The sequence below is a fragment of the Myxocyprinus asiaticus genome, chromosome 38 (assembly GCF_019703515.2).
Source record: "Myxocyprinus asiaticus isolate MX2 ecotype Aquarium Trade chromosome 38, UBuf_Myxa_2, whole genome shotgun sequence".
Classification (NCBI taxonomy): Eukaryota; Metazoa; Chordata; class Actinopteri; order Cypriniformes; family Catostomidae; genus Myxocyprinus; species Myxocyprinus asiaticus.
In genome coordinates, this window is record NC_059381.1 from 32,021,260 (window position 1) to 32,093,348 (window position 72,089).

The 72,089-nt window shown below is 38.5% G+C and overlaps 1 protein-coding gene across 1 annotated transcript; it reads right to left on the bottom strand.

Moving 5' to 3' along the window:
- Positions 1 to 44,052: 44,052 nt before the first annotated feature.
- On the bottom strand, positions 44,053 to 46,792 carry LOC127428857 (D(1)-like dopamine receptor). Its single transcript, XM_051677497.1, has 2 exons — positions 46,661 to 46,792; positions 44,053 to 46,526 (listed from the first exon to the last, which is right to left on the bottom strand). The coding sequence occupies exon 2, from the start codon at positions 46,291 to 46,293 to the stop codon at positions 44,956 to 44,958; it is 1,338 nt and encodes a 445-aa protein (XP_051533457.1). The 5' UTR covers positions 46,294 to 46,526; positions 46,661 to 46,792; the 3' UTR covers positions 44,053 to 44,955.
- Positions 46,793 to 72,089: the final 25,297 nt, after the last annotated feature.

Below are 72,089 nucleotides of genomic sequence, written 5' to 3' on the forward strand. Positions count from 1 at the left end.
AAGTCTGCTTTTCACTTTAAAATATATTGTTAATTACCATAGTAACTACAATGATGACTCATCAATAGTGTCCCTTTCCAGGAGCAGTTATGAAAACACAGGTAGAGACTCACACAAACACAAAACACCAGAGTAACATAATACAAGAAACATTAACTAAAAGTATAACACAGAACACCCCAATGTACATAACTGATATTTAAAGTACATTTTTTTTTTACATCTAAACTATATATATATATATACACACACTGTAAATTACATGTATTGTCTTATTGAATATATTATCCTTTTTTTTCTGTAAATGTTAAGGTAACTAACTGTTGTCAGGAGGCACGCGAGGAATGAGGATCTAAATGCAGCTTTTAATGGAAACCAAAGATAAACAAAGTACTCAGAATAAAATGAAACAAAACACAGGAAACCAGGCACAGAATGTGACAACACATGTGAAGACTGACAAAGAAACCAGGGGAAAAGAAGGGCTTAAATACATGTGGGCAAACAAGGGAACACGGAGCACCTGTGGAAACAATCAGGGGAAAACCAATCATAAAATGAAACTACAAAAGGACTACAAACTAACAAGAAACAGGAACTAAACAAGAATTTCAACATAAAAGTCAACACAAAAACAGGGAATATGTGACACCTGTTAACCAATTAACTTTTTTTTACTGTATCAGTTTTTCATTCTTTTACCGTTAGGCATTCCATTTACCATTTTTTACTCTCATTGCTATTGTAAGAACTCATTTAGTTAATTAGCTCCATCTGGCAGCAAATTGTTTTTTAAGTGGCTCAACACTTCAAAATTAGGATCTTTCTTTTTTCCTCTTTTGCTCATAGGCAAAGGACCAAAACAAAGTTTGATAAATAATGTGGAATATAAAAAAGACTACATAGGCTGTGTGTTAACAGTTGAAAACACTGAAGTGAGGCAACACTCACTTAAAGTCCCTATGACTCAAGATGGACGATGACTCAAGATGGCGCTGAGTATGGCTGCTGTGTTGCGAGCTCCGATACAACATTGTAGTTTTTGTTTGTTTTGTTTACAGTTCTTATGTTTTTTGTCTTGGATGTTGTCTGCCTTATTGTCTACAACAGACAAACACTGTTGGACATTGGTAATGCAATTACACACCATAAACCGGACTTCAAATTCCTCAATGCCGACCCGCTGTTTACAAACACGCCAGCGGAGCCCTTTGTCTGGGCAGCCCAGCTGCAGAAACGCAGACAGAAAAGGGGAAACAGAGTCGGCTTTCTCATCAGAGTAAACGTCGTGCAAATCGACCCCCACTACCCAGTGTTCTACTGGCAAATGTTCAGTCTCTGGACAACAAGCTCTGCGAGCTGAGAACACGGATCTCTTTCCAACGAGAGACAAGGGACTACTGCATTTTCTGCCTAACAGAAACTTGGATGTCTGCGGAGATTCCAGTCTCAGCTATCGAACCCGCGGGGTTCTCCGTGCACCGAGCGGACAGAGCGAAAGACCTCTCAGGTAAAAGCAGAGGTGGTGGTGTATGTTTTATGATCAACAAATCCTGTTGTGATTAGAGGAACGTACATTCTATCAAGTCTTTCTGCTCTCCTGATCTTGAATTTCTCATGCTTCTGTGTTGACCATTCTGGCTACCGAGGGAATTCACAGCAGTTATTATCACAGCTGTGTACATCCCGCCACAAGCCGACACAGACAGGGCACTCAAGGAACTGTATGGGATTATAAGCAAGCAGGAAACCGTGCACTCTGAGGCCGTGTTCATTGTGACCGGGGACTTTAACAAAGCCAATCTCAAATCAGTCACACCAAAATACCACCAACACATCAGTTTTAACACACGAGGGGACAGGGTTTTGGACCATTGCTACTCTCCCTTCCGGGATGGCTACAAATCCCTCCCCCGCCCACCATTTGGCAAATCGGACCACTCTTCCATTCTGCTTCTGCCCGCTTACAGGCAGGAACTGAAACAGGAAGCACCCACCCCCAGAATGATCCAGTGCTGGTCGGACCAGTCAGACTCTACGCCACGAGACTGTTTTGATCACACGGACTCTGAGATTGTTCCGGTCCGCCTCAGATGATGACATTGATCTATACACTGATAGTGTCACGTGTTTAATCAGAAAGTGCATAGAGGCTGTTGGTCCATCCAAAACAATATGGATCTACCGGAACTAGAAACCTTGGATTAATAGCGATGTTCACGCGGCACTTAATGCATGGACCTCTGCTTTTAATTCCGGGAATGCGGAGGAGCATAATCAAGCCAGTTATGCCCTCCGAAAAACTATCAGAGCAGTAAAATGCCTCACTCCGGGATGAACTAAATACTTTTTATGCACGTTTAGAGGGAAATAACTCCGCCCTCGCAGAGAGAGCTCTCGCGGCCGAAGCTACAGATGTTAGTTCACTCTCCATCTCTATAGCGGATGTAACCTGGGTCCAGACAGCATTCCAGGCCGCGTTATCAGAGCGTGCGCGAACCAACTGGCTGGTGTTTTTTACTGACATTTTCAACCTTTCCCTTTCTGTACCTTTTGTCTGTAGTCCCCACATGCTTTAAAACATCCACCATTGTGCCTGTACCAAAGCAATCCAAAATCACTTGCTTAAATGATTGGTGTCCTGTTGCTCTGACCCCCATCATCAGCAAATGCTTTGAGAGATTAATCAGAGATTAAATCTGCTCTTTGCTCCCTCCATCACTGGACCCATTGCAGTTTGCTTACCGCAACAACCGTTCCACTGATGATGCCATTGCATCTACAATACACACTGCTCTCTCCCACCTGGAAAAAAGGAACACTTATGTGAGAATGCTGTTTGTAGACTACAGCTCAGCAGTCAACACCATAGTGCCCTCCAAGCTTGATGAGAAACTCCGGGCTTTGGGCTTAAACAGCTCGCTATACAGCTGGATCCTGGAATTCCTGTCAAGCAGACGCCAGGTGGTTAGTAACATCTCCTCATCCCTGACCCTCAACACTGGAGCCCCACAGGGCTGTGTTCTCAGCCCACTCCTGTACTCCCTGTACACACATGACTGTGTGGCAACACACAGCTCCAATGCCATCATCAAGTTTGCTGATGATACGACGGTGGTATGTCTGATCACTGACAATGATGAAACAGCCTACAGAGAGGAGGTACGCAATCTGACATTCTGGTATCAGGAGCACAACCTCTCCCTCAACGTCAGTAAGACAAAGGAGCTTGTGGTGGACTTCAGGAGAAGAGAAAGAGAACACAGCCCCATCACCATCAATGGAGCACCAGTGGAGAGAGTCAGCAGCTTCAAGTTCCTGGGTGTCCACATCACTGAGGAACTCACATGGCCTGTCCACACTGAGGCCGTTGTGAAGAAGGCTCATCAGTGCCTCTTCTTCCTGAGACGGCTGAGGAAGTTTGGAATGAACCGCCACATCCACACACGGTTCTGTACCAGCACTGTAGAGAGCATCCTTACTGACTGCATCTCCGCCTGGTACGGCAATAGCACCGTCCACAACCGCAAAGCCCTGCAAATGGTGGTGCGAACTGCCAGACACATCATTGGAGATGAGCTTCCCTCCCTCGAGGACATATATACCAGGTGGTGTGTGAAAAAAGCTCGGAGGATCATCAGAGACTCCAGCCACCCGAGCCATGGGCTGCTCTTACTGCTACCATCAGGTAGGCGGTATCACAGCATCAGGACCCACACCAGCCGACTTCACGACAGCTTCTTCCCCCAAACAATCAGACTTTTGAACTCTTGATCTCTCACGATCAATATACATCAGCACTGCACTTTATTAATCGTATTATCTCACACTGGACTGTCTTAATTATATCTCTCTTAACAACACACTGGCAGCTGACTATCAACCGACAGCCTGAATGTCAATACAGTACAATACACCCTACTGTACATTTTATATATACTATTTTTTTATTGTATAATGTGTATTCTATATTGTGTGTATTGTATAATGTACATTGTATGTTATTATTTGTATATTGTGTTGTGTGTAATCATGTGTATATTAGATTTTAAATAGTGTAAATCTGAAGTTTATTGTAAATTGGTATATGTCTCATCACTGTCACGACTGCTATGTTGCTCGGAACTGCACCCAAGAATTTCACACACTATTGCACTTGTGTATATGGTTGTGTGACAATAAAAGTGATTTTATTTGATTTGATTTGATTCATGATGACTGCAGCTGGCTGACAGAATGTGAATTAATTAGAGAATGTCTCATAAAGATAGCAGAGAAAACTGAGTCTGTAGTGTGATAACTAACCTCAAAGTCTATGGACAATTAATTGACAATTCTATCTCAACTGGAAAGCAGAAATGTGATGGTCTACAAAGGAATTTGAACTGCACCAGAAAGGCCATTTCAGTCTGTACAGAAAGAATTTCTGTTTTCTCATCAAAATAAAATACAAGGAAGATCAGTGGTCTCTTTCTTGGTCTTCCACAAATGTCATGTTTATTTAACTGCCACAGTCTCTAGAAGGCTGAAATGAATATAAAGCAGATTTCTTGACATTATGGAGACTCTGTCAGTTGCATTAGCAATGAGAAGAGGCTTGGAATGGTCAAAGAGCAAGTGTAAAACAATTATTTCAGAAATTTCGGCATACAGCTCCATCAAGTCCAATTACAATGCATCCTAAGTGCTGTGTTGAGGAAGCTACTTTGAAACTTTAGTTTTCCAAACAACAATTTACTCATAAAATCACAGATACCTTTTCACTGCGAAATTCAGTGGGCAAAATACAGTCATCTCAATGGGAATCCGTTTGATCGTAAATTACGCCAGATGGACTTCTGGTGGTGAAGAATTTCTCACTTTGGTGAACTTTGACAGGCAAATTCACCACGTTGACCAATAGGAAGTTGCTTGGTTTGGCAGTGACAGAGATTATTCTATTTACTGAGATAACAGCCTCTGTGCTTTTACCATAATAGAGAGAATAATGGTCAATTAGCATGTTACAACAGTAAGTCACTGTTTGCAGATACCATACAAAAGAATGGGAAGAGTCATAAACGGACACCTACCTGTCGCGAAATTGTCCGTGTCGTCTCTTATAAAACAGCAATTTTATCGCAGTAAACTCCACGCATTGTTCATTCTAAAAGGATTGTTTAATGTTGTGGTAGTGGGGGCGTGGTCAAGCGCCTGCTTGTGAATGGAGATCGAGTTCGGGAGATGAGAACGGTAAGGATCATCACCTGTCAATAATCGTCTCTAACAGCTGTTTGTCATTGCAGTGAGAGTGGAGAAGGAGTTAAGAGAAAGCCAGACGTCAGTGGAGAGGAGAGAGACCCCCCCCCCCCCACCTTAATGAGTTGAAGATCACCGTTCCCGATTCCTGATTACTGTTTGCTGGCACTGTGGGGAGCCTGGGCATTTCCAGGACCAATGCCCACTGATGGAGGTGGGGACCGTGGTCCGGCTCCCCAACGTGCCACAAGCCGCCCCTGATCGAGCTGGGACGTACCGCATACCTGTGAGTATTAAGGGGGGTACATACCAGGCTTTGGTGGATTCGGGTTGCAGCCAAACCTCCATCCATCGATGCCTGGTTCAAGACGAGGCTTTGGGTGCCAGTCACAAGGTGAAGGTAAGGTGTGTGCATGTGGATATCCACGATTATCCTGTAGTGACTGTGACGATTCAATTCTGGGGACAAAAGCATGGTGTCAAGGCTGTGGTTAGTCCATGCCTCACCCATCCACTAATTTTGGGTACGAATTGGCCAGCGTTTACCACTTTATTAAGGGAACTTTGTGCATGTGGGTCCTGCAACAAAGCATATTGGTGTGGGAATTGTGATGTGCGGGCTGGGGAGGCAGAGCCGGAGCAATTTATGTCAGCTCCGCTTCAAGATGACGTAAGGGAGGGGGACGTCTCGGCTTCCCCAGCCCTTAGAGAAGTCCCAGCCGGTGATTTGCCTCTGGAGCAGATATGAGACGAGACCCTTAGGCACGCCTTTGACCAAGTTAAAGTGATTGATGGTCAACGTCTTCAGCCAGACATCGCACTCTCTTATCCATATTTTTCTATTATAAATGATCGGTTGTATCGAGTGATACAGGATGCTCAGTAAAAGAGTATACAAACCAATTGATGATTCCAAAGAGCCGTCGGGAAATTTTATTCCAGGCACTCATCATAATCTGATGGATGGTCGCTTAGGGCGAGAAAAAACACTAAACCGTCTAATGGCCCATTTTTATTGGCCGGGCATTCACGGGTATGTTCGCAGGTGGTGTGTGGCATGCCATGAATGTCAGCTGGGGAATCCGCTGGCCACCCCAAGACCTTTGCACCCCCTTCCTTTGATCGAGGTCCCCTTTGAAAGAATTGGTATGGACCTCGTTGGGCCATTAGTGCGGACGACACGCATACATTGCTTTGTGTTGGTTCTGGTGGACTATGTAACACGATATCTGGAAGCAGTGCCTCTACACAACATTTCAGCATGTAGTGTTGCGGAGGCACTCTTCAGAATTATCTCCCGAGTGGGGATTCCGAAATAAATCCTCACTGATCAAGGCACTCCTTTAATGTCATGTACACTACGTAGCTGTAAGAATTGTTGTATCGATTCGGACAAGCGTGTACCACCCACAAATGGACAGCTTGGTCGAATGGTTTAATAAAACCCTAAAAAACATGATTCCTAAGTTCGTGTACGAAGATGCTCGGGATTGGGATAAGTGGCTTGAACCCCTGTTATTAGCAGTTCGAGAGCTCCCACAAGCCTCCAGGGGGCTCTCCCCATTTGAATTATTGTATGGGCGTAAGCCTCGCGGTGTCTTAGACATTGTGAGTGAAAATTGGGAGGAGGGAGCTTCAAACAGCAAAAACTAAATTCAATACGTTCTTGAGCTGAGAGCAAAACTCCACAAACTGGGGCAGCTATCACAGGCGAATTTGCAACAGGCTCAAGAATGTCAGTCCTGGCTGTATAACAGGGGAGCTCGGCTATGGGAATTTACACAGGGAGATAAAGTCCTTGTATTATTACCCACATCAATCTCTACATTACTCGCAAAGTGGCAAGGGCCCTTTGTGGACACACGGCGAGTCGGAAAGTCGATTATGAGGTTAAGCAAATGGATAGGGGTGGAGCACAGCAAATTTACCACCTCAACCTCTTAATACCGTGGAGGGAGGTGGTCCCCATGGCTTTGGCGACGGTGTTACTGGAGAGGGAGGAGCTCAGGCCGGAGGTGAACTTAAAAGCCAAACGAGACATCCCGGTCACTTGTGGAGTCCACTTCTCACCGTCGCAAGTCATGGCCGTGGCCCGGTTGCAAAGAGAATTCTCTGACATGTTCTCGCCCCTTCCCGGTCATACGAATCTCATAAAACACTATATCGAAACAACCCCAGGGGTAGTGGTACGCAGTCGTCCCTAGCGACTACCCGAGCACCAAAAAAAAGTGGTTCGGGAAGAATTAAAGGCCATGCTCGATATGGGGGTAATAGAAGAATCCCACAGTGACTGGGCCAGCCCAGTGGTGAGTGATGGTGTGGGCGGTCAATTCATTAAGTGATGAGCTGTTTCCTCACAAAAGCAGTTTATTCAGCACACTGAAGCATCTCCTCCATAGACATCCATTAAAAAAAAAAAAAAAAAAAAATGCCTCTTGTCTCCTCACCACTGTACTGCCCATAGAATGTCTATGGGACTGCTGAGTTATGCTATTTTATGCTAAGCCTGTTGGCTTGAATATGTGAATCATTGTTTTGACTCGATTCATAAACTGTCCAGACAAGCTGATTCACTAGAATTAATCAAATTTTCTAATGCTATATGACAGAAAATAGAGTTTAGGAAAACACGTTTGATTATTGCCTCGGCTCACTTGAATGCAAGGCTGCATACAAATGCAATGTGACACTAAATAGCTACATAGCATTTTACCACAATATACCGCTATTTGTAGGAAAAAGTAGCTGGTAACAGGAAAGCTACACTATTTTGAAAACAGCTAAACTACTACAGAGTGTGCACTCATGGCTGCTACAGCTCCTTCCTGTTCTGTGTGTGTGTGTGTTCAGTATCACACTCTTGATTATGCAGTATGTCTAGGCAGGACTTCCTTATCACACCACAGTTGAGGGTCTCGCTCCAGGGCCTACTCTCTGGGTCACCAAAAGAACTGCAACCTTGATTCACCTCATTATAATTCAACCATGATTGCACCTATGCTATAACATTTTCATTTAGAAAGCCCTGACATTGATCTTAAAGTACAAACACGTTAAAATGCTGTTGACTCACTAAGTTTATTAACACACATTAAGATGTTTTTGACTCACTAAGTGTCTGAGTGTGTTCTTAAGAAGCTACTTAAAGGAATATTCTGGATTCAATACAAGTTAAGCTCAACTGACAGCATAATATTGATTACCACAAAAAAAGCCCTCTCATTTTCATAAAAAAAAAAAAAAAAAAGCAAAAATCTAAGTTACAGTGAGGCACTTACAATGAAAGTGAATGGGACTGATATTTAAACATTAAAATACTTACTATTTCAAAATTATAGCCACAAAACATAAACAGTATTGTTGATAACATGATTTTAGTGTGATAAAATCACTTACTAATCTTTTTTGTGTAAAATTATATCCAATTTTACAACATCATTGTGATGACAATGTAATGTCAACAGACAACTTTACATCTCAAATAATACACGAGTTTTAACAGAAGAATGAATATAAGCATTTTTATAAAATTATAAGCTTCACATTTCTGCCTTAAAGCCCTCCAAAAATGGACCCCATTCACTTCCATTGTAAGTGCCTTGCTGTAACCTCGATTTGTTTTTTTCTTTTTTTTTTTTTTTTTTTAAGAAAATTAGGATGGAGTTGAATTTTTTTTTTTTTTTTTGTGGTAATCAACATTATGCCACAAATGCTGTCAATTAAGCTGAACTTATATTGAACACTATGTATTAAATATTTCTTTAAGAAACAAAATTTTTGGGGGCCCTGGGTAGCTCAGCAAGATGCTGACTACCACACATGGAGTCGCAAATTCAAATCCAGGGCGTGCTGAGTGACTCCAGTCAGGCTTCCTAAGCACTCAATTGGCCCGGTTGCTAGGGTGGGTAGAGTCACATTGGGTTATCCTCATCGTGGTCGCCATAATGTGGTTCTCACTCTCGGTGGGGCACGTGGTGAGTTGTGCATGGATGCCGCAGAGAAGAGCGTGAAGCCTCCACATGCACTAGGTCTCTGCAGTAACGCACTCAACAAGCCACGAGATAAGATGCACGGATTGACGGGCTCAGACACAGAGGCAACTGAGATTCGTCCTCCGCCACCCGGATTGAGGCAAGTCACTACGCCACCAGGAGGACTTAGAGCGCATTGGGAATTGGGCATTCCAAATTGGGGAGAAAAGGGGAGAAAAAAAAAATAAACACAATTTTAATTAAATGTCCTTTTAAACTGAATTAAAGGGGTCATATAATAAAACATGTAACATGTAAACATAATTATACATGACCTTTTTAAATAAAAAAAAGTTTTATGTACTATGGGCCCAATTTTAAGAGCATTACATCTTAAGCTCAGTGATATGCAATATGTAAAACACGAAAAGTCAATGGGCATGGCCATGAAGTTTTGGTATTTCCATGAACACACTTAGGGCAAAACATACCCCAACGCAAGTATGTGAACGCAGCTACGCAGGCAGTGCATTGTTGTGTTCCAAAATGTATCAACGCAATTCGTAACACAATGCAGGTATGCATTGCATTCTCAACGTTGCCACAGGGGCGCTATAGCAGATATTAGTGTGAAACGTCTGCTTGTATGGTGAGTTTTCTCTTTCACGTCTACTACTGTCATGTTGGAGCAAGAGCATGAAAAAAATTTCTGAGCAAGTAAGTTAAAGTCAATATATTTACAGCTACTTACCTGAATAATAACACATACAGTGTAATGGCCCAGACTTTTAAAGGTAACTATATCGCCCCCTTGAGTACTGAGGTTTGTTACAGCCACAGTAATGCAAGAAGGCACATTAAGCAACAGCGCGTTGGCAATGGGTTGGCCGAGCACTCTCATCTGTGTATCTCTTGGAGTTTCATGAGAGAGCCATATCAGTATGTTCACATTGTGAAGGTAAGATCTTGTGGATTTATGAATGAAGTACTCTTGTTTTAAAATCTCCCCTCTCTACTTCTAGTTGTTATGACATCCCCTGAAGACTTTAAAATACTCATTATAGCTTTTGGCAACTCCACAACCTGTAAATCCACTTCACTAGCTAATTACACTTTGACATTAACACCATGAATATCTATACAGCAACCAATACACCAGAAGTTTCATGACAAAATTTTCAAGATGACTGCGTGCTAGTTTCTATGGTGCATAAGATTAACTGGAGTAACAAGAACGAGAGAGGAGAGAGAGAGAGAGAGAGAGCAACTGAGCGTGTGTGATTACCTGTGTCTATCGCAATGATCAGCAGTAATGCTAAAGCTGTTCATGTGGTTGTAATCCACTCCGAGCGATCGTGGAGTGATACTGCCATCGAATTATCCAACTTCCCACTTCTGAAGCAGCAATTATGTCACGTTCAAGTGTTTTGTTGTTGGAGAAAATAACATGGAGGATGACAGGTGCATTCTTGCATATTTCTTGGGGAGCTCTTATTTTGACACCAACACAGACACCGTACTCTCTTCTGCCAATATTAAAAGTTTATGTCTCCTCCAAACTCGCAAACCCAGGTATCAAAATGATCTTTGCATTTCCCAGTCATACTTATGACTTGAGGGGGCATTTATGTGTATCTTCCAAGTAAACTTGTATAATAATTCAGATAAAACATGAATGCACCATGAGAGACAATGCCGATGTTCTGACTGAGTAGATCCGTGCACTGACAGACAAAGCATACTAATTCTCTGTCCAGAAACTCATAACACAAAGATGGTCATTTATCACCACCTCTTGGCAAGAATGTAATTTCACAGGTATGAATCAAAATCTCTCTCATTAGTCAGTTTTAAGAAAATCACGAACTCATGTGGAGTGATACATACACTTAAGCATCCTAGTACTGTTATGGCTCTTGTCCAATCAGATTTGAGGACTGTTGTTTAATACATTTTAAATTGTGCATTACATAACCAACTACATTTACAAGATACTTTAAGCACAATTAAGTTGTGCGGTAGCTCAACTGATAGAGCTTCACACTTGCGATGCAAAGGACCGGTGTAAAAGTCCTGAAGAGCACAAGAAACTGTCATAGGAGCAATACAAAATGGTGTGGTTGCTTTAGCAATTGTGTTTTCATCTCACATTTTCTTTTTATGACACTATCGGTTAGGTTTAGCTTTAAGGTTTAGGGTAGGGAGGTCGGTATTTTTATTTAAAATTTGATAGAGCATTAACCTTAAAAACCTCAGCTGTTTGGGAGAACATTTAACATGCTTTTAGAGCCACACAGTGGACATTTCACCTTGGAAGTGCAGTGATATGTCTAATAAACCATGTAATGTAATACTGCAAAAATCTTGCAACAGTCACAAATGTGGTTCTCACACGTCTGAAGCGCAATGACCTATTTCTCACAAAAATAGCAAATTAAGCTTAGTGCCACTTCATTTACATTGACCACACATATCTTTTTGTGAATACACACACAGTTTGATAGCGAAAAGACACACATTATTCTGATATGTGTGTAGCACCTGCTGCTTTGCATATCCTTTCCAACATAGTTACTTAGCTGAATTGGTAAAGCATGGCATTAGCAGATCATGATTTTGTTTCTCAAGGAACATACATCCTAAAAAAAACAGCCTGTTAAATCATAACAGTCATAGAAAGAGAGGAAAATGGTCATGATAAACTAAATTATGATTTGTGAAATTATGAAAAGGTATGATGAGCCCCCCTTTAACAAATAACTATTCCTGTCTCTTTGAAACCATATTACATGGGTTCGATTTATGAAGTATTATTTGCTAAACAAATTAGTATAACAATGATCAATGTTTTAAGTGGTTTGCAGTGTATCATTGTCTCCATTGCTGCTGTGGAGTTGTATGGTAATTGTGTAGCTTATTCAATTTGTGCGTGAGAATATGTATGATCACCTGCAGGCTGATGACTCACATTGATTTTGCAGCACATTCATTGTTAAGACTAAGCTGCCCTCTGCTACAGCTAGTTTGCATTAATTCATTATCCGTTTGCTGGATTTTATTATTTACTCGTCATTCTGATGGTGTGGGTGCATTAGGAAACAGGCTAGAGATTTACTGGCTGTAGAAGTGTATTTGAGCTGATGCTGTTGAACAGGCTTTTGAATTAGTCCTCCACGCAAGAATGGAAGGTACCTTTTAATAACCAAGCAGCACTTTCTTCTTCTTTATTTAACTTTTCTAAGAATTCATTTTCCAGAATTTGACCGGTTTTAGCCTTTTTAATCTTGGAAGTACAAAGATTTCTCAATTTTCTAAAATAAAGCCAATCCGTTTCTGCCTTACTACCCCTGGCCCTGGTTCAGGCAACATTCTGCAGAAGCCTAGCCAACTTGGGTGTAAACCAGGGGTTATGTCGAGCCTTAAATCTTATTTTACGAAGCGGTGCGTGTTTATCAACCAAATACATGAAACTACTATGAAAAAAGTTCCAAGCTAATTCAACATCATTTATTAAGGTAATTCGACTCCAGTCAAAAAGATACAGATCGTGATGAAAAGCTTGTTCAGTAAAGTGTTTTCTGTTTCGTGTAAGAAGAATTTGGTGTCTATTCTTAGGGTGCTTGGTATTCCTTACTGCAGTTATGACACAGTGATCACTCGCATCGTTAGCAAATACTCCTATATCAGTATATTTGTGAGGTGCATTAGGTGCATTAGTCAAAACGAGATCTAATAGTGTTGATTTATCAGAACATTTAAGATTTAATTGAGTAGTACTATCAATCAGCTGTGTTAAATTAAAAATATCACAAAAAGATTTAAAATTATCCAAAACAGGAGATAACCAGTCCCATTTAAGTCACCGACCTAAAAGAACGTCTTTGAAGTCAATTTTTGAAAGTTGTTGTTGTAATAAAACAAGAGATTCAGAATTTGCTGAGGGAGGTCTATAACAGCCAATCACTGTCAAATAAACATCTTTAGAAATCTCAATATTTAGGGCTAAAAACTCAAACATGTTGCTAATCGATAATGCAGTTACCACCCTGGTATGAAATTTGTTGATTACATATATTGCAGTTCCAACAGCCTTTCTAGGGCAGTCACATCTAAAGAGAGTGTAGCCATTTATATTTACAGTATATCCTTATCTGGAATGGATTTACTTAACCAAGTTTCAGAAAGTATAATATTACTGAGTCCATTTTTGGAAGCAGACTACAAACATTTAAATGAATAAAACCAATTCCAGACCTAGATTTAAAATCACTAGGGGAACTTAAATATCCAGGACCTGGATTATAATGTGTATTCCCAGATAATAATAAAAGTAAATAAACAAAAAACATGACAGCGTTTAAGTGGATTTATTAAGGCATTGAAACTGGGTCATTTTACTGGTTAAAAAACTGGGTCCATTTTACGATATTGAAAAAAGCCTGGTAAACAAGACTAATCAATTTGCATCACTCTATTATTCTGGTTATAGTCAAAATCCCACGTCAAAGTGGGAGTGCAGTATATGTGTTTTGCAACCAAACTCAAATGGGACCATGCCCATTAATAAAAACAGCAATGCTAGAAGACATGACATTTTCACAAATTCTGCTGTGCTGATCTGTGGTGAGACACACTCCAGATCATTTCAGCCAATCCCGACGGGACGTTGTCTGATGTCACAATGTAAACAGGAATAGAAAACTGCACCAGCATCAATCCATTTCCCGCATCAAAGAGATTGCTTCAGCACAGAGGGGCTTAATCCATTTGCCTCAATGGGCCAGTGTCCTTCCTTCACTAGTACAGTATTGGAAGCTCAACACAATCAGCACAATCGCAGGAGAAATCCGGTCAAGCGAAAACACTTCACAAAACTTTCTTCCACATCGCTTCACAAGAACAGCGACTCAGAGGATACTCAGAAGACAAAACTTGCACAAAACTTGGACAGACTTACAACACAAATGGGCTGCCATCTTGGAACACCTGTCTATATAAAGTTTCACAGCTGAAAATGCATATCAGAGCAAAAACCAAGCCATGAGGTCAAAGGAACTGCCTGCAGAGCTCAGAGACAGGATGTGTCGAGGCACAGATCTGGGGAAGGCTACAAAAAATTTCAGCTGCATTGAAGGTTTCTATGAGCACAGTGGCCTTCATAATTCTTAAATGGAAGAAGTTTGGAACAACCAGGACTCTTCCTAGAGCTGGCCGCCTGGCCAAATTGAGCAATCAGGGGAGAAGGGCCTTGGTAAGAGAGGTGACCAAGTACCTGATGGTCACTCTGGTTGAGCTCCATAGATCATGTGTGGAGATGGGAGAAACTTGCAGAAGGACAACCATCACTGCAACAGTCCACTGATCTGGGCTTAATGGCAGAATGGCAAGATGGAAGACTCTCCTCAATGCAAGACACATAAAAATGCACCTAAAGGACTCTCAGACTGTGAGAAACAAGATTCTCTGGTCTGATGAAACAAAGATTGAACTGTTTGGCCTCAATTCCAAGTGTCATGTCTGGAGGAAACCAGGCACCACTCATCACCTGCACAATACAATCCCAACGGTGAAGCATGGTGGTGGTAGTATCATGCTATGGGGGTGTTTTTCAGTAGCAAGGACTGGGGGACTGGTCGGGGTTGAAGGAAAGTTGAATGCAGTAAATTACAGAGATATCTATAATGAAAACCAGGCTGTAACGAACTTCACAGGAAGAGGGAAGGAGGACACAGGGAAGCAGGTTTCACCAGACACAGGTAAGGCTCTTTACTTGGCAACTTCCTGGTTTACAGATTCACAAAGTTCATCAGTTTGATAATAACAACTCAGCTTTACAAAACAACTAATTAGCTTCACGATCCGACTTCTGGACTCAGACTCTCTCTCCCTCTCTGCTGGTGGTGTGGCCGCTTATATGCCGCTCTTCCCATGCTCACTGGAATTAAAGACAGGTGTTAGACATAATCTAGCTCACGTGTAAGCGCCCTTACCGCTTTCTCTCTCTCCAGACGGACGCTCGACCACACCCCCGCAGCCACACAGGCCCAGAGCGCTCAGTACCTCAGACTGGGCCGAAGGTTCACCATCCAACAGGAAATGACCCCAAGCACACAGCCATGACAAAGCAATATTGGCTTAGGGACAACTCTGTGGATGTCCTTGAGTGGCCCAGCCAGAGCCCGTACTTGAACCCAATCAAACATTTCTGGAGAGATCTGAAAATGGCTGTCCACCGACGGTCCCTATCCAGCCTGAATCCCCAAATCCAAGTGTGCAAAGCTTGTCGCATCATACCCAAAAAGAATTGAGGCTGTAATTGCTGACAAAGATGCTTCAACTAAGTTCTGAGTTAAGGGACTGAATACTTCTGTCACTGTGATATTTCTGTGTATATGTGACAAATCTGGTTTTAACTTGGGTGGAATGGTGGCTCAGTGGTTAGCACTATCACCTCACAACAAACGTGTCCCCAGTTCAAGTCCCAGCTCACCCAGGGCAGCTCAGCCTGCATGCTCTCCCCATGCTCACATGGGTTTCCTCTGGGTGCCCCATCTTCCCCCACAGTCCAAAAACATGCAGGTTATGTGAATAAGAGGTGTGAATGTCTATGTGTGCTACAAGACAGCTGGGATATGTTCTAGCACCACCCATGACCCTACATAGGACAAGCAGCTATAGAAGATGGACTGATGTTTTTTGCTTTGCCATTATGGGGTATGGAGTATAGATTGATGTGAAAAAAAAATGAAGAGGTCTGAATACTTTCTGAATGCACTGTATTTTTCGCACTATTACTCACACACTGCTATGTTATTATATCGAAACACTTTTACTATAATGCATCATTTGAAAAATGATAATTTTTTACACTTGTATAAGAGACTCCCCTACACTTTACACACTTAATACAATGTGATTAGCTTCCACAGTAGTTCATCTGATAGAGTGATGGACTTTGGACTCGGAAGACTGCGGTTCAAGACCAGTCAAACACACAAGCTGGCACATGAGACGATAGTGTCATAGAAGCGATATGAGATGATGTGGTTACTTCAGAAAATTTGCTTTTCTTTCTCATTTTGTTTTTGGTCACTATCTTTTAGGTTAAGGCATTTGTTAAGAGTAGAGATATACATTTCACTTGCTTTTGGTGCCCCCCACTGGACATTTCACTAGGAAATGTGTAGTAAGGCTCATGATTTAGTTTTGCAAAAATGTTGCCACAGTCACATAATTGTTCATGAGACCAGGCTGGAATAATTACATAAAAAATAATGTTTTAATAAAATTACACAATTAATCATGCCTCCAGAGCAATGGGCTACATGCACTAAGCCTCATGACATACTTACACTTTGAAATAAGCTGTTCGGTACTTTCCTGTTATACTGGGATGTGTTTACGATGTGCCGTAGTTGCCTAGTTTCCAGAACTCCACTTAAAATGAGTGTTCGGAAGAAGATTTTAAAGTACGGACATTTTCAGAGACAGGATAGGAAATATTATGAACATTACTGTGTACAGCATCTTCAAAATTCCATGGAGGAACAATTTTCAGACCTTTAATTCAGCCCAAGCCAATCTGAGAAAGCAATGGCTGGTAAACACTCCAAGCCTGTCTGTCACCAACAATCATGCCATGGTCAAAATCACTAAGATCACACAGTTAATGTGTTTATTTAATTTGACATTAAAGCTGCTTCATTCTGTTCTGAGTGATTTTTAAACCCTGGTGAATGTAAGAGAACAGCTAATGTATTTATAAATCAATCTATGTGGGACATTTAACCAAAGTAAAGTCATTTGCAATCGTATGGTGAAATTTATTGTTGAAACACAACAGATACGAAATATCATCAATGAATTAAACAAGTGTTAATGAGACGGCTACTGCTGCAGGTTATATGATTAATTTATTATTCAGGAGCTGAGTGTAGCTACATTTGGAAAGGAAAATATATATTTAAAGGCAAATTTCAGCAAATTATAAATTTGAGATTGGTCACATTAACGTAAAAAAAAACACGATTTATAGTTTTAATCAACTAACAGTGCTTAACAGTAGAAATAATCTACCTTCCCATGAATAACCCTCTGCATGTAGGTGCGCTGAATGCTGTAACCAGAAACGCCTGAGCCGCACTACGTTGAAAGCGGAAGCAATTGTGCAAGTAGTAAGCATGTAATAAAATATCGATATACTGTCGATTATTGATCGGCACGTTATTTTATCTGTATATTTTTGAGGCATCAATATATTAACATTAGCCAACATTTAAATTAGAAGCCTAATTTACATGCTTTTCAATTCACTCAGTTGAGCAACTGTTGAATGTCTGGCGTAATAGCATTGGGAGACCATAAGGATTGATATAACATTTACTAAAGCAGATTGCAAGGCACAGATGTCACAACACAGGACGCATACACACACAAAAATTACGAAGGTTTTCAAGAATGAATGTGACATTCATGAGTTTGCAGGTTTGTGTATGAAACTGGTTTAACTGCGCAAACGATCTATCGGAATTATCGCAAATACAAGCTTCCCACTCGGAAGTTGCACATGAGCGACCCCCAAGTCATAATTATGGCTGGGAAACTCTGAGATAATTTTGATACCCAAGTTTCTGAGTTAGGAGGAGATGTAAACTTTCAAAATGGCAGAGGAGAGTATGGTTTCTGTAGTGAATGACAGGTTTTATTCATTTTTCTAAATAGAGCTAATTGTTAGTGTTTGCCATTTTGGTTATATTCGTTTATTTACTGTATATCAGCAGTCATTTGATGCATGTTGTACATTTGTGCACTGTGAAAATAGCTTGTATTTGACCAAAATTCCATTATCGTCAACAAGCTAAATATGTAATATGATGTGACTGGTGTCAAATTAAAAATTCCTCAAACAAATATGTAGGAAAGAACCTGCCATCGTCCATGTTTCCTGTTCTTTCTGACAACAAAGCACTTGTAGCACTTGTAGCAGAAAGCACTTTCTGACAAACGTGACTCGTAATTACCGCGTCAGAAGTGGGATGTAGGCTCATTCCAGTGGAATATAAAAGCAGCATAATAAATGCTTCACACATCTGCCACAATAATGCAATATATTTTAATCTGAATATACACTACCGGTCAAAAGTTCTGAAATGCTTACTCATTCTTTATTATAATTTTTGTTTCAAATTTTAGAATAATAGTAAAGTCATCAAAACTATGGAATAACATAAATGGAACTATGGGAATTATGTTGTGACTAAACAAAATCCAAAATAAATCAAAACTGTGTTATATTTTAGCATCTTCAAAGTAGTCACCCTTTGCCTAGAATTTGCAGAAATGTACTCTTGACATTTTCTCAAACAACTTCTTGAGGTATCACCCTGGGATGCTTTTTAAACAGTATTGAAGGAGTTCCCATCTATGTTGGGCACTTATTGGTTGCTTTTCTTTATTATTTGGTCCAAGTCATCAATTTAAAAAAATTGTTTTAATTTTTTTTAATACAATTTTAGTTTTATAATGAAATAAATTAATATGGTGGCACAATTATATTTTTGTCTACAAAACTAATTTCAAACATTTAAGCATACGCCTTCAGATCAAAAGATTTTTAAGATCATGAGAAACATTTCAGTCAAGTTTTATATATATATACTACCGGTTTTTGAGAATATATATATATATATTCTAATTAATATGTATCATTTATATTGCATTATCTTCATTTGGGGGACTTGCTCAGCATACAGTAATATAAGTGACTTATTTGATTAATTGGCTTGTCACACAATTCAATTAAAAAATCTGAATCGATTGACAGCCCTTTAAAAGTATTTTTTACTTTTCTAGTGAAAGTATCTTTAAAAACCCGTAAAACAAGATAATTCAGAAGTACAATTGTCTAAGATATTTATACTTGTTTTCTAAAAATCTATTTTGAATATAAGTGTATTTGTCTTAATGCACTGGCAGATTTTTTCACCTGTTTTTCACTCGGGTATACTTAAAAATGCACTCAGTAACTTTTTGTCATCTTGGACTTACACTGACACCTATCGGCTTGAATGCAGAATCATTTCAAATCAGTAGTTTTCAGTTTCAGATGCCATTGTAGAAATTTTGTATTCACAGTCAGCCATGATTAATTTAATCATTGAGTGAAAGTGTCAAATAACAGGATGGTTACTGAGATTAAGCGAGTAGTATTCGGCTGCTCATGTGATTCTAACATGGCAGCCCCCATGTGCGGACCCACTTCATGTAGAATAAAACAGCTTTTATAAGGTTACTGATATGACTGGAGTCTTCATTTTAGAGCCCGACTGATATGGGATTTTTGAGACCGATACCGATTTTAAAGGGGGAAAATTCACAGATTACCGATATGGTGGACAATATAGTTAATTTTTGAGCTGGAATGAAAACAGACCTTTTCTATGTGGATTGTTCACCGATTTTGCACTAATATGACTATGCAAAGGTACTCAGAAGGTTGCTTTCTTAAATATTTTTATCAAAGAATATTTGACATTATTATTATACATCATAAGCAAATTCTAGAAATGAACACTGAGAAAATAAATAATAAATAAAAATAAAATAAATAGCTAAATAAACATCAGTACTGTTTAGTATCATTCAAATGCTGACCATTAAAAATAAATAATAAATAAAATAATTTAAAATAAATAGCTATATAAACATCAGTACTGTATGTTTAGTATCAGTCAAATGCTGACTATATTAACTCTGCAGCGGTGTTACACCGTATTCTGCTATACAAGTTCAGGTGAAACTTTCAACAGTGGAAAACCAGACTTTTAAATATTACATTTTGTAAATGCAATGACTGGAATTGTTTGGTTGGAGGGGGTACCAAACTGTGAATCCTGAAAAAAAACAGTTTGGTGAATACATGTTTACACATTAGCTTCCATTCAGCTGACAAGCAATGAAAGTAGCTACGTGGTTAACTAGTTAGCTATAAGCTCGTTTTCACAGAGAGTAAAAGATGGATCAGCATTGCGTCTCACCAACTAGGTAACAACATAGCGTGAAATCAACACTCAACAGACACAATCCACCACCGCACTGTTGTTTGCTGAGCTGCAAAAAGATGCTCTGATGTTTACCTTTCAATCTGCTACATTACTGACTGCACTGACAAACTATAGCTGGCTGTAGAGCCGAGGAGGGCGGGGCCGGGCTGGAATGACGCACGCCCGGTCCCCAATCAGCCTGATGGGGTGCGCGAGGGATAAAGGCGGCCGGGGACGACAGTTCGAGAGAGAGAGAATTACAGGCAGCTGTACTGTGTGTGTTTATGGTTGTGTGTTTTTGTTTAAGTTGTTCATTAAATTATTATTTAAGTTGTCAAGCCGGTTCTTGCCTCCTCCTTTCCACTGAACCCCCTTACACCAGTGTACGCCTTTACGCCTTTATCCCTCGCGCGCCCCATCAGGCTGATTGGGGACCGGGTGTGCGTCATTCCAGCCCGACCCCACCCTCCTCGGCTCTACACTGGCTAACAGCAAACAGTTATGATAAACAGGAGTGATAAATATATCGGTCGGGCACTACTTCATTTTAATGTGAGTGATCATGATTTCCTACATATTACAATTCATATCTTTTTTAATGATGAAAAAAATTGCTGAATGCATCTTTAAAGCAAGTGAAAAACATCCGTCAGTAAGGAAAGACAGCATATTCAGAAAATTAATATGTATTATCTGAAAATAAGTCTAGATAATTTTGATAGTTTTGCTTCAAGTAAATTTATTTTTAGATATTTTTACCGGAAAACAAGTAAAAAAAGACGTATTTAAAAACTCAATAGAAACCAATTTTTGCAGTGTATTTATATGTGCAGATATGAACAAAGTTAATAAATGTTTAAGATGATTGCATTTTCAAATATGAATTTTAAACAAAATTTGAATTTTTGAGGTGCTTACAGTGCAAAACTTGTCGCTAGGGTCTTCTTGTTGGTTGCTAAGGTGTTTCGATGCAGTTGCTATGCTCTTCTGAGAGGTTATTAGCACATTATTTTTGAACAGTTCTTTTAATTCTTTTAATTCTTTTTTTTTATTTTGTTTTTTATTTGATTGTGTATGATAGCTTATACATTGTATATACAGCTTATTCCAAACACCAAAGATAAATACTGTTGGATTTGTTATTCAAAATTGTAACCTGCTCCTTTTGCATCAAATTGCATGCAAAAAAGGTCATCTTAAAACTTGGTTATTTTAAGAGCATGGAGACAATCTAATTTCCGAGCATGCCTGGTTATTATTGAGGTATTATATTAATCAGAGAAATTGCCATGTTCTTTCTCATCTCAACAGCATGCAGCACAAATATCATCTTGACCCAGCCATCTGTGATCTTTTGTATTTTACAGTATGAGTTCCTCATAGGTGCAAGTCCAACTCGTGTACAGCTGTAGCTGTCATTCAGTAATCTGTTATGGTCAGGCCTGCCTGCACAGCACATTGCAGACAGAGTGTCTCATCACATTAATATTCATGAGTGAAGAGAGCGATATCCATTCATCCCAGCTTGGATGCAATATTCTATTTTACAAAGCCACTCAATGACAAGTAGAAGAAGATCAAATGACAAATGCTCATGACTGAAGTTAAAAGAAGTTAAGATTAAAGGTGTCATACTGTTGTGTTTTTATGTCCTACAAGTGTCCTTGAGTTTTTACTTGTAAAATACTTTTTATTTAATCCTCTCCTATACAGCAGTAGCATTCCACTAGTACTGCTTCAGCTGTGGTTTTAAATTGTTTTGCAGATTTTAATTGGGCATCAAGTGGCGACCAATACAGTACCAAAATTGTTTAGTGTACAAAAGAAAACAAAAATGACCTTTAAGAAAGAGTTCACCCAAAAATGTTGTTCCATTGTCAGGTCATATATGTAGCCTTGATGTCAGGTATAGATGTAAAGAACTGTCAATTGATTACAGTTTTTAATGTCATTAATTACATCACATGCCAATTAATTAATAAAAATGAATCGCATATCAATGATTGCTGAGAAAGGCCCCCAAATAAAGATAATTAAATATAAATAATATATGATGATTTATATATACAGTGTGTGTGTGTGTGTGTGTGTGTGATATATATATATATATATATATATATATATATATATATATATATACTGTATATATATACTGTATATATATTAGTGCTGTCAGTTGATTTAAATTTTCAATCACGAATAAATCACATAATTTTTCATTGTTAATCACAAATTAATCACAGATTTTGAAAGTGCTGATATTTGAATCTATATATATATTTTTTTTAGAAATGTAGTAAAATAGCACCAATTCAAGTAACATTAAATGTTCTCAAAGTCTAAGTCTAAGTGGGAGTTTGACTAATTGAAAGAACTTCCCCACATAGGTCCCCCATTCATTGCAATGGGCATTAAATCTCTTAATCACTCATCCTCCACAATATTAATCTGCCGGTAAACTGTGGCAATCAGGGTACTCCTGAACCCCCATAATGTCTCTTTCTTTAGTCACAAGGCCTGCTATGCCACTTAGGTATCTAAAAATATTCAAACACAAATACTGGACTGCTGTCATTCAGCATCAAAACAAACATATTTTATCTTTTAATATTCATATCAAAGTGCACTCGGTTGATGAACATATTGAAATATTTTAATCTTTTGGTAGAATATTCTCCAAACCCCACTACTTTGGCTTTGTCTCTGGGGCCCCAATGTCATAATCCTTGCCTAATTTTGAAGAGACTGTTTTGACTTTATGATTTTTTCTTTTTTCTTTTACAAAGTACTATTGCTGCCAACTTGTACATTTATAATAACTATTTCATAACATTGATTAAGCATTCCTTATGTCATTTCATAGTTACAGTATACTGACTACTGACACCATGTAAGTTATTGTCCAGACCTTTGCTGGGAAGGAAATGTAGAGACCGGACTAGAGACCGGACCTCTTGGAACTTTAATTGAATACCCCTGATCTAAATTGTCCAGTAATCATTAGCTGACACTTCGAAAAAATCAGTGGCAACATGTTCAAAGTTGAAATTATTTGAACTTTGAGCGGAGCATTGACAGACCCTCCATGGGACAACTCCCAACAAGCTAGCAGGCCGCAGCGGTCCATAATCAGTGCCATGATCATTTTTGCTGTTTTGATCATAGTTAAGACTTGACATGCTTCTGTTGTGATTAAATTGCATCCTACAGAGGCTGCAAAATACTTGATTACTGTCAAAAGTCCTATCTGGGTGTGTTTTAGACAGCAATTAGGATTAAGAGCTCCTTTCCTCATCACTGATAAGGAGACACGCTATGTGTGTGTTTGTGGTGTGTGCATCAGTGTAATCATCCCAGACACATCGCAAAGGTTCCTCCCGATTCCAACCATTGTTCAGAACTCACAAGGAGGTAAATAAAAGGACAGAATCTAATGTCAAATTGTCAAATGCGTTAATCGAAATATAACAGAAATATTAAGATTAAACATTTAAAATTAATCGCATACATTAACAAGTAAATTATGACAGCTCTGATATACGTATATATACATAGAGTTGTCAGAATTAGCGTCAATACATGCGATTAATTAAAGTTTAACCTGTAAATTTTTCGTAATCGCTATTAACGCATTTACCGTTAATAAAGCATAAACCAGCATAAACACTTGTTGGGAGGGAGGAACATTTGTTATGTGTCTGCCCGGAGTCATTACACTGACTCACACTTCACAACACACACACACATACAACAGCGCTTCTGTGTCAGTGATAAAATGATGGAGAAAGGATCTTTTAACGCTATTTGATGTACAAAACACGCCCAGATGGGCTGATACTTGTGATAGAAATCAAGTATTTTTCAGCCTATGTAAGGCGCATTTTAATTACCACAGAAGCACGTCAAGTCTTAATTATCACCAAAACCCAGAATGAGACATTTTTGTCTACAAACGCTTTTCATTTTACTTGAATTGGTGCTATTTTAGTCCATTTCTATCTTTATACCGTGGAAGACTTTGTTTGGAAAATGTTACTAAAGCATTATATTGTAACACACTGTTTTGGTTTCTTTCCTAAGATTTTTTTCCTGCATTTTGACAGGAAAAGAATTATACTGTATATGGTGTAAAATTTCAGCATTTTCAAAATATGCAATTAATCACGATTAACTACAAAATATTATGCACTAATATATACAGTATATACAGTATATGTGTGTGTGTGTGTGTATATATATATATATATATATATATATATATATATATATATATATATACAGTATATTTTACAGCTGATAAATGTATTGCATTAATTTCTGCTATTAACATTTGACTGTTTAACGCCTTAAAAAAAACGGCGAACATAATTAACATGGGAGTGGATTTACTGTATGGAGAATGGAGACTTCACCCGCAAGTGGTGAGCCAGGTGTGGGAGAGATACGGACAAGCAGCCGTATCTCTTTGCATTGCCCAAAAACTCTCACTCACTGTCATCTGAACTAGTGTCAAAAGGAAACTGCAAGAGAGAGACCCAGCGTGTACGCAATAGAGACTGAACGGCAGCCTGAGAAAATAATAGTTTTGAGATTTTAAACTTCAACAAATTAAACTTCAGCATTCAGTTTATTTTATATCTCTATGTATAGTGTCTAATAATGCATTGGCAATGTACACTTAAGTTTCTCTCGAATATAAAGATTGATATAAATTTAATCTCCCCATTTTATCCTATTATTAAAAATGTCCACTGGAAAACACCTGAAGATTTTTAACATCTAAACATGTACATATTTAAATAATAAAAAAATAAAAATAAAAAAACCAATGACTAACCAATTTATTGCAAGTTCTTTGAGAAAACGCATAAAGTAAATATATTTTACGATTATATTTTAATGTTTGTTTTAATGAATGATTAACTGATCACAGAAAACTGTGCGATTTAAATAGTTAAAAAAACATTAGCGATTCACAGCCCTAATATATACCGTATATACAGTATATTTACATTTGTTTCATTGTTATGATAATAGGTTTCGAGGATGAGGGCATGTCAAGCAACCTGTTCATATTGACATTGACCTAATTTGACTAGCTTCATCTAGGTGACAGATGAATGTGCCCTAAAATACTTTAGAGTTTGATTGAATGCATAACCTTTGATGTCAACAACAAAAGACATCAAAATATGCTATCTTTTTAAAAGCTGATAAGCCTATTTATTTTGCTATAACAAAAATGCACAATATGGTAAGTTGCGTTTTATTATATCCATTTAGCATCATTTTGAACCAGCTGTGCACAACCCTAGCAGAACAGGCCTGCTACGCATGTTTGGGTTGCAACCCAACTGGTTGAGAACCACTGCTTTAGAGTGACTGATGTGTGTTTGAATAAGCTTTCATTCTTTAAAGTGTCAATGGAGAGAGTATTTCAGGCCCTTTTAGAGTGAATTGCTAGTTCGTTATCCCTGGGTGCTCAGGACAGGAGTTGAAGTGCATGAGATGAATAGTGGAGCTAGTGAAAGAGTCTCCCCGCAGACACACTACACCCATTTAAACACTGCAGGAGTGAGTCTGAGAGAGTACATTGGCAGTGTTTTATTCTTAGCTCGCACGCTTTAAGTGCTGTTCCCGAGTAAGCGCAAACAAGGCTCAAGAGGAGCGTGCTGAGTAAGACGCTCTGAAGAAGAGCGATGTTGATGGGCATAAGAAAGCCTGAATGAGAAAAAATCAGGGTTGGAGTCAAGACTTTTAGTAGATGCATATAAAGCCAGGGAGTGTAATTTATTTTTACTAAAGGAATAGTTCACCTAAAAATTAAAATTCTCTTATCATTTACTCACCCTCATGCTATCCCAGATGTGTATGACTTAATTTCTTCCACAGAACACAAATGTTTGTTTTTTGTTGGATTTTCTCCCCTTTTTCTCCCAATTTGGAATGCCCAATTCCCAATATGCTCTAAGTCCTCGTGGTGGTGTAGTGACTCGCCTCAATCTCAGCTGCCTCCACGTCTAAGACTGTCAACCCGTGCATCTTATCACGTGGCTTGTTGAGCACATTACTGCGGAGACATAGCGCATGTGGAGGCTTCATGCCATCCACCGCGGCATCCACACACAACTCACCACGCACCCCACCGAGAGCAAACCACATTACGAGGAGGTTACCCCGTGTGACTCTACTCTCCCTAGCAACCGGGCCAATTTGGCTGCTTAGGAGACCCGGCTGGAGTCACTCAGCACGCCCTGGGATTCAAACTAGCGAACTCCATGTGTGGTAGACAGCGTCTTTACCACTGAGCTACCCAGGCCCCTCAAATTAAGATTTTTAAAAGAATCTTAGCTCTGTAGGTCTATACAATGCAAGTGAATGGTGACCAAAACTTTGAAGCTCCAAAAAGCACATAAATGCAGCAAACAACTAGTCTAATCCATATGACTCCAATGGTTTAATCCATGTCTTCTGAAGCAATCTATGTGGTTTTGGGTGAGAACAGACCAAAATGTAACTCCTTTTTTACAGTACAATGCATCTTACGATTGCAGCCTCTTGGCACGATCATTATTTCAAGCTCGATTACACTTCCTAGTGCTTGACACATGCGCATAGCACTAGATGGTGCTAGGAAGTGTAATCAAGCTTGAAATCAGTCTTTAGTGACTCGCCACTTATATCACAAATGGATCTACAAAATGCCTAGATAGTGTAAAAATTTCAAATCATTAAGACAATTAGAAAATAATAGAACAGAATATTTTCTGTTAGAATTTGGTGTTTTATTTTTCATATATCAGAGATAATGCAACAAATGATAAAATGGATTCATTACTTTCACACTGAAATTTTATGAGACTCATTTGAGTGTCAAACTCATATTGAGCTCACATTAACACAGTCTACATGCAAATTATACATATGTATTTTCTCAGTAACAAATCTAAATAGACGTACAACTTAAGAATTTCAGTAGTCAACCCAAATGTGAAATGTTTGCAGGAATGAGGTGAGAGAAGGAGGATTTATGTGCAGGATTTTAATAAAGAACTCAAAGAAATAAACAAAGAACACAAAACTCAACCATGGAACAAACCATTACATCCATGAAAGGAAAACAACTGACAAAGACAGAGAACACGAGGGCAATATACACAAGAACTAACAAGGTTAACAAGACACAGCTGGGATCAATCAAGGAGAACACAGAGAACAGACACAACAAAAACCAAAACCAATATTCAAACTAAAATTCTTAATTCTTCTACAGAGTCCCCCATCTAAGGAGCGGCTCCTGACGCTCCATAACACATAAAACAAAACAAAAAAATTGTTCAAGGTGGAGCCGGTGAAGGGTCCTGAGACAGGCGTAGACCAGGTGACCAGGGCGGAGCCGGTGGCCAGGGAAGTGGCTCCAGGAATGGAGCGAGGTCTGGCAGCCAGGGAGGCGGAAACTCAGAGGGCGGGGCCGCAAGAGGCAGAGACTCAGGGAGCGGAGCCGCAGGAGGTGGAGCCGTAGGACAGGGATCAGCAGACTGGATGGCGGCCACTGGACAGGGGTCAGCAGACTGGATGGCGGACTCATTGACTGCCTCTGGGAACTGGACAGGCTCGGGGAACTGGACAGGCTCGTCGATGGCCACCATGGTCGGGAGCGCTGGCAGCGACTGGGAAATGGCCTCCAGGGCCGGGATTGCTGGCAGCGACTGGGGAACGGCCTCCGTGGACGTGAGCGCTGGCAGCGACTGGGGAGTAGGAGCCCTTATTCTCCTCCTCCTCCTCTTCCAGATGGCTGCGAGCACTGCTGTGGGAATAGCCTCCATGGCAGAGGATGCTGGCACTGGGACGGATAAGGTTTCAGGCGCAGGGTCTCGGACGGACGAGGCTTCAGGCGCTGGCTCTGGGATGGACGAGGCTTCAGGCGCTGGCTCTGGGATGGACGAGGTTTCAGGCGCTGGCTCTGGGACGGACGAGGCTTCTGGACGGACGAGGCTTCAGGCACTGGCTCTGGGACAGACGAGGCTACAGGCGCTGGCTCTGGGACAGACGAGGCTACAGGTGCTGGCTCTGGGACGGACGAGGCTTCAGGCGCTGGCTCTGGGACGGACGAAGCTTCAGGTGCTGGCTCTGGGATGGACGAGGCTTCAGGCGCTGGCTCTGGGACGGACGAGGCTTCAGGGGCTGGCTCTGGGACGGACGAGGCTTCAGGCGCTGGCTTGTTGACCGTGGCAGGCATGGGTGCTGGCAGCAGCATGGGATTACTGCCATACCCCACAGAGTAAGGGGAGAATCAACGCATAGTCCATGCACTCAACCAAGGAAAGATCACATCTGCCTCCTGGCAGACATGATTTCACTGGCTCGTTGAGTCCGAACCAAGAGCAGTCCTTGAGACAAATATCTCCCCAACTGAAATCCTGGTTGAGACTGCAGAACTGCTCTGCATATTGCTCGATGGTATCACCTTCTTGTCTGAGAGACAACAACTGCCAAGCCGCTAGATCCATAGTCTGGTCAGTTGTTCTGTAATGTTTGCAGGAATGAGGCGAGAGAAGGAGGATCTATGTGCAGGTTTTTAATAAAGAACTCAAAGAAATAAACAAAGAACTCAAAACTCAACCACGGAACAAACCATTACATCCATGAAAGGGAAAACAACTGACAAAGACAGAGAGAACACGAAGGCAATATGTACACAAGAACTAACAAGGTTAACAAGACACAGATGGAATCAATCAAAGGGAACACAGAGAACAGACACAACAAAAACCAAAACCAATATTCAAACTAAAAGTCTTAATTCTTCGAGGAACCTCTAGTGACTGCTAGGGAGAATGTCCCAAGTGTTACAAAATGACAATAGCCAAATCATACTTTTCATGTGTTACACTTGCTATAGTTTACTTCCATGGTGCTTCTTCATCAAATAGCATTGTCAAATATAAATCAAGTCAATCACTGAAACAACAGCACCACCTTGAGGATAATACAGTATGTACTGTATGTGTACACGCATATGGGATACTGAAAACTCACCACCATTGTGCAGAAAATCTACATGTTATAGTAGTATTTTGTCAGAATATGGTACTCATTTGTCTTGTAATAAAGAAATATATATCATGTGTTAGTAAACTTAAATAGATATGAAATAATCATAAAAATATCATTTATTGAAGTGGAAAAATACTGTATATTGTGACACTATTACACATATTGGGACACTAAAGACCCTATACACTTTTGCTAATTAAATTTTGGCATTTTTTTATTTTTTATTGTTGGATGACTCAGACGAGAAAGATTGAGGAATAGTAAAGAAGTGGGGGCATAATTCCAAAAAATGGATGAAGTAAAGGAGGTGGAAAGAGGTCCCAGGCAACTAAAGTCCAGAGGTATGCATTTAACAATTAATTCAAGACCTCTAGGATCTACTTACATTTGTGGTGAATAAGAAAATATACAAAATATAATCAGTATGGATCAGAGAAAATAAAAGTATAGGCAACATAAATGTTTGTTCTTAGATATGAAATTACCATAATGTGTGATATGTATCTCATATGTGATTTTGGTGCATCCAGCTCTTACCATGTAATATGTTATAATGCAACACTTTGCACAGCGAGCTAGCATATGGGTTTTTTGTACCCTATCTTTTCCTGGGAAATAATGATGGAAATTTTTGTTGCCAAGACTTCAATGTATGTGTCCATACAGAAACTTGACTTTAAAAAAAAAACATACCCTGAAATATATCCACTGACTGGAGTAAAACATGTGGCAAATAACCCAGGCTCACCTTACACTGTAGTAACAGCACAAAGTCACAACATCTTAGCTAAAATAACACAGTAAGTGTCGTAAATGTAAACAAATGAATATTTAAGTCAGCTTCAATTGCTTCATTAATATTTCATCTGCCACAGCAGCTGAGACAACTGTAATGCACTAAGTTTGCACCCAGGCAAAGCTTTGTTTACTTAATTTTTGTGATGCTAATGCTAGCTACAGTGAGGAAAGGTGCTTAATTCTTCGAGAGTGTATTTCAGAGCGTCACTCAGTCAAAGTCACGTCACACTGCCATCCATCTCAATGCCTTACAGAAAGGGCAAAACAGCTTAAAAACTGGCAAGAGCGATGTTATTTGAGTAATGTGAGTGTATGTGTGTATTTGTTTGCACTGCTATGCTGACTCATATAGGAAATAATGGGAACTCTCTACAGTGGTCCCAAGAAAATTAAATCTTTTTATTCCATACCTGGTGAACAACTTAAAAGTAAAATATATCAATCTACAGTACCAATGCTAGCAGAGGGGATCTGACATGAGGAATATTTTTGACAGAGGCTAACAGTGATAGATGCTATTCACACTAAGTGTAAATAGCAACAAAAAGCATCTAATAGTGTATATAATAAAAAAGTATCTAATAGTGTTAGATACTATTTGCACTCCTAAATCAGTACTAACATACAGTATCACTGCAGTGTGTTTATTGGGTTTATTTAGATACCAACAGACACCCTAAAACAACCCCTACCCCTAAACCTAACCCTACCATAGTTTTACGCAATAAAGTACAGTCTGCATTGTAGTAAGCACAATATGAAGACTCAGAGATCAACAGAAGTGCAAATTGTGAAACAGCCCATTTCTGGACTCGAACTCACAACTTTTTGACCTGTATTTCAATGCATTAACCACTGGGCCATTCAGTTGACACAGCTCAAAAGTGCCAAAGAGACATTCCAAGCTGAGAGCAGCAGGTTTTAAATTTAAAAAAAAACATTATATAATAAATACATTTAGAAATTTCTCTCTGCCATTTTCAGCAGACATAGAATAAGGAAGCAATAATACATTAAAAATTTTGTTTAAATTGACTAAGAATTTTGACCATTTATGAGGCGCTGTCTCCAAAATGCTTAGGTACTCTCAGGACATGATGTCGAAGACCCCTGCCAATTTTCATTCAAGTCAGACAAAGCATTTAAAATATACATTAGTTTTTCATAAAATAAAAAATGGTGGAGAGGTTATATGTCCGATGTTGTGATAAAATCCTCATGGCCCAATGATTCCAAATACACCAAACTCATAATTTTAGGACAAACAGTTCAAAAGTTACAGCCCAAAATAGCCATAAATATTTTGACCCATAGGTGGCACTGTCACCAAACTATTCATGTTCCCTAAGATCATGGTCATGATGAAGCATACCAAATTTAGTTTCGATAGGACAAAGTGTTGCCGAGGCATAGTCTCACTTCCTGTTTAAGTTCGCGTTAGCATAATTTCTGAACAGTAGCACAAATTAAAATGTTTTCTGGTCAGTTCTGTGTGGCTCAGTCTGCAGATTAATTTAAGCCATTGTTTAGGAAAATCAGATCAAGTCTGAAGGATGGGAAAAGTTGAAACTGTAAATGTCATAATCCAATATGGTGGCCACTGTAATGGGGCAGGGTTTTAATGTAAGGGGTCCATTGGAATCATCAGGAGTAGAGTTATCAGATGCAAAAATAATCTTTAGTTTCTATGACAAATGGATCAAAAGATATGCACAAAAGAAAGTGAATTTTTGACATGGTGGTGGAGCTACAAGTTTGTCCTAGAGACCTCAAATTTGGTATGAGGACTATTCATGCACACACCTATCAGTGTGCCATAATTTTCCTATGTACGGTTCAGAGGGCTGCAATAGACTCCCAGCCAGAAGAAGAAGAATAATACTAACGGGGCTTAGTAGGGACTACTAGGGCAAGGCAATAAACCTTAATATTATTTTTTGTTTATTATTATAAGTAGAATTAAAGGAAAAGTTAAGAGTGGAAACAGGATGGGAAAAAGAGGTACAAAAGGGAGAATTGAACCTGGGTCATCCGCATGAAGAAAATCAATTTCGGTTTCCAGTAGTTATGTCCAGTTCGTGAATGAATCGTTCTTTTGAACCAGTTCTTTTTAGTGAACGAGTTGAACTAGTTCATCAAATCGGACTGAATCATTTGAAACAGTTCGCGTCTCGAGTCAACACTGATCCACAAGTTACTCTCTCCTAACCTGTCTCTCTGATGTGCCTGACACTCTGAATCAAAATGAGCTGATAACCGGGAGTAATATGATCCTACAACTGGTGATATCTGATTTTGCCAACTCTTCTTTGCAATTACGTATCCGCTCCAACTAGTTCACAAATCGGACTGAACGCTCGGGTCGCAACAGCTCTCGAGTCAACAGTACAATGAGTTGTTCGTAACATTATTAACGTTTTATCAACATATGAAGATGATCCAGTCTACATCTCTTGAGTCAGTACATTGAACTGAGAATCGCCTCTTTCAGAGGTGTCCGACATCCTGAGTCCGACACCAATGAGCTGCTGACATTGAGCATGTGTGTGATTAAGGGGCGAAATGTAACAAATAAAACATACAGGAAATATGTTTAGGACTTGATTGTATTACCGTTTTATCAGCGTATGAAGATGATCCAGTCTACAGCTCTTGAGTCAACAGTACATTGAGTCGATCACAGCAGTTTGCGAGTCACCAGTACACTGAACTGAGAATCGCCTCTTTCGGATATAATACTGAGAACTGCTGATCAGTGAGCAGCTGATGAGCATGTGTGAACTGAGGACTTGAATGAGGGGGCGAAACTTTTCAGTCAAGAGACGTAAACAAATTTTACTATTGAGTATTGTGCATGCAGATTATATCTGAAGTTGTGATGAGCTGGATCATGGTTTCTGTAAAAAAGGGTGAGTTGATTAAGACTAGTTTAATCACTTTTTATGCTTTAAACATGTGTAGAACATCCAAGTTAGTATATCAGTGTCAGTATTGGGTGCTTTAGGTGCAAAACTTTAATGTAGGATGTATTGTAAGATCACTGAATGAAACACTGATGACAATAAACACCGTTATTATTATAACTTAATTAAATAAATGTTATAATCAGCAATATGCCCTTAAATATGGCTTTAATTGAATGTGTTAGTGCGTGTATTCTACGACGCCGGCGTATTAGCATTATATATAGTGATGTTACATGATGACGTAAATGAACTGGTGAATCAGTTTTTTGAACCAGTTCATTGAAATGAACCATCTGAAAGAACTGGTTCACAGAATAGAATCGGACTTCCCATCACTAGTTTCCAGCAGACTATTTGAGTGCAAGTAGCCGTGCTGTGTGCCGGGTGCTATTCACACCTAGTGCAAATAGTCACTCTGATTATTTTGTTGCCCAGAGTTTGCTCTTTCATTGCTGAAGAGACCTAATGGAGTCCTTCTCACACTGCTGAAAAAATAAATAAAAGAGCTAAAACTAGTTAGTCGGTCAATTTTGTCTCAAATGTTTCTCCTAAAAAAATCCAAGAAATAAGAATAGACACAAATGGGACAATTGTTGGCACTTAAAAGTGTACTGCTTAAAAAGATAATGTGGATGGCGTAAAAGAAAAATAAGGAGGGTCAAGTGTTTGATATAATTTTAAAGAAAATGTTACATTTTTTTTAATTATATAGATTATGATAAATTCAGAGATTCTCTCAGCATAAGAAACTGCTGAAAATCACAAAAAAAACTTGAGCCAAAAATTTACTTTTTTCTTATTTTTCTGATTTGACTTTAGATTTCTCTGGGTGTAAATAAGGTGGCTCTGAGAACTGCTTTTATTTCATTCCCAATCATGTCAACTGTAACTGAGAACATTTTTGCATTGATATGACAAAGAAATCAAAAGTTTTAGCATCACAAAAATAATTTATCCTAGTGTACAAAAACATCTCCAAGTGTACAAAGCTTCTCCAATGTTCTTGGCATCATGTTCTTAGCACCATCTCCTGGTGGCCATATGTAACAGTAACCAATCACATGTCTCTCTGCCCAAATATGGATGATTTTTGCACCAATCTGAACCCAATCCGATTGGTTTAGGGTTCCATGACACTATATCATTTCTGATGATGTCATCTGATCCATGAAAGCTAACGTGTTTCCAGCCAGATTTCAATATGCCAAATGCTGTGTGCACATTGTGCACATTGTGCTTTGTGTGGATTATTTAATGATCTATGCATCCGATTATGTTGTGTGTGGGCTCATTTGAAAGATAATCACCTCATCTAAGTCATGGTGTGTGTCATGGAATATGTTATAAGCAAAAAGGTGGCATACAAGCAACACCTGTTTACATGTAACATGTATGTCATGATATTTGAAGACATGTACTTAGCTATTACTCGCTATATACCTGTCTTTGAGTAAAAAAATGTCTATTTGATGAGTTTGAAGTTTTTACTGAGTGCAATTTGTACAGTGCAATTTTTTATGAATTATCAAAACAGAACACTTCTGAATTGTCTGCCAGTTTCAAAGCACTTGTTCAGTTTTGGTCATAATGCCTGCATGCATTGTAAAGTAGAGCTTCTAAGCTACCAAAAGATTACTATTTTGTGTTGGTTAAACACCCATCCGGCCCATCCGAGCTTAAAGGGTTAAAAAAATGTTACTGTGCTTGAATGGGTGCCAGCAAAGTTATCTCTCCCTGCACCCCTCCCCATCACCTCAGGGCTACTATGCCATGACTCCAGAGGCCTGTAAACCATAATAAGAGGCCCTATTAAAAACAAACAACTTTATATAATATTATCATAAAACCATCATATATGTCAAACAATTATGTATTTTAGTATATCGATTCGGACATCTCACTCAATTGACATACTATACTGTACCATGTTGGCATAATATATAGTAAGAAAGTAGGGTAACACTTTACAATAAGGTTTAATTTGTTAACATTAGTTCACAACATTATTTAACATGAACTAACAATGAACAAAACGTTTTCAGCATTTATTAATCTTGGTTAATGTTAATTTTAACATATATTAAAACTTTTTTAAATCAAAAGTTGTACAGTATATGTCAGCATTTGTTAATGAAAAGAGAAACAACTGATATATTAAAGAGATATCATTTGTAGTGTTTCTTTGTTGTAGGTGGTGCCATTGCAAATGTGATATTTTTAGCGAGCACAGTGCTCGCGCTGGTTCCAACACTGTGGTGAAATCAGGACCCAAGCGCCAGTTACATAAGAACATTACAACGGCTCACAGACATCCCTTTTCCACCACAATGAGTTTTGCCCAAGGCATGTCATTAACCTTGACTATGTGTTTTTCCAAACCGGACCTTGTGAACTCCAGTGTATGTTGGTGAAAGACTGGGTCAGATCTCCACAGAGAACCAGCCCTAAGGGGTTTGTGGTTGGCCCGTGGCTGTTATTACCAATCACATTTCCATACTGATACTGTAAGTATGTGCACCAATACATTTGACTATTCATGATACTGCATTTTACACTTGAATGGCCATCAGTGCAACACCCTCTGGGTTAACACAGGAGCCAAACCAAAAAAAGCCTTACAGGCAACATCCGATGTGTACTGACTCATTCAAGTGTAGTGAGAAATGTACTGTTTGGAAACATTTGTCTTACGAGTCACAGGCCCAGTTCTATGCAGGCCCGGTTCTACGGGGCACCCTCAAACGAATGAAAGATCACCCTCATTTGAACATGTAAACCTAATAATACTGTATATTGGCCAAGCAAATTTCTTTGACACACACACAAAATCCCCGCATCAAAACTAATAAACGTATACGAACACCAGCATTGCATTCTGCTTTGCCTCCAATGTACACATGAGCATTTGATTGGTTAAAACCTCCGCACACGCATACAGAGTTTGTAGCGGAATTATCTTATTCAATCCACCGCCTTGCCTGTTGCTTCCGATTTCTGCTCTGGGATAAAGCGGCCAATAACTGCTGGTCTAGAATCAGTTCCCTAAGCCAAATCCAAACCCTATTAGTGAAACACGAAAACTGACTCTAGATCAGTGGTTGCAGATATCATCTTCCGACCTCGCTTGCTGCATTCATGTGCAGAGAAAACGTAGCCATAAAAGATTGTACATTAAAAAAAAAATAAAGAAAACAAAATTCTTAAAGAAGTCAGTGGAATTTGTGTATTAAATATTACATTCTTTAGGTAGCATTATACATGAATTCTACTGTACCTGGGACAACGGTACAGTAACTCTCAAAAATTACAGTACAATGAAATACAACAAAAATGTATTCAGTGTTTAATACTCCATATTAATGATTTATCAAATTAACACTAAATAATATATAATATTGATAATATACTTATATGCTGTAAATTACAGTGTTAATTTTGGATACTAGAGAATTTAACAGCACTGAAGTGTATTTTAGTGTGGTTGTATTTTTTAGGTTTCTACTGTAATCTTTTTACAGTAGTTATACAGTTTATTGCAATTACAAGTAAATTACGAGTACATTTTTGCCATTACTGTGATGTAGTGCACTGTGCAATACAATCACTATGATTAGATGTGTGTGCATTACAGTAATTTCTTGTATATATACAAACACTGATGAAAAATGTACATATACTGTATGTTTGCAATTTAAAATTCTTTGCTGTTTTTTTATTTATTTTTTTGGTCACTTTGAGTTGCTTGTTTTGTAATGTTCGGGGGGGGGGGGGGGGTTATCTATAATTATTGATTGCTCAAATGTTGAGTTCTATATGCCGAGTGTTGATACTGTCAGCAGTGCAATGCATAAACTCATGCAGATACGGGTCAGGAGCTTCAGCTAATGTTCACATCAATCATCAGAATGGGGAAAAAATTTGATCATAGTGATTTCGACTGTGGCATGATTGTTGGTGCCAGACGGGCTGGTTTGAGTATTTCTGTAACTGCTGATCCCCTGGGATTTTCACACACAACAGTCTCTAGAATTTATTCTGAATGGTGCCAAAAACCAAAAACATCCAGTAAGCAGCAGTTCTGTGGACGGAAATACCTTGTTGATGAAAGAGGTCAAGGGAGAATGGCCAGACAGCTGGGCTACAACAGCAGAAAACCACGTCAGGCACTTTATTAAGACCATAGTGTTCCTAATATAGAGCTCAGTGAGTGTATATCTAATGCACGGAGTGAAAAGTTAATGAATAGCCAATAAATACTGTAAAACGGTGTGTTATAAGCTGTATTGGTTCTATGTGTATTATATAAAATGTTATTGTTAATTTTGTATATTGTATGTATGTGTGTATGTGGATAAGTGTTTGTCATCAGATGCAGCAAAAAAAATTGCCCTTTAAAAGGACAATAATTATTTATATAAGTATAAATATCTAATTTTGTGTTTAATAGTTTTGGGTGAACTGTTATTTTAAGCCAACATTTGTAAGTACACTGGAAAAAAATTCTTTTATTACTCTGTATTTTTTAAAGGTTATCCGGTAAAAACTTCTAAACATTCCTACAACAAGGATATTATGAAAACCAAAATGGCTATATAAAATGGGTATAAGCAAGCGCGTCACTATGTTTGAAAAAGTGATGGGGCCTACTTTTTTCCTTTGATGTCACAAAGCGTTTTGATCCATACATCTAACACTGTCAGTACTGAGATTTTGATAAATTAAAATAAACCATGGATCAGTTAAATTTACCCAGAATGACTGATTGGTCTCATGGTAAAGTTTTTTGTGTCTACAGTAGTACAAGGAGTTCCGGGTTCTCTAATACGCCTTAATATAACTTTTAATTTTAATAAACGAAGATTGCATCTGTACGTCAGTAGATGTGTATCATGAGCAGAGACACGTCTGTTTGCATTTTTCTTTGTGATTTAACTGGAAAGGAGCGCAAGCTGCAGAAAAGCAGAGCGAGTTCAGCGTGCATCAGGGATGCAGAGAGCATTGCCGACCGCTGTCCCTCAACGCCACTGATAACGGCCACAAGGAGCACTCACACTTAAAGGAGCACACTTAAAAATAACAAATGTGTTTAGATATGAAAAACAAGAAAAATACTGAGTAAGAAAATTATTTTTTGCACTGTATGTAGTTTCTGAAACCATCAGGGACATTTACTTCCTCTTCAGTACAACCAGTCTAAAGCCTAAGAACTCTAGAAACAGTATAGTTGTTAGATAATATCCAAGTTTAGACCTACTGCTTGAGAGTTGCTAATACTAATGTCCTGTTCTCCCCTCTGACCACTCCTGCTCAGCCCTCTGAGAAAACCTTTAACTCCAGTTTACTCCACTGCGATATGTAACATCAGTCTCTCATACCTCTCAATGGCCAGCCTTGATGCCAGAGAATGACAATAAAGGTTAAAAAGATAAGCATAATCAGTCAAAGATGCAGAGTTTTCCCTCTCCATACAATGTTATGTAAATTACCCGATTAATGACACTTCTAGCAGTGAAAAAAAAAAGTGTGTCAATGATGGCGAAATCAATAACTATCGATTTCCTGCACAGAGTTGACCTTGAAATAAAGAATTGGCTGTGACATACCTCATAACATACCACAACCACAGATGCCATGCAAGGGAAAATACAGTAAACAACTGGACTACAAAAGCAACATACAATTTTATTTAGCAAATAGAAAGGGACCGTTTTATACAAACTTTATATTGTAACAAATCGGTTTGGGTATACCTTGAAGAACTGCAGCACACATATTAACTTGTACAGTCACTGTGATTTTGCCAAGTAGAGCGAGTTTTTGGACCAACATCCTTGTTGGTACAGGAACAACTTTTGTGTAAACCAATCAGATTTTAGGGTAACGTTCAGGGTCAGGGTTAGGGCTAGGTATTTTTGTCTTTAATTTGTAGTCAAAATATCTAAGCATTTTAAAAAACAAGACAAAATTACTTGTGAAGCAAAGCTTGTTCTCAGAGAAAACTAGAAAAATTAGGTAAGGTTTATGCTTAATGTGAGAAAAAACTATTTGGCAATGGTGTGAGAAAAAAAAAGGTTTTCTTTGGAATTAAAGGTGCACTCGGTAATTTTTTTCCTCATTAAAAAAGTTTAACTTCTAAAGATATTAATTGTACTTTTGCAATATATGTAGGAAATCATGACCACGCACATTAAAATGAAGACTCCAGTCATATCAGTAACCTTATAAAAGCTGTTTTATTCTACATGGAGAGGGTCCGCACATGGGGGCTGCCATGTTAGAATCACATGACCAGCTGAATTCTACTCGCTTAATCTCAGTAACCGTCCTGTTATTTGACACTTTCACTCACTGATTAAAGTAATCAAGGCCGACTGTGAATAAAACATTTCTACAATGGCATCTGAAACTAAAACTATTGATTTTAAATGATGCTGCATTCAAGCCGCTAGGTGTCAGTGTAAGTCCAAGATAACACAGAGACAAAAGTTACTGAGTGCATCTTTAAGTTTATTTTTCTCTGCAAATAGTTTTCTCTGTAACCAAGACTTAATATCTTATGCCCTTTATGCTTCTCAAGTAAAAGTATATTGTTTTAATGGATGTTTAAATATTTTTACTGGGAAAACAAAGCAAAAAAAATGGAGTACAAAAATAATTTTGTGCTGTTTTTTTTTTTTTTTTTTTTAATTTCCCTCCAATTTTAGCGATAGTAAATGGTTAGGGTTAGGACTGTTTTGGTTCAACAGGACTGTTGTTCCAGGACCACCAAAAGATGCAAAAAATCACTGTAACCGACCCTGTAAAAGTTCTTTACTGCATTAAAAACCCACATGAAAACAACACATACATTTGTTTTCTCTACTCACAATTAAGGACTTCAAGATAAAAAGCACTTGTGTTAACATCTCTATTTTAACATATTACAACACAGTTTTTATTTTCTCCTTTTTATGCTACAATGCGCTCATTTGTATTTGTTGAGTGTCCAAGGTTAGGGTGTTAAATAACCCTTTTTGTATAACCTTAGAATGAATGTCCATAAAATGATGGCAAATGCAGCAGATAGAAGTTTGTTCTTTATCGTCTGACATGTCAAGGGGGAGCGAGAAATATGAAAGAAAATCCCCCCAAAACAGGAAATTACTGGTTTGTGGTCTGGAACCATAGAGTAAATACTTGCAAAATCAAAACACAAACCTGCACTCTTTGGTAAGAAAGAAAATGAGAAACTTTATTTTATTCACTTCTAATTAAAGGACTACACGTGGTCCCCAAGTGAGTACGGAATACCTTAGCATTTGCAGTTAAAGAAGCACCTGGGACTTTCCAGAATGTCATGGATGCTCATTTTAAATGCTAATCACCCCAGTGGAGAGAATAAATCTGATCACACTGATCCGAATGCTACAAGAACCAAATATTCCAATATATCCTATTAAATAAGTGAATGTCAGGGGTCAAACAATAGTATCTGAGTTGAAAATGCTGCTTTGACATGTAGAGGTCATTAAGATGAATGTTCTGGAACCAAATCATATAGCATCATTGTGAAGAAGTGGTCGTTCACAGGCGAGTGAGCAGACGGAGTATAAACACAGAGAATGCCCAGTTTCAGACACATATGTTTCCCTTAGTCTCTCTTTATCTGTCTCTCTACAAGTTGCATATATTTAATCATTTGTTTAAAACTTAAGGAAGCTTATGGAAACAGATTAGGTTCATTCTGTTGAGCTTTAAAGAGAGAAAGAGAGTATTAGGGAGGAACAGAAAGGAGATAAGAAAACTGGCAAATCATGATGTCTTTAGCTTTTTGGCACAGGGTTTTTATTGAAGGTGAATATATGAGTTATGTAAATCAGTGCGGACATAAAGGTATAGTTCACCCAAAAATGAACATTTTGTCATTTACTGACCCTCATGTTGTTCCAAAAAAGTATGACTTTCTTCCAAGGAACGCAAAAGGAGATGTTAGACAGAATGTTTCATTCACTTTCATTCTGTTAAAACAAGATGTGAATGGTGAAGTTGTCAGACCCTAACATGCTGTCTAACATCTTTGTGTTCCATGAAACACATGAATTTTCATTTTGGGGTGAACTATCCTTTTAATGGTTTCCAAGATCAGTCGCAAAGGAAAACTGACTTTTATCGTCTAAAAGCTCACATCACTGACTTACAGTAATCATAGCGGTTTGCATTTTGCATGCATTTTTTTATAATGCACTCTGAGAACAAGCTCATGTGTTTCAATTTGGTCAAATCCCAATGTTCATGGGAAAGCGCTTGCTGTATGGTAGGCCCTGGAATTAACTTAGATCAAGGGCAGTTGCATAACCTAACAAAACAGCTCAACAAATTATTAAAAGTAGGACGCTGTTTATTCATCCCAGAATATGTTTGGATAAGGAGAGACTGAGCTAAAATGGTTAAATCATCATATTGAGAGTCAATGTACCTATGGTTGAGACATACTGTATGTTCGCAATAATACATGCTTTACTGAACATCTGACAGCTGACATAACAGTATGGGGACAAAATTCTGCACAATATCTATAAGCAAGAATGTTTTAATCCTGGATATGCTTTGAAGTGCTAGAAAGTACTACACAGAGCTTCCTATGGTGTCTAATGTTTTTGGAAAGGTCACAACATGTCTGCAGCTTTTTGGATGGCTAAACGCATGTGTTGCTTAAGTAATAAAAATTGTCTGTTATGCATTAACAGTATTTCACGCTGACCAAGATCACAGTTCAGTCACACAGTTGGTTAAAGAAACCCAAAGACATATGTTTATTTCTGTTAAAAGGCAGCCATGGTGCCTGGAACGTTTAGAGTGGATGAATTCAGTGAGGAGAGGAACACTCCAAATAATCATTTTCTTACTCGTTTTTTTAGTTAAATATCTAAACATCCTTAAAACAAGATACAATTTCTTGAGAAGCAAAATTACTCAAGATATTAAAGGAATATTCTGGGTTCAATACAAGTTAAGATCAATCAACAGTATTTATTGCATAATGTTGATTACCACAAAAAATAATTTCGAGACATCCCTCTTTTTCTTTAAAAAAAGCAAAAATCTGGGTTACAGTGAAATGATGGAAGTGAATAGGGCCAATATTTGAGGTTTTAAAGATATAATTCTATAAAATCACTTACATTAAGTCTTCTGTTAAAACTCATGTATTATTTGTGCTGTAAAGTTGTTTAAATTGTCATTTTTACAGTCGTTTAAGGGTTTGTTGATATTACATCGTCATGGCAACAAAGTTGTAAACTTGGCTATATATTTACGCAGAAAAGGTTAGTAAGCAATTTTATCACACAAAAATCATGTTAGTATGCATATTGTTTATTGGCTATACTTTTGAAACAGTGAGTATTTTAAGGTTTACAGATTGGCCCTCATTCACTTTCTTTGTAAGTGCCTCACTGGAACCGAGATTTTTGCTTTTTTTAAAGAAAAGGAGGGGCAAGTCAAATGTAATTTTTGTGGTAATCAATATTATGCCATAAATGCTGGTGATTGAACTTAACTTGTATTGAACCCAGAATATTCCTTTAAGTCTAACAAAATTTAGGGAGGTTTTTGTTTAAAACCAATATATATATATATATATGTATGTATTTCTGACTTTATTAATGAAAAGAAGCATTTAGGCTTATATCCTGGAATTGCGAGAAATAGTTGCAATTTTGAAATATAAACTTACAATTGCGAGAAACAAAGTGAGAGTTTAGATCTCGCAATTGCAAGACATAAAAATGCAATTACGAGAAATAAGTCCACATATGTTAAAAATAGTGAGAGTTTAGATCTCACAATTATGAAATATAAACCAGCAATTACAAGAAATACAGTGTCACAATTACGAGATATAAATCAGCAAATGTGAGAAATAGTGAAAGTTTAGATCTCACAATTGCAAAATATAAACCAACAATTATGAGAAATATTGAGTTTAGATCTCACAATTGCAAAATATAAACCAGAAATTACAAGAAATATGAGATATAAACTTGCAATTGTGAAATTAAGTCACAATTGCAAGATTTAAAGGTGCAATTCTGAGAAATAAAGTCGCAAATACAAGAAATACAGTGACAGTTTAGATCTCACAATTGCGAGAAATAAAGTCGCAATTAGGAGATATAAACTTGCAATTCTGAGAAACAAAGTGAGTTTAGGTCTTGAAATTGCGACAAATTAAGTCACAACTGCAAGATTTAAAGACGCAATTCCAAAAAATAAAGTGACAGTTAATATCTTGAAATTGCAAGAAATTAAGTCGCAATTGCAAGATTTAAAGACACAGTTCTGAGAAATAAAGTTGCAATTACAAGAAATACAGTGACAGTTTAGATCTCGCAATTGCGAGAAAAATAAAGTAGCAATTATAAGATATAAACTTGCAATTGCAAGATCTACACTCTCACTGTATTTCTCGTAATTGCTGGTTTATATCTCACAATTGCGAGATCCAAACTCACTATTTCCCTCGCAATTACAGATTTATTTCAAGTAATTGCGTGTTTATATATCACAATTGTGACTATTTCTCGCAAATTACTGGTATAAATAAAGTCATAATTGCAAGATTTTATATACTTGCAATTGCAAGATCTAAATTCTCACCATTTCCCTCGCAATTGCTTAATTGTGTTTATATATCACAATTGCAACTTTATTTTTCTTGCAATTTATTGGGAAAAATAAAGTCACAATTATTAAATATAACGTCAAAATTACCTTTTTAATTTTTCCTTCAGTGGCGGAAACCAGCTTCAAATTAGTTAATTGGCAAGTCGTTTTTTTTTTTTAATGCACAAACCTCACTAAATTTGTTAGATTCTATAAAAACAAGACTTAAAATCTTCAGTCATTTTGCTTCTCAAGTAAATGTATCTTGTTTAGACATTTTTACTGGAAAACAAAACAAAAAATACTTAGTAAGAAAATTATTTTAGTGCAGTAACAATTAGCAGACCACATCAGACTTCTTTCAAAGACGTAACCTAACTTTAAAATAAAATCCTGTGATGGATACAAGTACACCAACAGGCCTCTTGCGGATGGGGTTTAAAATTAAATAAAAATTCCTCTTAAAGTGTCTTTAAGTATGAGAGTAATGACAATCGAAGGGTGGGTAAACGACCTGTGAGATTACTGAGATCATATTTTCTCCCCTGTGCTGTCCTGCACTATGACTACTGAAGAGTTGAATACATCCAAATATCATGGCCATATCCACAGCTGATAAATCACATAGCAGAAAATGTATCACCCCCCCCCCCAACATATGACTGGATAAGAACAGCTACTTCTCTCCATCACATTATGAGGTGGTTTTGCACGTTTGCTGGAATACAATTATCACAACTAGCAGCGCAAGGAGATGTTGACTTAGCCAACTCTGATAACTGGTGAAGAATATAAACAACAATATGTACATTTTATTCTCAACAGTAGATGCAACCAAATATCTCTACTTATGAGCCGTTTAAGCAACTAATGTTCTAACTCTTGTCCTTGCATAACAGCCCGGACAGTACTTCTATCACAACCGAATAGGCATGCACATGTATACACATTTAAAATGTATAACATGTATACATATGCACACATGGTTTATTCACATTACTTTCCATTAATGTCTTGTGACAAAAGACCTGTTAACGTCAATAATAAATGCTGTGAATATTTTGCAGATAGTTATCCAGCATAAAGTGCCTTCCTTTGGAACATTCTTTTGTTTTCCACAAGTTTCATTTTGTCAGAATATTAGTTATTAAGGTTCTCAGTGAAGCTTTTTTGGATTCCGTACTGCGTAGAAATAAGGGCTGTTTGTTCACATCACATAGCATTTTGACAGCAGAATAATCAGGACGGTAAGGATTTGTGCTGCCCATTTTGTGTTATGGGGTTGATCTTTTCCAGGGAAACATCAGCATCGCTATCCAAGTTGCCCGACATAGACGGGGACAGTTTCTCAAAGGTTTTTACCCCAAAGTCCTCGTGCTTCTGGGTCTCCTCATCCTGGCAGAGGATACTGTGAGGGATCACATAGTTGCTGCTGTTGCCCTCTTTCGGGATGTGGCCCTTTGGTTGGTACTGGGAAGAAGAATGAGGGGCCCCATTGTTGTTAATACTCACAATCTCTATAGCGTTGCTGCCAGGGCAGAGTCGATGGCAGCCCAGCAGGATGGAGAACGCCTTTCGGAAGTCAGCGTTGAAGGCATAGATGATGGGGTTGAGTGAGGAGTTGGCCCAACCGAACCATACAAAGACATCAAAGGTGGTGGAACTGATGCACGGTAAGTCGGCACTCTCGTTAGGGTCGCAGAATGGAACCATGCAGTTCAAGATAAAGAAGGGCAGCCAGCAGCATACGAAGACACCCATGATCACCGAGAGGGTTTTGAGAACTTTGGTTTCACGCTTGAAGGACATCTTGAAGGAACTTTCAGACTCCATACTGACGTTGTTACCCATACTACTGTGGCGGTTCTTGGCGCTCTCCGCTGCACGTTCTAGAGCAGAGATCCGGCGTATCTGCTTCTGGGCAATGCGGTAGATGCGGGTGTAGGTGACCAGCATGATGGCCACAGGTATGTAAAAACTGATCAGGGAAGAGGAAATGGCATACGTTCGATTAAGGCTGGAATCGCAGTTGTCAGGGGGAAGCTCGCCGTAGGTTCCGTTCAACTCTGTGTAACTTGTTGTCTGGGCTTTATGCCAGTTTAGCTGCACAGGGATGAAGGAGATTAGGATGGACAGTGTCCACGCAACGCTGATCATGATGAACGCCACCTTGGGCGTCATCTTGCGTTCATAGCGGAACGGGCTGGAAATGGCCCAGTAGCGGTCCACGCTGATGACGCACAGGTTCAAGATGGAGGCAGTGGAACACATGATGTCAAAGGCCACCCATACATTACAGAAGGCGCCAAATGGCCAGAACCCTACAATCTCAGTCGCCGCTTTCCATGGCATCACCAAAATGGCCACCAGCAAGTCTGAAATAGCCAGCGATATAACAAAGAAGTTGGTGACTTTTGATCGCAGGTGCCGGAACTTTGTGACGGCCGCGCAGACCAGCGTGTTTCCCAGTAGGGTGGTCAGGATGAGCAGAGAGAGGAAACAACCAGTCAGAACTCGCTTGGACGAATCGCGTGGCGACACACTGCTGTCCAGGACCGTGGAGTAGTTCACATCCATGGCTTTTTTTCACCCAGTCGATTGAGCGGTCACCCCATAATTCCAGACCAATTCCAAACAGAGAGTGCTTACACTGGAATCGGAGCAGCTGCTCTGTACAGCAAAGCAACTAGTTGATCTGGTTCGTCCATGACTATGCCGACTGTGGCAGTCATCTTGCAAAACGCATATCGTCATTTCAACACTAAATTCTCTTGAGGTGCCAAAAAACTGATCCATGAACTCCCACAGACCTTCCCAAAGAACATGATATGATCAAAAACATAAATTAAAGAGAAAATCCAGACATATATTTAGTCTAATATCCACTTCATATTGATTATACACATATATTAATGTATAATTAAGACTGTTTCTTCTTTAGTACCTTGTCAGCAGTTTGTTCATAGTCCCACAGCATACTCTCCCAAACAGGTTAAACAAACATAGGCAGGCGTGATCATTAGCCTTATATATGAGCTTATCGATACAGTCTATCGATCAGATTTCCGCTGCGTCCGTCTGATTCGTCCCCGTTAATGTCAACAGCAGCGCATCCTTCTCATGCCGTTTCCAAAGCAGACTCTGTTCCAGAAGAGAACGGGTGAGAATGCGTTAAAAAAACAAAAAACAAAAAAACAACAACAACAAGAAATGCGCATTTCATCTCGCTGTTAAAGACAAAAACGAGAGTTGTGTCCTTCTACCGCGCACTTTTACAAGGAGCATCACTTAACTGGCAACAAAGTCTTTCATTCCTCTTTGCATTGCGTTCCTATATTCAGGCTAAATATATCCAGTATTCTTTCGTTCTCAGTGCAACTCGACTCTGTTTAGCGTCAGCTGCAAATGCACGAGACTCAACAGATAAGTCATAGGCGCAATTTGGCGCGCTCCTCACGTTCCAGGCGTCCGATTTGTCCCCAGTCCATCCTGTTTATGATGAGAAATCATCTTTTCAGCTTTAGTTTTCCTTAAAATGTCTGTGTATTTTATTACTGATTTCTAAAGCGTTAGCATTGGACATTGCATAAGAAAACGCTGTCGTCGTCCCATGCACATCATGTGGAATTAAAAGCTCATACTCACTCTTCCTGTCGCGCGCAGCATCACATGTGCATTGCGAATGGCAGTGGAGCGTGCACATTCCCAAGAAATGTCAACTTAGCAATGCATTAGTGAAATAGAAATTAGAAATAATAATATTAATAATAATAATAATAATAAAAACAGACCAGACTTTAAAAATGTTTCTTAATTCCAATATTCTTATTTACGCACAGTTTAAATTGTATTCTTGTGACTGATTTGAATAGAGCAGTCTTGAGCATCAGTTTGTTTGTTTTTCTCGGTTCAAGTTTCTCTCGCTTGTAAATGAAAAACAAAGTGGCATTTAGTCTTGCCATTGTCTTTTCCAGAGAAGCTCTGACAGGTCTGAAATACCTTTGAAGGGGCGGAGGAGGTAGTCGCATCCCAAACCATGTTCTTCTGTAAATGCACATCGATTGTTAAAATATTCCTAGGCATTTCTTATGACTGTTGACCACAAATAATTACGAAAACCCTATAGCTATAAATCAGTACAGATAGCCTAGTCTCCTTTATATCAAGCAGACATCTTTGCAAACATGCAATTTAATACCTATTAAATCTCCTTAAAAATAGATCAAAACAGGTTGTTTTAAGATAAACAGGGCTTGGAGGCAGGGATTTGCATATAAAATGGCTCAATGTTGCCATCTACTGGATCAGATCATTTATAGATATGAATTAGTGTCATGGGTGAATAGTGTTCTGGTGTTGTAAAATGACATCATGGGATTTTGGTTCCCTGCAGTCACCTTGTCACTGTATTTCAAATCTCTATAAAGGTTAAACCCCTTATAAAGAGGAGCTTAGAAATGATTTTCAAAGTGTTTGGGGGAGAGAGGGCTAGTAAAGTAATTCATTTATTAATTCCCTTAAAACTCTTACAAAAAAGTAATGTTGAATGGTATTAGATGGTACTTTGATATATACCATGATCATGATTACCATATTAATGCTATTTACAAGATACTTTTATCAATACCATGGTACTACTACGGTACATGTCCAAAAACATGTTTAAGAAACATGATAGTAGGCCTATATCTATCACAAATGGATCTACAAAATCCCCAAGTGTCAAATATATTTTTTATATTTTGATGTTTTGTTTTTTAGATACTGTATCAAAGAGATGATGCAACAAATATAGTACAGGTTTCATGAGATGCAACTGGCTGTCAAACATATATTAAGCTGCACATTACACATATGCTACATATATGTATTTTCTCAGGCACTTTTCCGAGTTTAAATAGATGCACAATTTATATAATTTCAGTAGTACACCAAAACGACAATAGCCGAATTATAATGTTTATGTGTTACACTTGCTATAGTTTACTTCCATGTTGTTTCTTCATCAAATAGCAATGTCAAACAGTAATGAAACAATGTATTTTATTTAACTTTTATTTGATTTAATTTTATTTAACTTAAAATTTTCTTAGCATTTTAAATGGGTTCAAATATGCATTGTTTTTTATTTGTATTTTATCAAGAGGTACCTCCATAGCTACCGCTAACTCTCTGTCTACCGACGCTGCTCTGACTGTCACATGACAAAAATGGTCATGGGGGAATATGTTCTGGCCTGGGGTGCAGAACAGAAAAAAGTGTAGAAACAGTGCATTCAAATTAAGAAAACAATGCCCAGGTGGATAAAGAGAGACTGGTAGGCTTAACTTATCCTTTTATCACTGAAAATATTGAAGAAATCTTGCAGTTAAATTACTTTTAACATTGCCAAGAGGCACTGATGGCCAGCTAATATAAATATCAGTACATTTCTGAGGATCTTTTCTATCACGGTTATCCAAAAAGTCGCCGTATGTTTGGGAATGACTGTTCAATTGCTTTACATTTACAGAGAAAAGCTTTTTTAAAAAAGATGTTAACTGACCATCCACCATGTCCAGCCTATTGGGCTCCTCTTACTAACATAACTAATGTTGCTGAGCTTTCCTACCTTCGCCTGTTGTTCTCTCGCTGTCAAACACGACGTAAGAAACCATTGGACGTGGTGTGAGTAAACTACCTCAGGAAGTATTAAACAACACCTGGATCAATTATTGATTAAATCCAAAAAATTGGACAATGAAATGTGTGATGGAGAGGATTGCTTCAGAATCAATCACGTTGAACAAATAAGCCTCTTCTTTATTTTCTTTCTTTTTCTGTTTGGATGGAAAATGACAATGCAGATAAAATTACATTTAATAATTTGCTTTTTATAACTAATAGTTTCATTGTTATGTACAAGACTGTTCGTATAAAAATTCTAAATTAAGTTCTAAATATAAAAGTTCAGATTAAATAATTTGCATAAAGTTGTAACTTTTTTATTAAATTCTTGATTTTAAAACCAACATTATTGTTGCATACCCCTCAACAAATGTATAGTTGTGCTCCTGTGTACACGCATATGGAATTTTGATATTTCACCATTGTTGCACAGAAAAACAAAGTGATGTAGTAGTCATTTGTATGAATATTGTACTCATTTGTCTTGTAATAAACAGAGAAATATGTATCTTGAGATAGTATATGAAATAATCATAAAAATATGATTAATGGAATCGGAATGGGAAAAAACAACACTATTACATATCTCGGGTCTTTAATGACCCTATACACTTCTAGTAATTAAGCAGTTATAAATATATGTATGTATATATATACAGTACTGTACAAAAGTTTTAGGCACTTAAGATGTTTCACAAAAACATTTGTCTTAAGATGGTTATTTAAATCTTCAGCTTTAGTGTGTCAATAGGATATAAAAATGTTAGTCTCCCAAACATTCCTTTTGCAAATAGAATAGAATAGAAGAACAGGGAGCCCTGCAACAGATGACACAGACCCCACAGAGCCCCCACTGAACATCGTGTCTGTCTGAGATTACATATAGAGACAGAAGCAATTGAGACAGCCCTAAATAGATAGAAGAACTGTGGCGAATCCTATCTGCCAACAACCAAGAAAAACTGTGTCCAGGTGTACCTAGGAGTATTGGCGCTGTTTTGAAGGCAAAGGTGGTCACACTAAATATTGATTTAGCATTTTTATGTTTTCTGGACTTTGTATGACATTAATTGATAAATGAAGACTATTTATGGCATTATTTTTAAAGATATCCTCCCTATGAAACACTTTTCTCAAGTGCCTAAAACTTTTGCACTGTACTGTGTGTGTGTGTATGTGTGTGTGTGTATATATATATATATATACACAATTCAGAAGAGTAAGGTTGAGGAATACTAAAAAGGTGTGAACATAACTCCAAAAAATGGATGAGGTACAGGGGATGGAATGAGGTATGAATTAAATGTTTAATTCGCTTAAAAGCCTCACAAATAAAAGGTACTGTGATTGTATTATGGTACATTGATGCTATCAGATGGTAATACTGTGGTACTCTGATATATACCATGGTAATGAATGATTAACATATCCATGTACCATAGTATTTACATGGTTCTTCAAAGAATATAAATCAAGTAACGGTCCGTGTTCACTCAATCACTCTCAGGTGGCCATAAACAAGACAAATTTATGTCATAACTGATGATTTAAATGTTTTCTTATATGTCTTATTTGGCTGTGGTCAGACAAATTACTTGATGCTGGAAACACATTGTGTTACACCTGGTTAGGACAATGTGTACTGTTTCACATACTATTTTAAAAAATAGTAGGAGGCAGTATTCAGTGTATCTTACACAGTATGCATTAAACAGTATGCTAGTATTCCATTTTGAACATAGTCATCATGGTAAGTGTGATGACTGTTTGAAATGAAACATTATGATTCTGTTAGGTCAAACTAAGCATATTAAATGTTATAATACACAATTAAATCGCTTACGCCTTTTCAGAGTATAGCTTAAAATTTTAATTCTACAGCAAGTTGCTCTGCTTCAACCATCAGAACATTACGCTAATTTTGGGTACCTTGGACAGCGCCCATAAATGCATTGCTTGGGTTCATAACACAGATCTTAGGGCTTACCACAAACCCTCTCATTGGACTACTCTCTGACACTGAGTATATGGAGGTCAAGCCTTCCATCGGTTTCAAGTGGAAGATTTGATAGCAATTCAGTTAGAAGGATTTTCAAGCTCATTTAGCCTTTAAAAATGTCAGTGAGAATCAAGTGACAGTTTCAGGCCACAGTACAAATGAGTGGACTTGTACCTTTTGTATCTTTGTCAGAGATATCGGAGCTTTGATGGAGTTTTAATATACCTGACAAAGGTGAAGTTCCTTGATTAGTTTTCGTCTGGCAAGGACAGCAAGGTTGTTATCAGAACCTTTTTCATAAAGTGTTTTGGCTGCAGCTGCCGAGGCCAATATAAGTTACATCTGAGGCTAATGATATGAAATTCAGCTGATAAAACTCTATTAGTTTGGAAAACAATCAGCCTTTCTGCTCAGTATCTTCACATGCTGTATATCCATTTGTAGCTTAATGATTTTCAAGAAGTGAACGAGGGAAAAGGCCTTGTGATATACAAATATTCTGGGTGTATTGCAATTGGTTCGACATAAAGGTCAAAGAGTTTAATATATTAATTGGATATTAACATCTATATAAAAAGTACCAAAAGCATACTACTAAAAAGAAGCCCTGCGCTATGTAAAGAAAAATATTCTGACTGTTTTGCAGCTGATTTGACATCTTTATCATTTAGTTTAGATATAACACATTTCTATTCTTTTCTTTTTTTTTTCTTTTTTTTAATATATATATATATATATATATATATATATATATATATATATATATATATATATATATATATATATATATATATAAAACATATTAAATGTATATTGCCTAAACAGTCTTGTGTTATGAAAGGGATATATTTCTGAATATTTTATAATTGATGTGATGTTTTAATGGCAAATGTTTAAATTGTTAAATTGTTTATAAAGTGAATAACTTTTTTGAAATTTAAGGCTTGTAGTATGCAAATTATACATATTTATGTTTATCTCAGTTAATTTGGCTTTATGATGTTAAAAAAATGCACACAACTAAATGGGTATTATTCAGAATATCAAACACAAAACTAATTTGACCACACTGTAAACTAACAAAGAGGTCCTCTTGAGAATGCATTCAGTCAATTCCTCAAGTATATCAGGTTAGTATTTTTGATAGCCAATCTTCACATTACTAAAGGATGTCTGTCTAGACAGCCGGGATTGTGTAAAACCCAAACATACACTGATATAGTTTACTTGGTTATATCCAGATGATTTTCTATCCCCCTGATGATGTCAGGTGTACCATGGCAATCAATTCAATGTTCCTCTTTCCCATCTTCTCTCTTTGGTTTTGATAAACATCAGGGATAGAAGAGCTAAAGCACTTTAGATAAGGTAATCTGCCTGTCTTTATATCAGTTAGATTATCTTTTCCCCATGTCTGCTCCAGAAAAGACAGCAAGAGATTTGACAGGGGGCTGATGTTAAAAGTGAAAAGATCAAGTTAAAATTAGGACTGTCAATTAAATGCATTAATAAAGTACAAATAATTCAAAAAACACATTTGTGTTAAACGCATTTTATCATGCCCTCTGACCCGTACGCTGTAGGCAACTTGTCTCACCAAATCACATTTGTGCCCCATTCACAGTGACAGCAATTTTATTACTACCCAACAAACAATTTTTGGTTTCCAGAACATTCTGGGAATGTTAGTTTTTGATTTCCAGAACTTTCCCAGCTTTAAGGTTCTTTTTAGGTTAGCCAGGAAAGTTTTCTTCACGTAAGAACTTTTGTTTTAGTTTGTGCAAAAGGGTTCCCCGTAACATTCCTTTAACCTCTAAATTCCAGGAACCTTTCTGCAATCATACAGAAACATTACATTAATTATCTGTCTATAAGCCATATCTTGTTTTCTATATTGTTTAGTTAATAATTAAAATAAGCCAAACACATAACAAAACTTCATGTGGTGAATTAAATTAATATGTTAAGATTCAATTTTACCATTAATATGTAAGATTTGCTGGAACATTGACAGTATTTTTTATCATTACCACAATACTGAAAACTGAGACCAGATTTTACATTTCCTAAAACAGCACTGTAGCTAAATTATTTTAAATAACCAATGATTTCAACACAATCTTGCACTGTAAAAAGTGATTTGTGTGTCAAGTAAATTTGGTTTTAAAAATTAACATGAAGTTTATAAATTTTTGGGGGGATATTTCATTTTTGAAAATATGGCTCAACATTGTATAAAAATATTGGGTGCATTCAACTTATACGTTTAAGAAAGAAAACAACCTAATTATTTTGGAAAATTTGTGCTATTATGTTTATATTTGATTTATGGAAACCAATACATTTGAAAGTAAACAACTGATTTGACAAGATTTTGGTGGACTGGTCAACACGTGAATATGCTAAAAGGTAAGCCTTAATAATTTGAAATTTCTTTTTATTTCTTCAATTTTCTCATAAACCAGTTCCAGGAGTGTTCAGTCCAGTTCTGGACACCAACAACATTGCACATTTTGGATGTATCCTCATTTTATATTATCAGTTTATGTCAAAGCCTTTCCTGATGAGCTGATGATGTAACAACCTTTTAGTGTGTGATGTAACAAATTAGTTATTTTTAAAATGCACTTATAAAATTTGAACTTTTCCAGATTAAACCTAGCTAGCTAGCCTGTAATGATGCAATATCTGGATGAACATTTCCAACTAACTTTTCAACTAACCATGATGAAAAGGCTTAAGATGATTACACTAATTGTCTATTGGATAGAGATCATGGATTGTAAACAAATCGTAACGATGCCAAACTGTTTTATATTAAAATTATGCATTTTCAGTCATTTTTAAAGACTGCTACAGTATTGATGGTTGCTATAAGCATTCCTACTGCTGGTCATTCTAACGTTATTGCCAGACTGCGTAACTGGCCATAGCTTTTGAAAATCTTGATCAAAATGAGATGGATTGCCAGTAAAAATAACATGTCATTCTATTTTGACAAGGAATATAGAATAAAAATGTCACTAAAAATAACATTCTGCATGGGAAAGTGTTTATATTTAAACTGCACCAGTACATCATATTATAAATACAATGAATGATTATTAAAGCAGTATCACATGAGCAAGAGTGCTGTATGTTCAGCTATCAGCATGGCTGTGATGGACATAGGGAAATACGAAGGACTGTCCCCAAAAAAAACGCTCTTGTGTGTGGAACTATTTTCTTACAACACAGGATCTGGAATTGCTAGTTCGAAAGATGTGCCCAAGTTTCTGTTACTGATTTGAAAACCACACTTTAGAACTAGTAACAACAGCTTGGGCTGTTTCTAACAAGTTTATGAGAGAGAGCGAGAGAGAGAGAGAGAGAGAGAGAGAATGAGCATGTGATTATTTGCATCTGTAAATGTAACTCTATTCCTCAGATGTAGTGTGATAGTAATCCGCTATGATCATGGAGTTATGATGCCATACGTGCTATTGGAATTATCCTACGAGTAATTCACTCACGTTCTTGTATTTCTTGCGGAACTCTTATTTTGACACTGACGCGGGAAATTAGACCCTGCTCCGCCATGTTGAAAGTTTACATCAACTTGGAACTTGTGTCAGGTAGGCACCCTGAGCATGTTTGATTAATACATCAGCTGTGATCGGCAGTAATGCTGAAGTTAGTTGTTAGTTTAACTCTATTTCTCAGTTAGTAGTAATCCGAGTATTCATGGAGTAAGAGACAATTCCGGATTACTTCAAAGAATCTCACACACTGACTGACAACACAGTCTGTCAATGTCAGCTCAACTCGCTCATAACACACAAGACAATCTTCTGTCGCCACCTACTGGTTCAAATCTTTAATTTCATAGGGATGAATGAAAATTCACACATCTAAATGCTCTAACACATCTGCACTGCTCTTACACATTAGTTTGGAACACCACGAACACAAGTGGAGAGATACAAAGAGTAAAACTTTTGAATGCAACTTATCGTTGCATTCAAAAGCAGCACAACAGAGTGCAACTGAGTGTAACAGTATGCAGGGGCTTCGAGATACATTTTTAAACAACTTGATCTTATAGAATCATGTTACTATAACCATATTTTTGCAAAATGATTTTAAAGTGCCTCGTTGAACATATTAATGCATCACGGGAGTTTCCTTGTGAAATGAAATCTTGAGGCGCTACAATAACAATTACATTTATTCACACAAATCACGATTAAATTATCAGTTCATAAACACTTTTCAACTTGTTCCTCACACAATGCAATCACATGACATTAAAAAACATTTAGTATAGTGCATGACTGTAAGGTGATACATTTTAATGTTTGCATTACATAACAAATTACATTTACATGCTTGTTGGAGCATGATCAAATTGCACAGTAGCTCAACTGATAGAGCACTTGTGATGCAAAGGAAGTGGGGTACGAGCCCTGAAGAGCATGCAAGTTGATATTAGAGCTGAAAGTGTCATAGAAGCACACCAAAATATGTGGTTGCTTCAGCAATTGCATTTTTATATATATTTTTTATATTTTTTCTCGCCAATTTGGAATGCCCAATCCCCAATGTACTCTAAGTCCTCGTGGTGGCGTAGTGACTCGCCTCAGTCTGGATGGTGGAGGACGAATCTCAGTTGCCTCCGCATCTGAGACCGTCAACCCGCGCATCTTATCACGTGGCTTGTTGAACGTGTTACCGTGGAGACATAGCGCATGTGGAGACTTCACGCTATTCTCTGGCATCCACGCACAGCTCACCACGCACCCCACCGAGAGAGAGAACCACACATTATAGCGACCACGAGGAGGTTAACCCAGTGTGACTCTACCCACCCTAGCAACCAGGCCATTTTGGTTGCTTAGGAGACCTGGCTGGAGTCACTCAGCACGCCCTGGATTTGAACTTGCAACTCCAGGGGTGGTAGTCAGCGTCTTTACTTGCTGAGCTACCCAGGCACCCCAGCAATTGCATTTTTAATCTCACATTTGCTTTTATGACACTATTGGTTAGGTATAGGTTTAAGGTTTAGGATAGGGAGGTCGGTTTTGTTGATTTAACACTCGACACAGCATTAACCCTAAAAATCTCATCTGTCTGGGAGAAAATTTAACTCATATTTAGCACCACACAGTGGACATTTCACCTCTGAATTGCTGCAATATGTGTAATGAACCACAAAATATCATGTTGAACTGTTTTTAACTTGACATGTCGGCTTTAAAAAGATATTCATTCTGATTGATCAATCATGTCATTCAGCAGTGAAGTATTTCTGAAAATGGCCATGGTCCCTGGCAATGCTGTAAAACTAAATATCCTGATCACCTTGTCAGGGTTTATTTTGTGATAAAGACTGGCTGGCTGCACCATTTCTCTCATATACATTACTTATGATTCATTTTCCAACAGCAAAGGGAAACAAAATGTAAAATGACTTAATGCGGATTCATTTAATGTGCATGAATAGCAATAGGCAATCACATACACCTGTCCGATCCATTTACCAGCATATGTTGCACCCTGAACTGACAGCAGACTATTTCTGGCACCAGTGTTCTTGAAATCCATCCAGGATCGAAATGTATAATATAATCAATAGAAGTACTTTACATGGTAATTCTCAAGGTTAAAACAGGTATTGCTGGCCAGATATTGAGGTGAATGGCCCTCTCGAGGGAACCTAACCATTTCTTTTTTCAAGTGTGCATTATAGTTTGTATATCACACAGGGATAATGTGACTTCTGAGCATTGTTTTCAGACAGCAAAGCAATAACAAAAATGGAATGACCTCTAGTTTTATTTAGTGTGTGTGAGTATGAATGCTCTCTCAAACACCTGTCTGATCTATATACAGACATATGGCTATGTGGCAACCTGAGCAGGTATAGAGTCAGATATTGTATTATTGGTGTGGGGAACATGTCAATCCAGGGCCCTGAAGCAAGATATCAGAAATTATAATGCTGTAACATGAAATGTGGTCTGTATACAAAGATGCAAAGGAGACCAGGAATAGTTGTCACACAGGGAAATTGTCACAAGGGCTATATCTTAGTAAATATATTCAAAACGTACAGTTATATAAATGTGTGTTTTTTTTCTACTGGTGGTTTTGTAAGTTGGTTTCAAACACCTAGTTCCAAACCCTCTTTAAGGAATATTCAATTGACAGCATTTGTGGCATAATGTTGATTACAACAAAAATTTGTTTCGACTGGTTCCTCCTTAAAAAAAAAAAAAAAAAAAGCTTAAATCTGGGTTACAGTGAGGCACTTACAATGAGAGTGAAGTTTTACAAAAAAAAATTTTTTTACAACTTTTCCAATGAAAACATAATACTATAAACTCTTAAGACCCTAAAATGACGTAAAAAATGGTAAATTAAACAACTTCACAGATCAAACAAAAACATTAGTTACAATACATTAATAGTTTTAACAGAAAAATTATTGTAATTTTCTAAATAAAAGTATAAGCTTCACATTTCTGCCTTCAAACACTGCAAAAATTGGCCTCATTCACTTCTATTGAATTTTTTTAATTTTTTTTGTTTTTTTTTTGTTTTTTTTTGTGGTAATAAACATTATGCTACAAATGCTGTCGATTGAGCTTGACTTAACCCGGAATATTCCTTTAAATTTGAATATTTTTTTAAGAAATATTTCCTACAAACAAACACAATACAACCACTCTAGTATACATTCAGGTACAATGGTAAATAATATAGTAAAGGCAGATTTTTACCAAAAGGCTGAACTTGGTTTTCAACAACAAGGGTATTTTTCATAAATGTCAAATTGGGGCAAGTTGTCACATGTGTTTTAAATGTTATGGATTTATACAATACATGCCATTACATTTTTGCCTTTTATTGAATTGTTTTGTTTCATGATTGATTTACTGATTTACTATTTTGCAGAAAATTCTGTAACAGCCGTGTTCAATTATGTCAACTTACTCCATTATAGTGTGACACCTTGCCCCGCCTTCTTTAGCCAAGATAGACTATACAACTGCCTATACAAAAACAAATTAATTACAACGAGAAGCATTTAGATTTATAAAAATATATAATCCAGGTTTATAACTATATATTCAGATATTCCCATGGGGGGAAAACAAGAAATAATGATATAAAATCTGAATATAGCTTTAAATCCAGAATATATAGTTGGGTCAATGACATGATGCACATTTGTTTTATTATTATTTTATTTATTTTTTTGGTCCGGATCCATTATTGGTTATTATAAAATACATTAAAATGCAATTCACACAAAACAATTACTTAAATACACCTCTTCTATGATATCGATATTCTCCATTTCTGAGCTTAAAGTTATTTAGATTGTTTGGGGGTTTTACATTTTTTAGTACACCTGGGTGACTAGGAACATGAAATTGTTCAGCCATGACTTCCTGTTTCACAGCGGTATAAATATGAGGTAACACACAGCCCAAATTCCCTTAGTCATCCATCACAATCGGTAAGGCCAAAGAATAAAGTTCTGATGTGTTGTTGAGCTTCACAAAATGGGAAGTTGTTTTGGAAGGTTTCAAGAAAAAAGCCTCTGCTCTCATCCAACAACAAACTCAAGCGTCTTCAGTTTGCCAGACACTACTGGAACTTCAAATGGGACTGGGTTCTATGGTCAAATAAAGCTAAAATATAACTTTTTGGCAGCAAACACCAGAGATGGGTTTGGCACAGACAGAGAGGTAGCCATATGGAAAAGTACCACGGTTAAAAATTGGTGCCGGATCTTAAATGTTGTGGGGCTGTTTCTATGAAAGAGGTCCTGGACATCTTATTCGGATACATGGCATCATGGACTCTATCAAATACCAACAGATTAAAAATTAAAACCTGACTGCCTCTGCCACAAAGCTTAAAATGGGCAGTGGTTGGATCTTCTACCAGGACAAAAATCCAACACAAACATCAACACAAGAATGGTTCACTGACCACAAAATCAAGGTTCTGTCATGGCCATCCCAGTCCCCTGAACCCCACAGAAAACCTGTAGGCTGAACTAAAGAGGAGAGTCGACCAGCGTGGACCTCGGATTTTGAAGTATCTGGAGAGATTCTGTATGGAGGAATGGTCTCAGATCACTTCTCATGTGTTCTCCAACCTCATCATGCATTATAGGAGAAGACTCAGAGCTGTAATCTTGGAAAAGGGAGGTTGCACAAAGTATTGAATAAAAGGGTGCCAATAATTGTGCCACACATGTATTTGACAAAGATATTTGTTTTTTGATCAAACTTGTGTTGTGTTTGCAATTGTTTGATATCCTTTAGAGTATAGATTTTTGTGAATATTTTTAAGGAAATATCAAAAGGATAAACAATAAAGACATATTTTTCACAGCCTCCTTTGCTCATGTTTACCAAGGGTGACAATATTTTGGCCACAACTGTATTTTTTCTTAAAGTAAAAACTGTCATCTGATGTAACCAGAGGTGTAGTCAAGACCAGACCATCCAAGACCCAAACCCAGACCAAGACTAAACCCCTCGAGACCCAGACCAAGACTAGACCCTGATCCAGACCCTGATCCAGACCAAGACACAGAACAACACCTATCGGCTCAAGAACCAAGCGGTACATTTTAATAAACCAAGATGCTGAATTTATATTTGAAGAATCTTCTTTAAAGTTTTCAAATGCCTCTACAGGCTCTGACATTTTCCAGACAGCTATATAGAGAAAAAAGTCCAGTTTTACTAGATGCCTTTCTAACCCAAATGCCCCAGGTGTCACAAAGCAGTTTATTCTTCTACCATAATAAAAATAAGATTTAAAAAAAGTGTCATATATGGCTCTTTATTATAGGCATCATTTTTAAAAATAAGAAATAAATCCTAAAGGAATGCTAATAGATTGTTAATGAAAAAAATGTCAGTTTATCTAATAGGATCTTAATGTATTCTTAGTGGATACTTGCTTTAGCATTGGTTCAAAATTATGGCTGATTCACATGTTAACATTAAATGCCAAATTCATCTTTGGTAATCAAATTTAAACCGAGAGATGGAAACTTAATTGAAAACTATTGTTGAAAATTTAAACTAAAACAACTATGAATAAACAGAATGTTCTTCACTGACAATAACACAGACCATCTCTGATCAAAATAAAGAAAGACAAATGCTGATGTAAAACAATCGCAATAATTGAAAAGAACAGTTTGAAAGAATTCATTCGTGGAAATGAGTCAGACTTCTCAAAACCATGGGTAACTCAGAATTGTTTCATATGCATATGTGGCAGCGGGTGCATGGTCAAGCGTCCGTCTGGAGAGAGAGAAAGCAGTAAGGGCGCTTGCACCTGAGCTAGATTATGTTTAACACCTGTCTCTAATTCCAGTGAGCATGGAGAGAGCGGCAAGGAAGGCCACGGTGCTTCTGAAGCTATTGCGTTTAATCTATTGTGTATGTGAAACTGATGTGTTTAAGTAACTACGTGCCTGAGAAGCTGAGGAGTTTGTGAAGTTTTAAAGCACTGAAGTGGCTGATTAAAAGTCTTACCTGAGCCTGGAAAACCCGCTTCCCTTTGTTCTCCTTCCCTTCCACTGTGAAGTTCTTTACAGCATCATTAATATAACAAAATAACATACATGTCTGTTGAGCGCATGAATGCAACGGCCAATCAGAGGCATTTAAGTTGTTCATTTAAGTTGTCAGCACACCGGCGCAGAAGAAATCCGCTCAGCGTGTGCTAACAGACTGAGTTCTGCTGCTGCACTCTCGCGAATTATCTCATTATAAACAACAAGGTGTAGAAACAATGTAAATGTATTGTGCAGTGTAGTCAGTAGAGTTTTTGCGAGAGTGCAGACTACAGTCAGTGAGTTCACACAGAACTGAAATGATTGACAGCTTCATTGATTATAAAGGGAGTGTTCTTTGCTCGCTTTCTGTATATAATATAATCACAATTTGAATCACAGTTGCTTTTCATGCTGCTAAGAGGAACAATGTGAAGTTGACCATTTAGTCACTGTCTTGATTTACTGATGCATAGAACAGCAATTAATTAATTCAGGAACACAGTTTTCAGTTAGTTTGCGACGTGTAGCTACATACATAATACAGAATGCAATACATTTATATCAGTATTATTAATAGCAATTACAATATCAAGAGAAATAATCTTCAATTATGATTTTAGTCAAATCGTGCTTCCCCACTCCTGTCAACAACTCATAAGAATACCGGCCACTCCCACTTACAACTCCAGCAACATAACAAGCTTATTGGGTCCCACGGTTACTGCGAGTAAAGTCATGGCCTCTACTTCTATAACCATGAATCACTAATGATTGCTTTGTGTTGTTAGACCATAGTTCTTGCACTTATATCCCTATGATGAGCGAGACAGCGCTTGTCGAAGCATGCATGATGACATCAAGTAGGCCCACCTGCAAATTCACAGTAAAGGTGAAGATGAGATGCCAACTAGTGGTTGAAATAATTATCACATTTAGTGCACAGGTAATTCACTGCGGTCTTGACTAAGACCATAAGCCGAGACCCGGATCCAGACCAAGATACTGAGTAACGAGATCCAGATCCAGACCAAGATCGCCTTTATATGGTCTAAATACGTCTTGAGACCAAGACCACAAGATCAAGACTCCAACTCTGGGTGTAACCATCTGGAGACAATAAAAGAAAAAAGAAAAATAAATAAAATAAATAAAAAATCATAAAGTCAAGAAATGTTTGCGTAAGTACTGCAGAATAATATTTTATTATTATTTCTTTAAAAAAATAATAATAATTTTTTTGTTTTTAAAAAATAATATTTGAAAAACTTTTTCCCCCAAATTAAAGTCTTTTGTACACACGTGTATTTAAGGTGCAAGTACAAAAGCACCTTTTTACTTGGTAGTTACATCAAACGAATTTAATAAATTTTTGTAGAAAATGCTATAAATGTTCTTCAGAAATTATGAATCCAACATAAACTCAAAGATTACATTTATACAAACATGACGTGTGTTTTAAACTAGGTTTTTAAAACATTTCTAATTTGATCACCTCTGACAACTTTATTTGTCAATGACCCAGTTATAAATCTAAACATATAAATGTAATCCTGAATATATAGAGGTCCATCCAAATTACAAATCTGAATATACAGTATATTCTTGGAAAATTTAACTTACCAACATAGTCCTTCAAAATGTATTGTTATTTAATTGTGAACAAGCAGCACTACTAATGCTCACCCTAATATTCACATACATTTGCATTTTATAAAACAGAATGATTGTATCTTCTAAGAAAGTGCTGCATTATATCCAAAAAATATCTGTGGAAATGTTGGGAAGAGAAAGAAATTGCCTGTTAGCAGACACTGAAGGGAGAATGTACTGTGTAGCCCTCTCCAGAGACTCGATCATCTTTAAAATGAAACGCTCAAGAGAATTATTACTGCAAGAGAAGAGCGCATCAAGTGCCTTGTGGGTTTTCCCATTTCCCATTTTCTTGACTTTCCAATTTGAGACCTATAGTGAGCCTGAGGGAAAATATTCAAAACCTCTTACACAATGGATCTGCAGCTTCCTCATAAATCAAGTGCTCCACACACCTATCATAACTATTAAAAGTCATAAAGACTCAGCCATTACATATGATCCTCGCCACCGTTGGAGCAGTGCATACCGCCTGGTTGTTGTAATGCTGCAGCTCTCAATAGAAAGATTAACATTCGATGTTGAATCTCTGCACTTGTCTAATACCCACCAGAGACGCAGAGTCAGATATGCGTCGAGATGTCAAAGAGGATTTGTGGTGCTTGATGTTCCAAGTCATTAGCTTGACATTGCTCTTAGCAGTGGGTGGTAACATGAAATTGGATTCTTTGTATCACAGAAATCCTCTGAAATGCACCTCACTACTACTTCTAGAGATCTTGGAGGAGATCTTGATTAGAGGAAACATTTTAGTGACACATATTAACCCACATAAATACACGTATAAATGATAAAACTGTTTTGATTCTGTCAGCAATAAAGTGGTTGGAATTTAAACTGTTATAAAATGGTACCTCAGCTTGCCAATTACTGCACTTTAACTTTAACAAGCTCTAGAAATCTAAATTTGTCCCAAACATACTGTACATAAATCTTAAAGGGGTCATGACATGCCTTTTTTTTTTTTTTTCATATGTTCCTTAAGGTTCACTTATAATATAAGTAATGTCTTTTGCACAAAAAAAACAGTCATATATTTGTAAAACATGATCATTTTCTACCCTCTGTCAGAAATGCTCGATTTTGGTGCTTCTTCTCCTTTAAGACTTGACAGTACACGCCCACTATTATGATTGGCTCTCTGTTCTTGATTGACCTGCTCTCCCTACTTGCCATCTCACTGCTCACCACTACTGGGTGGAGCTACAGAACTGATTAAAGGTAAATTAGGTGTTGATGTGTTGTGGTGGAGGCGGTCAGATGCAAATGTCTACCACAGTGTGACATCACAGTGTGGAGGAAGTAGAGAACGAGTAGTTTTGGCAGCTTGGTTTCAACAAATATTCTTTTTGTATTGCGGAGGAAGTTTTGAGTTCTGAAACTTATAGTATGTTTTTATAGTACAAGGACCTCTTATATGTCAAAAGATCAAGGAAAATTTTATTCCTCATGTCATGACACTTTAAAGATATTTTCACACTGGTGAATGTAGTGTGGTATATATCAGTCACTAAGCTTCTAGTCCAGAGGTTATAAGAACTATAAACAATTATGCTGATTAATTAAACAAATTAATCATAATCAGTTAGGGCATAGCAATTCCCTTGCAACCACTCAGAACACCCAAGCAATGCCTTAGCAACCACCCACAGCTCCCTACCATCTGGCAGCGAGTATTGTACGGGCAAGCACCACTTGCATTGGTTAGTCTAATATCAAGTTACAATAATCTATATTTTTTCTTTGTCTTTAGGTGTTACTAAAGTTAACAAGATTGACATATCATATTCATATTCCTGCTGGTCATAGTCCAATTTACTTTCTGACTTACAGATATGCATGGAGCACAAATTAGCGAGCATGAAAATGATTCAGTGGAAAGAAGATTAGACATGGTATTTGCATAGAAGAATAACTTTAAATGACTTTTCGTGTCTAGTCAGACAACCTTGGCTTTCTAATCAGACTGGGAACCATGAGCAGGAAAAAGCATTTGATTTATTAATGAATGTCCCTCATGACACTAAGTTCATTTAATTTGTCTCCAGGGCGGTAATAATTGGAGTCCATTATGACCTCAGTACCGCAATTAAACCACTGCCTGCTAATATTCTACACACTGGCATGTAGTTGTCAGAAGTGATTATCAGCAACAAGGGAGAGAGAGTGACAAGCAACAACTTGCAACGAGAAGTAATTTTCAAAGGCAGATACTTTTTTATAGCAAAGGGCCATTAAAAGGCCAAAGGCACAGGGAAAAAAGCTAATTAATCAAACTCCTTGCTCCCATTTCAATATTTGCTAAATTGGAAAGAGGAAAGGGCTCGCATTTCAAACAGGGACCACCAGACTGCATTCGACTCAAGGCTGTGTGCCCAAAAAGTGACCTTGGCGGGTTTTCAGTGCCTTTTATCAGACGTTTCAACTTTGATGATTTGATTGACATTTTCACCAATCCAATTTATACCAGTTCACACTTTTAACAGCTGGTCAATTGGTCAACATCGGTTACTATTTTCAGACATATTTTATTTTGAAAACTTGGAAATATATATATATATATATATATATATATATATATATATATATATATATATATATATATATATATTTCACTTTGTCAGCTAATATGGCTCAGTCACCAACAGAATCCATTTTGTTCAAAGTTTGTGCATGATGTCTAATATCACGCTTCACAGAGCACTTTCAGAAGATAGTTTGCAACATTTTGCAGCTTGAGAAGAAATACAATTTTAAAAAGAAGATTGGCAAACAAAAATTATATATAAGAATCATTTTAAAGGAATAAAGTTTACCCACAAATTACATTTCTGTCATTATTTACTCACCCTCACATTGTTCCTAATTTATATGATTTTATTTCATCCATGAAACCAAAAAGATAATAAGGGCTGTTCACACCAAACAAGTTTTTGTGTTTGCCTGCACTCTTTCTCTATAGTTTAAGTAAATATGTGCTAGGCGGACGTTTTTGACCGTTGACTGCGTCTCGCTGTTTTTTTTGGGGAGGGTTTTTTTTTTTTGCGTCTCACGCAGGAGTGTAAAACCGTGTTTTTAGACGGCATGTTAGATAATAAAAGAATGTTTTAAAGTGTGACGAGGGCATGGAGGGGCATTCGTCCAGGGAGAGGGGAAGTTGTAAGGATTCATCCCTGGGTGATAATTAGGATTAACAGCTGTTTCTCATTACAGTAATCCAGAGGGAGCGATAAGAGGAGCCCACGACAGAGGAGAGGGGAGAAAGAGACAAAAAGCAAAATGATGCATTTGTGTGCAGAATATGAATTCTGGAAAAACAAACTGACTTTGAGTTTTGAAGTAGTAATTAAAGAGTGAACGAAACCCATACCTGAATCCCGCTGTCTCTGTCCAACCCAGTCAAAACTTGTTACAGTGGTGCCGAATCCCAGGAAATCTGAGGAAGCTAGTACGCCGTCATGGAGTCCTCGCCATTGGCTGAAGTAATCCAAACCCTCGCCAGCATGCATCAGGCACAACACCAGGCCCTGCTTGAACTACATCGAGAGCAAGATCAATGTTTCCAGGTGATTCTCCGAGCACAAGCGGAGGACCAGCAGGCGTTCTGGAGCTTGCTACACCATGGGGACGGCCCAACCGCTATCTCCATGCCTCCGGTCACCCTTATGAAAATGGGCCTGCAGGATGAACAGGAGGCATTCCTTGAACTGTTTGAGTGGACGACGGAGGTGTGAATATGGGCGAAGGATCAGTGGGTGGCACGCCTCCTTTCGCTGTTATCCGGGGAAGCCCAGCTAACCTCCTGGTGAATGAGGACATTAAGAAAGCCATCATGCAATGGATAGGCCGCAGCCCGGAGCAATATCAGCAGCACTTCTGCTCGCTAACGCTGTGTGAGCACGGTTGCCCGTTTGTATTTGCCCAACAGCTCCGTGATGCCTGCCGGAGGTGACTGCTGGTGGAGGAGTGTGACGCCGAGGAAGTCATAGATCTGGTGGTGCTGGAGCAGTTCATCCTCCGTCTGCTGACAGGAACAGCAGAATGGGTCCAGTGCCACTGCCCGGCGTCGCTGGAGGCAGCATTTATTCTTTATTGAGGGGAATGTGTGTGGATGTGTGACTCGCTGGCTGGGGAGGCGGAACCAGGGATGCCTACTTCAGTTCCACGTCAGGATGACATAAGGGAGGGGGAAGTCTCGGCTTCCCCAGCCATTAGAGGTTTCCCTGCTGGGGATTTCCCTCTGGAGCAGTTGCGAGATGAGAACCTTAGGCACGCATTTAATCAAGTGAAAGTAGTTGATGGTCAGTGCATCCATCCAGACATTGCACTCACATACCCGTATTTTTCAGTTATTAAAGATAGGTTGTATCAAGTGACAAAGGATGCTCATACAAAAATATACAACCCAGTTGTTGATACCGAAGAGCCATCAGGAAATGCTATTCCAGACGGATCATCAGAATCCAATGGCAGGTCACTTACACATTACATGTTTCTATTGGCTGGGCATTCATGGAGATATTCGCAGATGATGTGTGGCATGCCGTGAATGTAAGTTGGTGAATCCACCGGCCACCCCAAAAGTGCCATTGCGCCTTCTGCCATTAATCAAGGTCCCCTTCCAGAGAATTGTCATAGACCTCATCGGGCCATTAGAACGGATGGCACGCAGACATTGCTTTGTGTTAGTCCTGGTGGATTAAGCAACGCGATATCCGGAAGCAGTGCCTCTGCGCAACATCTCAGTACGCAGTGTTGTGGAGGCACTCTTCAGAATTATCTCCCAAGTGGGGATTCCAAAAGAAATCCTCACTGATCAAGGCACTACTTTTATGTCAAATATACTACGCAAACAGTACGAATTATTGGATATTAAATCGATTCACACCAGTGTTTATCATCCACAAACAGGGTTGGTGGAATGGTTTAATAAAACCCTGGAAAATATGATTCATAATTTCGTGCACGAGGATGCTAGGAATTGGGATAAGTGGCTCGAAGCCCTGTTATTCGCAGTCTGAGAGGTCCCGCAAGCCTCCACAGGGTTTTCCCCATTCAAGCTGCTGTATGGGGCGTCTGCCGTGCGGCATGCTCGATGTCATGCGGGAAGTGTGGGAAGAGGGACCTTCAAACAGTAAAATCGAAATTTAGTACTTTCTTGATCTTAGAGCAGAACTACACTCTCTGGGCCAACTAACACAGGAGAATTTGCTCCAAGCTCAAGAACGTCAAAGCCGGCTGTATAATAGGGGAGCTCGGCTACGGGAATTTGCACAGGGGGACAAAGTGCTTGTATTACTCCTAACATCAAGCTCCAAATTACCCGCCAAGTGGTAAGGGCCATTTGAGGTTACACGACGAGTGGGAGATCTCGAATATGAGGTGAAACGAACAGATAAAGGTAACACATGTCAAAAATACCACCTCAACCTCCTGAAATTATGGAGGGAGGTGGTCCCTGTGATGTTGGTAATGGTAGTTGTGGAGAGGGCGGACCGTGGACCGGAGGTGAACCTAAAAGCCAATCATATCACCCCAGTCGCTTGTGGGGACCGCCTCTCACCATCTCAAGTCACAGAGGTTGCCAGATTGCAAAAAGAATTTGCAGACATTTTCTCACCCCTGCATGGTCGTACAAATTTCATACAACACCACATTGAGACTCCGCCTGGGGTAGTGGTACGTACTTATCCCTACCGACTTCCCGAGCACAAGAAAAATGTGATACGAAAAGAATTGGATGCTATGCTTAAGATGGGGGTAATAGAGGAATCCCACAGTGACTGGGCCAGCCTGGTGGTGCTGGTCCCTAAGAGCAATGGGTCGGTCCGGTTCTGTGTGGATTATCGGAAAGTAAACGCGGTGTCTAAATTTGATGCATACCCAATGCCTCGTATTGATGAACTGCTCGATCAGTTAGGCACAGCTCGTTTTTATATGACACTGGATTTGAGCTAGATTTGGGCTACTGTCAGATCCCCTTAACCCCAATATCCTGTGAGAAAATGGCTTTTTCCACACAGTTTGGATTACACCAATTTATGACACTTTCATTTGGTTTGTTCGGGGCTCCGGCTACATTCCAGCGACTCATGGACAAAGTCCTCAGACCACACTTGGCATATGTTCAACATCTGAGGGCCGTCCTGAGATCGCTGAGGTGAGCGTGGCTCACGGTTGTGGCAGCGGGGGCATGGTCGAGCGTCCGCCCGGAGAAAGAAAAAGCTGTAAGGGTGCATACACCTGAGCCAGATTATGATTAACACCTGTTTCTAGTTGCAGTGATCTTGGGGAGAGCGGTATAAAAGGACCATGCCACTGACAAGAAGGGGAGAGAGAGCCAGAGATCTAGAGTCCCACTGAGTAGTTGATGTGTTAATGTGAAGCTAAAGAGTTAATGTAAAGCTAATGAGTTATTGTGAAGCTAATGAGTTATTGTGAAGCTGTAAGCTCAGAAGAGTTGACAATTAAAAAGCCTTAACTGAGACTGAAGAAACCCTGTTCCCTGTGTCCTCCTTCCCTCCCTGTGTGAAGTTTTGTTACAATGGCAAACCCAAAGAAGTGCGCAATTGGACAGGTGGAGGTACGGTATCTGGGCTTCCACTTGGGTCATGGACAGATTTGTCCCAAAATTTAGATAAGACTGCAGGGATTGCGGACTGCCCGAGACCCAAGACCAAAAAGGAGATGAGACAGTTCTTGGGGCTGGCTGGCTTCTATCATAGGTTTGTACCTAATTATTCGTCCATCACCAGCCCGCTGACTGATCTGATTAAAAAGGTAGCACCAGATCCAGTCCAGTGGATGGAGCAGTGTCAACAGGCATTTAGGCAGGTGAAAGCTGTGCTTTGTGGCGGGCCGCTTTTACATACACCTGACTTCTCTCACACTTTTATTTTACAGACAGATGCATCAGACCGCAGGTTGGGGGTAGTGCTCTCGCAGGTGGAGGGGAATGAGCGCCCTGTGCTGTTATCAAGTGGGCCATCCTCACTCTCCAATACTACCTGTTGGGATGGGCCTTCACCCTCTGTTCGGATCACACCCTGCTACAGTGGCTCCACTGCATGAAGGATACTAACGTGTGGATCACCCGTGGGTATCTGGCGTTACAGTCTTTTAAGTTTGAGGTGGTCCACAGGCCGAGGGCGCAGATGGCTCTCGCAGATTTCCTCTCCAGAAATGTGTGTGTGTGTGGGGGGGTGGGGGTGTTAGGCAGGCCGGATGACTCCCTGGCCTGAATCGGGCAGTGGGGATGTATGGCGGGGGTGTGGTGGAGCATTTGTCCAGGGAGAGGGAAGCAGTAAGGATTCATCCCTGGGTGATAATTAGGACTAACAGCTGTTTCTCGTTACAGTAATCCAGGGAGAGCGATAAGAGGAGCCCACGCCATGCCAGAGGAGAGGGGAGACAGTGACACCAAGCAGAATGACGCGTTTGTGTGCAGAATTTGAATGCTGGAAAAGCAAACTGACTTTGAGTTTTGAAGTAGTAATAAAAGAGTGAAAGAAACCCGTACCTGAATCCTGCTTCCTCTGTCCAACCCAGTCGAAACTTGTTACATAATGCTTTTCTGAAAGCCCTTAGGCAGAATTCTAAACACAGCCAAGGAACTGACAGCCTCAGTCACCATTCGCTTTCATTGTATCATTGTATCCATATAATGAAAGTAGGGCTTTCGATTTAACGTGTTAATTCAGTGCGATTAATTATACAAAAAATAAAGCATTAAAAAAATTAATGTAATTAATCTGTCACAATTCAGCAGAGACAGGACCCAAATGCAGAGAGAAAAAGGAATTTACTTAACCAAAAGCAGAACCAAACATAAACAACCCCGTAGGGGAAAAATACAATCCAGGCAGGCACCCTCTAAAGCTGGGCTGGAGCAGAAGCAGAGGCAGAGACACTGGAACCAGGACGACCGGAACCAAACAGGACCGAACTGGGAAAAACCTGACTGACGTACACATGAAACAAAATGAACTCACACTGGACAGCACACATGAGAAGACTAAAATAGGGAGAGAAATCAAACAGGTTAACAAGAAGGGCAGGTGTGACTAATGACTAATAATAAGCAAACAAGGAGGCGGGGTATGACGCAAGACAGAGAGACACGAGGCAAAACAGAAACAAAACAAAGACACGTGCTCTCACAAAAATGCAGACACCCGAATGGCACGAGCGCATATCTCCAAGACATTAGGCAACATGCGCTCATGCCAACCGACAGATAAGACAAGAGAATTCACAGCAGTGCTAACAAAGCAATGCCATGCATTCTCACACTAGATAAAGCCTGAGCGTACATCGCGAGGCAAACACCACACGATGCATGCAACAGGCGACAAAACGAGACAGGACACCTGTGCAAGAGTCCGGCCACACACAAACTCAACACCTCAGACCAAAGTAACCAAACCTCATCACAACATGAAGACACCTCGGGACTCAGGCATGCAGCGCAAAATGAGTGCAACGTGCAGTCGCGAGGTCACACAAAAAGCCAGACTGACAGAGTGACAGGATCGTGACATAATCATGTCTTCGGACTGCAATAAGGAATATCCCTTATATCTAATCAATTCAAGCTTGTAGTACCACCTGTTTTCTCCAGGGGGCAGTAGCAAAATTCCAGCTGTTTAGGCAACGTGGAGCTCAAACAGATAGAGAACAAACCACACTTACCGAGAACAGAAAACACAAGATGAAAACACGCTCTTGCGTTCAAACACAGCTTGATGGAGTGCAAATCCAAAGGCAAGGATCTCAAGATGTGTTTTTCTAAGTTTCAAACCTTAAAACGGTACGTTTATGATGCGTCAAAACTGAGATGCTCCAAAACCGTTTGTCTGACGCAGGTGTACATTGACATGTCCTTAAGCAATAAATCTCGGACTGATTGACGAATTCCGTTGCAGAATGGATTGCTGTGAACTGTAGGCCAATGACTGTCTTATGTTCAATAATATGGAAATAAACAATATATTGCATTCTAAAGCCACTTTTTGTATTGTCTTATCAATGCTTTACTAGTCTGACACAATAATGTAATGCATTTTAATTGTCTGTATTATGTACAAAGTGCATTTGGCAGGAATTCAAGCATACAGTGTACAGTGAATAGGTTGTATAGCCAATATAACTGTTATGAGACTTCATTTGTCCTTTTCTTTTTTAGATTACAATTGATCCTGTATGATTTATTGCATTCGTCTGTCTACCTTAGAATTTTGACTTAACTATGTATCTCTAACTGGAATAAGAAAAACTAGATAGCAATCATTCAGATAACTAGTGAAACAAATTTTCTTGGGCAGGCATAACAATGTCACATGCCTTATCAAAGTTCTATTTTTAAATCAAGCTATGAAAGTGTAATATTATTTGAAAAATAAAACAGATTTTTAATGGGGAAAAAACTAGTGTAAACGCTAAGGTGGCAAACAACATTACAGGTTATTTTCAATCTAAGGGGCC

Excerpts from the sequence above, each read along its gene's own strand:
- LOC127428857 (XM_051677497.1), bottom strand. The coding sequence starts at position 46,293 with ATGGATGTGAACTACTCCACGGTCCTGGACAGCAGTGTGTCGCCACGC.